The following is a 72,089-nucleotide window of genomic DNA, read 5'->3' on the forward strand; positions in this document are numbered from 1 at the left end:
TCCTTGGAGGTTTTTAAGGCCCGGCTTGACAAAGCCCTGGCCGGGATGATTTAGCTGGGAATTGGTCCTGCTTTGAGCAGGGGGTTGGACTAGATGACCTCTTGAGGTCCCTTCCAACTCTGATATTCTATGATTCTATGATTCTATGAAAAGGCTGCAAGTCCTCTGAGCAGGCGGTGGAAAGTGCTGGCTGGCATGTTTTTGTGGCAGAGGGAGTCAAGGGTCATCCTGACATCTGTGATTCTGCTCCATCTGCTGCCTAAGAGCAGCATTCCATGGATGCTTTCTGCGCTCAAATAGTGGCAGGGGGTGGGGACAGATTAGGCGTGGGGTGAGGGCAAGATTGTTGGACCTATGAGGAAATGAATTAACTGGCTATTCCCAGGATATGGGGGGGGGGGGGAAGGAATGAAACACAGGCTGGCGCTGCTCTGCCAAGCATATAGAGGACAGAGATTGTTGTAAAAAATTGTGCGTGCATCATGGTGCAGTTGACAAATGCATCAACAAACTTGGCAGTATCCACTTAGCTCTAAATGAGGTGACCTACATCTGTGAAGATGTAGGCCTGGTATTAGGCACATAGGCCTGGGGTGGGAAGAGGGAACAGAGATAAGGTTATCTTTTGAAATCCTCAGTTTTAAACCGCATCGCAGAATGTGGACTGTAGTTGACAGCACATGGTCTAAACTGTACCGAACAGTGTGTTTATTCTTCCCTGTACACGGGTGATGGGATGTGTACATTAGCTTGCTACCATGAAGACCACAGTGACTGATTGCTGGACAGGAGCGCCGCCAGCTTTTCTGCTGCCCTAGGCGGCGGAAGGTCCTGTCCCGAAATGCCACCCCCCACAGAGACAGTGGAAGATCCTGCCACCGAAATACCGCCACAATCGCCGCCGCCCCAAATTGTAGCGCCCTAGGCGACCGCCTACGTTGCCTAATAGCTTGCACTGGCCCTGTTGCTGGGTCACATCTCCTTCAGTGAGATTTTGAAAACAAGACAGAATGGCCACATTGTAAAGTGGCCCAGATGCGTTGAATCTGTCCCTGGGTGGGGAAAAAAGGAATGAAGTTGGAGGTGGTGGAGAAGGAAGAGAATAACTTCTCCTAAACAGTGAGTGACCCCCTTGCTCTTCTACAGAATTGGAAGTCTTTGATTATGTTACTTAGACTGTCCCATGATGGGGCATTTATACACAACTTCATGTTATTTCAAAACAGACTGGTAATGATTTCTAAAGCACAATCCATAGAACCCTTCTACATGAATTAGAAGGCAATTGTGTAACTCATGGCTTTTTAAATAAGACTGACAGATTCAAAGCACATCTAGGATCCAGGAGTCTTTTCTCTTTCAGATCCCTCATTCAAAAGTTGCCAGATCCAATGCTTTGCATATTATTTTGAAGTAAATCATTCAAGACAGAAGGCAGCTTTCCTCTGCCAAAGAGGCGTTTGGGTTCTCATATGAAATAATTAAGTTTTAAAATCTTGTAGGAAAAAAAATCTCTTCATCACATACTTAGGTAATGAACCACTATGGTTATGTTTCTGAGGGCTTGTCTACATGACAATTAGTGTGTGACAAGTTGGGGTGTAAAGCTACAGCATAGTAGCCTGCCCTAACCAACCATGTGGAGCCTGCTGCCCTGCATTCAGAGTTGCCTAACTGACATACAGCACAGTAGCAGGATCCATGTGGCCAGTCAATGCTTGACAAGTTAATGCCCTGTACATTCCTACCCCAGCTTGCTGCACACTGCCTGCCTGGCCATGTAGACAAGCCCTCATGGAGGTCACCAAGTACAGCCCAGCTGGTTAATGGCAAGGTATGGCGGGGTGGGGAGTTAAAGTGAATCTGACACAAGAATTTAGGGAAATAGAAGCATCTAGGCAGGTGTGAGCCAACTGATGAATTGTGATTACTGGTCCTGCTTTGCTAAAAATTGTTACTTCATCTCCCCTCCCCTGCACTCTGACCCACTTGTTTGCTCATCCATCTACCCCTGATCCTGCACCATTCAGGTCAGTGTGAGTTTCACCACTGACTCCATTGGTTATGGAGGCAGGCCCTTAGATTGTAAGCTCTTTAGGAAAGGAACCATAATTCACTGTATGTTTGTACAGCCCTTAGCAAAAGGGGGCCTGACTTGGTTGGCATTTAGGAACTACCACAAGATCAATGTTAAACAATAGGGCGGATATTGTACTATGTCAGTTGGACAGAATTGTCACACCACATCAAATATGGAACTGCTGGTCCTCATAGAAATATACCACCATCTGGGGTGAGCCTGAATTCCTATTGAGTCCAATATTCCTTCTGTGATTTGCAAGGGACATGTAGGATCATGCCCCTGAAAGCAGCTTGTCAGAAGCAATTAGGAAAGAGATCCAAACATCTGTCACCTGCACCACCTCAAACTCACACTTCCTTTGGATTAATCCCCTCATGTGCTGCCTATCTTGGCCTTTTGCTGCACTCCTCAATGGGAGGACACACCTCAGTCCCGTTTGGCAAAGAGAGTGTGGCTTTAGGCCCAGATACCTTTTGCCTTCCCTGTCTCCACAGAGGTGGAAGGAAGGTCTTGGCTTTTTTTTGGTGGGGGTGGAATGAGTGAGGACAGGCTACATGAAATACCTACACAACATTATCTGCTTTACAAACAATCAAATAAAAATAAAGGCAATGGTTTGCATAACATACCTCATCTGAATACTTTTCCAAGCCTAGAGAGCTAGGTTCCCCTAAGCTTAGTTACAGAGAAGAAAGACGTTACATGACTAGAAATCAAAAACCCTTCTCTTAGAACTCTCTCTGGACAGCACTGAGAGGGTATCTCCCTCATCCAACCTGCTAATCAAGTCCTTGGTGTTAGAATTCATTACCATATGAATGTGAAATTAATCCTGTGGAAATGTTGAGTTATTTGATCACAAGACCCATCTGAAAGAAAAGCAATAGTCTGCCCCTCATATAAGGACCACTGTCTTCTACTTACCCCACCCTCCCGGTCTCCAAGTCTTAGCGTTTCAAAAGCACTCGGGTTTCATAGAATCTCTGCACAAATCAAGGTAATTGTGCCGTGCTTTGCATTGCCATTGTTCTTTGCTATAGACATTAAACCACACCCTCTTGTTGGAGATATCCAGTTTCTCTCCCGATCCCCATTCCCTTTGAAATAATCTGTATAATAAAATCAACAGTTTTTATGTGAGAAGCCTTTTCAGTTAGATTAAGATTAAACATACATTTAGAAGTTGGTCCAAATTAAATCCCCAAATCAGAACTGTGCAGCTCCAAGCTAGTAAGTGTATTGGGCCAAATTAAATTCTTGAATGCAAACTGTTTGGAACTTGGCCTTAGTGTTGTAAGTCAGAGGTTTTATCCCTTACCAATATAGAAAATAGCCATTGCCATGAAATAAACTCCATTTTAGCACTGTGCCTCAATACTGCATGATACATCCAGGAGCCATCAATGTTGTATAACAGAAAACAGTGCTTAGTCCATACCCGTATCATTACATGAGCTTAAAATGATAGATGGGAGAGAGACAAGATGGGTGAGGTAATTTTATTGGACCAAATTCTGTTGGTGAGAGTGACAAATTTTTAGGCTTACACAGAGCCTGGAGCTTGTCAGACCTGGAGTTCTCTCTCATCACACAAATTGGTCCAATAAAAGATTATCTCACCTACCTCGTCTGTCTAATATCCTGGGACCAACATGGCTACAACACCACTGCAAACATGTGATGGAGGTTGCCGTTACTAGGTACGATGAAGAATTTATCAAGTCACTTGTCACAGAAGAAGCTCTCTTCAAAATACAGGAGAAGAGAGATATATATCAAGTAAAGATCAGTCCCTGAAGTAAGAGAATAACATTGTATAACCAACGATTGCAGAGCCACATGACATACAGACAGTAACACTGTAACCAAAGCTAGTAAACGAATGCTTTTAACTGTCTGCAAACTAACGATAAAGATCTGAGAAGAAGAGCTACTCTATTATGGCTATTCTTAAGAGACGAGATTAAGCTACCATCTAAGGTAGAGACTACCTACTGTATTATGCCCATCGGTTCCATAGTCCTATGATGAACAAAGAAGATTAGTGAAAGGAACTATTAATCAGATACGCACTGGCTATCATGTTTGTCCTAAGTTTTATTCTCTTACATAATAAAGAAGGAAGCTTAAATTTCACTAGAAAAATTGGATTTGCTTGCTTTTACAAATTCAAATAGAACAGCCAATTTAGACCAGTCATTTCTGTACTTGCTACAATATACAGTATAGTACCAGAGTCACCATATAAGCAATGCATACAACGTTGCCTCTAAAAGCAAGGCAGCTATACATTTTCTTATCAATACTACCCCTAATGGGGCATTGCTAGGCTGATAGGCACAAAATTAGATTTCCTGGCTTTGTGTGGTACATAGGCACATTTTCACATCACACCATCTGTTTTCTCTAGTCTGTGAGCAGACAGACTATTGAAATATACCAGGATCCAGTTCACTGTAGCAAAACAGAGCAGTCTGTGTGGTGAGTATAGCAGCCTGCATGGAACTTGGAGGGAGGAGCACAGGTTGCAGGAGGAAGGGTTTGGAGGAGGCCCACAGACATTAGTCTATGTGACATGGCTAGAACGCTAGCTGCACCTCTGTAGATTGGCTCTTTATTAAGAGAACTGTTTAGTTTTGCAAGCATAGACTCCTCATATTATTGCTCAGCATGCAATACATAAAACAGGGAGAAACAAAACCCTGGGGAACACTCAGCTGGTCTGTGTCCCTTGCACACAGATGTACAGATTCTTTTTCCACCTTAGTGCATGGTGTGGAGGCACTGAGGTCAAAATGAGTGAGGTCATGGCTGATGGGTCATGACTGACACACCACTGTCCAGAGACCGCCATGGGGGAAACAGTGCAGCTGCTACAGTAATGGCTGTGGAGAGATTCTGTTGACATACAACAAAACAACTTTCTAAATAAGTCATAGTAACAAGGGGCCATAGTCTGTCACCCATTGTCGCACTGAGTAGTATCTACAAGTAGTCCCATTTCTTCACAAAAGAAGGTATAATTCAACAAGTGCAAATAGGGCAGTCTGACCACCCTGTGAAAAAAATGCCATGGAATGGGACAACTGGTAGCGAGCGAATAGGAAAAGCATGAGAAAGCAGTATAATTACAGGACACTTGTCCCTGTGGACTCACAACATGGGACTAAACTGTTCAGTGTCCTTTTCACTCTCAACACTCATGGGCCACACCTGGTAATGCTCCAAACCCCTGCTCAGCACAGACCTCTCCCCTCCTTGCGCCAGCACCTAAACCCACTGCCAGACAGGCAAGGACTGAACTGAAAACACATCTTCCCCACTTGCTGTCTGGTATCTGCTACGTCCATAAAGCAGCCGCTTAAGTGACTCAAATAACTAAAGAATGCCCCACTGCTTTGTCTACCACCAGCCAATAGTAGCTACAGAGACCTGTTCTGTGCTGCCACAGCTTCTGCCTCTGCCATCTCTGCTTTATCTTTGGCCCATCGTGATTTTTTTTTTTTAAACAAACTTCCCTTCACTCCATCCAAAGAGTACTGCCACAACCACATGGTGCTTAGAGACCCCTGTGGCTCCAAAGTCATTGAGTTATCTCAATGTCATATCCCCTCCCTCCCCCCCCAACAGGTTTTTTCTATATCCAGGGATGATCTATCCCATAACAATTCATTTAGGTAGCTAATAAGATAACTATATTAAATATGTATTGTCATGCTTACATAACTGACCACAATCCCAGACAGAACCATTTACTTCTGCTTCCTCATTTAGTTTGTAATAGGGCTAGCTTCCTCACCAGCCTGGGCAATTATCAGTTACTCCAAGTTAGTCTTTAGCCCCATTTATTGTCCAAACAACCACAAATGGGAAACAAAAAAACTTCTAGCTAGGGCTTTCTACACAGCCACAACTCCCAGGACTTACCACTTGACATCTTCCTTCCTGTAGTCATCCTGAAACAGCTTCACTCTGTAATCTCTTCCCTCCCCGACTTGAGTCACTTGCTGGCTTTTAATCATTCACTTTCTCCCTTTCCACCTGGGTCTGAAATTGACCAAGGCTGGCTGGCCCTAGGCCTCTGGCCCTTAAAGGGGCAGGCCACCCTGTTACCTAGCTGCACAATACTTTTTCAAACCATGGCACTCAAGAATATAAAATGTTACAGTGCATGCCCAATAGTTTTAAGCATGTAACAGAGATTCATCATATTGAAAATGTAATCAGATAGATGGAGCTAGAGGATACATGGCAGTGTGGGATAAAAAGCCGTGAGGTTGGCACATAAGCTACAGGAAAACTATTTAAGGAATATTGGTGGGAATTTTTTAAAAAATTGATTGGGACAATTTTTTGTAATCCGTACCTGTGAGCTAGCTAATTATTTAAGCTCCCATTGACTTCAGTGGGTACAGGATTGGGCCCCACACGTCTTGTTGTAAGGGGGCTATAAACTTCTCTGAAAAAGAACAAAGACAGCTTCCCTGTACATAAAAATGCCATGGGTGAAATCCTGGCCTCATTGAAATCAGTGGGAATTTTGTTATTGAGTTCAGTGAGGCCAGCATTTTACAGTCTGATCACTCATGCTCTTTCAGAACTAGAAACAAGCCCTGGGTCCCACTGGGAAGCTTCAGGGTTCAATCTTGCCTGTCCTGGGCCTTGGGCCAAGGCAATTTGGTAGTGGAGGAGAAGAATTCCACATGTGAAGAGAAAAGGAGAAAATATTTCTCTGACAAGTGTGATGTTGTATGGAATTGTAAGACACTTTATATTATTATTAATACCAATATTGTAAAATTGCAATGAATCATGCCAGATATGTTGTGTGAAGTGTCAGTGAAAATGTTATGATTTACCAAGTATGATATCTTGTTTATGTGTTTGTATCACCTTTGTTTTGGGAGTTATAGATATGTATGATATATCTGTATTTCAATGAAAGACCAGGAACTGCACCTGATGAGTCAGCAAGCAAAGAACTCTAAGGCTTTTCCATGTGCTGTATAGCTTGTGTTTGGGACACAGGAAGCACAAGCCTTATGGCAAAAGAATATAAAAGGCAGCTGCATCATCTCTATTTTGTCTTCAATCCTGCTTCTTACCTCTGGAGTAACTCTACAAACTGAATTTCTGAACAAAGGACTGAATCACCCATTCAAGCTGTGGTTGTGTTCCAGAGGGACTTTCAAGCCAGCAAAGTCACCTATACTACTAAGAACCTCATATATGGAGTTTAAAGTCTTTGTATATATGTGACTGATTTATCATTTAACATCTCTCTTGTTCTTTCTTTTTCTTTATAATAAACCTTTAGTTTTAGACACTAAAGGAGTGGCTGGCAGCACGGTGTTTTGGATAAGATCCAAACTCATACTGACCTGGTAATGCGGCTGACCCTTTGGGGTCAGAAGAACATTTTGTATATGTGAGCAGAGTTTTAAAATAACTTTTCACTGTACTGAACCTAGGTGCTGGCTGGGAGCCAGAGAACTGGAATGCAATAAAAGGGGGCTGTGTAATTTCTTTTTCAACTTCTTGATAACCTGTGTGGAGGATCAGAAGCACAGTTTGTGACAGGTTGGGGAGTTTAACTTCAATGTTACCCACCAGTCTTGGGAGTATCTGCTCTCCCTTTTGCAGCCTGCCCTGCCCTTGCAATTTTCAGTAAGGGCTGCCCTAGGCACACTGGGTCACAGCAAGTTGATTTGGAAAAAACATGGCTGCAGCTTGAAGTGGCTCAGACATCTGAAATGTCTGACTAAACCTCAGGGGGATGGATCAAAGAGCAGGTGAGGCAAACAGTCATGATAAATCCATTTATCACATGATTCTGCATTTCATTACATGACTCTGTAAGATATTACCTGCACAAATATCAGACTGTTTGGATATGCCTGTTCTTGTGGTGCTCTGTCGTTTCTCCCTTTGAACAACTCCAGATTTGCAACTTTGTAACACATAGCAACATATCTTAATGCTCACATCAGTATATTCAGCCATTTGGGAATCAATTCTGACCCGTATGTGCGGATATACTGGCATATCATGCCACGTATGCTGTTTGGTTGAATTGTAGTGTTCTATACTTGGGATTCTAGTCTCCTCTTGACATACGCATGTGTAACTCCTGTTACTGGTAACTACATTAAATTACAGACAGGATATTCATGCATTGAAAAGGGAATGTGGAGCCATTGGGATTCTCTCTGCTTTCAGCAGCAATCATGCTTTCACATTAGGCACTTTCTAAATGGATAGTTACAACATGATCCAAAAATAATTGCTTATATTTTCTTCCTGGCAAATTATGCCATTACCTCATGTTAAATGATGGCACAAAGCAATTAACTTTCTGAGAAGGGAGAAATAAAGCATTTGCTTTACATCAATACAGTAATGTACAGAACTCAGTCATTTCCCACTGACATCTAATTACTTGTTATTTGGGCTCTTAATATTGAACAGTCCCAGCACTCCAACCTTTGCAGTATTTATAATCATGGTAATTAATAAATACTTAGCACTTACATCGCACTTTTCACCTATGGATCTCAAAGTGTTGTAAAAAGTGCGGGAGCAAGGTCACAGAGTCAAACTACACTGGGAACAGAACTCATGTCTCCTAGTGCACTGGGCTACTCCACCTCTGTAGGCAGGTTCTCCCTCGTTGTGGGCACTTTACAGGGGTAAGCCCATCAGTTAGTCTTGATCTTCTCAAGAATGCTGGTAGCATCAGGCCACCATCTTCATACAACCCAGTATGTATTCATGTTTTCAATTCCCTTAGTGTAATGTGATGTGTAAGTAAAAGCTTTCTCCCACCCCAAATGTCTTCCCAATCTCTATGTAATTGCTTTGTGACTTTCCTTTATGGGCTGGGAGCCATATAAATTTGTTTCGGATGGCAAGACAAGCGTATTGGTACTGTCAGGTGGAAAAAAGCAAACAAATAATAGAATCAGAGAAATGCAAGGGACATCTAGAAGTCCAGCCCCCTGCACTGTGGCAGGATCAAGTAAACCTAGATCATCCCTGACAGGTATTTCTCCAATTTATTTTTAAATGCTTCCAATGATGGGGATTTCACAACCTCCCTTGAAACCCTATTCCAGAGCTTAACTGCCCTTATAATTAGAATTTTTTTCCTAATATCTAACCTAAATCTCCCTTGCTACAGATTAAGTCCATTACTTCTTGTCTTACCTTCAGTGGACCTGGAGAACAATTTACCATCCTCTTTATAGCAGCCCTTAACATATTGGAAGACTAACAAGGAGTCTGGTGGCACCTTAAAGACTAACAGTCTTTAAGTCTGTTAGTCTTTAAGGTGCCACCAGACTCCTTGTTGTTTTTGTAGATACAGACTAACACGGCTACCCCCTGATATTGGAAGACTGTTATCAGGTCGCCCCTCAGTCGTCTTTTCTCAAGACTAAACATGCCCAGTTTTTTCAACCTTTCCTCATAGGTCAGGTTTTATAAACCTTTTGGCCCCTTGCCCCCATCTGCTCCCTCCCACTTCCCGCCCCCTGACTGCCCCCCTCAGAATCCTCAACCCATCCAAACCACCCCCGCTCCTTGTCCCCTGACTGCCCCCTCCTGGGACCCCCGGCTCCTTATCCAACCCCCGCCCCTGGCCCCCTTACCATGCCATTCAGAGCACCAGGACAGGCAGCCATTAAGTAGTACACCATAAGTAGCACATTCCTACAGGGAGCAATTTAATACACTACACCAGCGACTCTCACAGCTGCGCTGCCCAGAGCACTGGTGGTATGGCGAGCTGCGGCTGCAGAGGAGGGAGGGCAGCAAGGGTGGGGCTGGGGGCTAGCCTCCCCGGACGGGAGCTCAAGGACTGGGCAGGATAGTCCCGCGGCCAGATGTGGCCCACGAGCCATAGTTTGCCCACCTCTGACCTAGGACCTCACCAGTGCTGAATAGAATGGGACAATTACGTCCAGCATCTTGCATACAATATTCCTGTTAGTATGCACCAGAATCATGTTTGCCTTTTTTGCACCTGCATCACATTGACAACTCATTCATTTTGCGGGCCATTATAACCCCTAGATCATTTCCAGCAGAACTACCACCTAGACAGTTATACCCCTTTTTATAGCTATGCATTTGATTTCTTTTCCTTCCTAAGTGAAGTACTTTACTGAATTTCATCTTGTTGAATTCGGACCAATTCTCCAATTTGCAAGGTCATTTTGAATTTTAAACCTGTCCTCAAAAGTGTTTGCAAGCCCTCCCAGTTTGGGGTCATCCTCACATTTTATAAGCATACGCTCTACTCCATTAACCACATCATTAATGAAAGTATTGACTAGTACCAGACCCAGGACTGACCCCAGTAGATACGCCCTCCCAAATGCCAGCAAACAACTGATAACTACTCTTTGATTCTGGTCTTTCAATCAGTTGTGCACTCACCTTATAGTGATTTCATCTAGACCACATTTCCCTAGTTCATTTATGAGAATGTTAGACAGAACTGTGTCAAAAGCCTTACTGAAATCAAGGTATATCACATCTACTGCTTCCCCCATCCCTTAGGTCAGCAATCCACTATTTCATGCACATTTCCCAGAGTCATGGTCCTCCGCAGCAGGATGCGATTTATTGCCCTGCACACTTGGAGTAATACAACCCCAACAGTGGACTTCCCCACTCCAGCTTGATTTGCAACTGACCGGTAGCAGTCGGGATTTGCCAGCTTCCACACAGCAATTGCAACACACTTCTCTACCAGAAGGGAAGCTCTCATTCTGGTGTCCTTGCGCTGCAAGTCGGGGGCCAGCTCAGCACATAGCTCCATGAAGGTTGCTTTACACATCCTAAAGTTCTATACCCACTGGTCATCATCCCACACCTGCATGACAATGCGATCCCACCAATCAGTGCTTGTTTCTCTAGCCCAAAAACGACGGTCTACCGTATGCAGCTGCTCTGTGAATGCACAAAGCACTGATAAGTTGCTACCATCCATATCACACTCGGGTGCCTGCAATTCATCCTCTGTCAGTGACTTTGTGAGTAACTCTGCTGCTATGCACAATGTTCTCAACAGTTAACAGTGCATAGGAGAGAAGTGCAGGATCCATCCTCTCTCACTTCAGATGCTGGCGCACACTACAAAGACAGACAGTTGGAAAAACGGCACGAAAAGAAGTCTGAAACCATTGGAAGGCTGGGACACAAATCTGTGCATGACGGTACATTTTGCACATCCCAGGATGCGCCGCACTCAGTTTCCGCCTTCCCACAACACCTAGTGACAGATGGTGTCGCCAGGCACTGTGGGATACATACCCACAGTGCATTGCTCACGCTGTTGACAATGGTGCTCCGAATGTGAACATGATCTGTCGACAGAGGGAGCAAATGTAGACTTGCTTTGGTGACACTGATTTTGTCGATTTTTTTGGTTGACATTAGTTTCATCGACAAAACTTGCCAGTGTAGACAAGCAAAAAGACCTACACTTTCCTTCGTCTTTCTCTTGCTAATGTATTTAAAGAACCTTTTCTGATACCCTTTTATGTCCCTTGCCAGGTGTAACTCATTTTGTGCCTTAGCCTTTCTGATTTTGTCCCTATATACTTGTCCTGTTCTTTTGTACTCCTCTTTATCAATTTGACCATGTTTCCGCTTTTTGTAGGATTCCTTTTTGATTTTCAGGATATTAAAGCGCTCCTGATGGAGCCATATTGGCCTCTTACTATTCTTCCTATCTTTCCTTTGCATCAGAATAGTTTGCAGTTGTGCCTTTTAATATTGTCTCCTTGAGCAACTGCCAGCTCTCCTGAACTCCTTTTTCCCTTAGATTTTCTTCCCATGGGACCTTACTTACCAGTTCTTGGAGTGTGTTAACATCTGCTTTTTTGAAGTTCACCGTCCTTATTCTGCAGCTCTCATTTCTTCCTTTCTGTGGAATCATGAAATCTATCATTTCATGATCACTGTTACTCAAATTCCCTTTTACCTTCAGATTTGCTATCAATTCCTCCGTGTTGATCAGAATCAAATTTAAAGTGGCTGTCCCTTTGGTTACTTCCTTCACATCTGGAACAAAAAAAAAATCCTGATATAAAATCTCCAATAAATTATTGGAATGTGTTTTGCTGTATTACTTTCCCAATAGATATGTGGGTAGTTAAAGTCCCCCATTACTACCATGAAATCAACAAAACCACCTCAAAAAACTTTACCAAAGAGATTTTCTTTAAATGCCTTCAATTGTTAAATGAAGTTCTGCATCCCTTTAAAGTCTCACTTGAATTTGTAGCAATCAGAAGATGACTGAGGTGATGATGATAGATTAGGAGAAGCAATCAGAAATTATGGTCAAGATATTTGCAATTTTGATTGAGTGTGTGTGCTCAAAAGCTTGACTATTTGTCAAAAGTTGGTTCTAATATGTGGATGTGATTGTATATTTTTACAATTTACATTCTGGTTGTTGTTTGTGTGTCATCCAATTAGAAAGCAGAAACAAAATCACATGCTTTATGTGATTACCCAATACATCATGAATTTCCAAGTTTGAATATTTGCAGGGAAGACTTTATGAGTGGTTCATGGAGAATGCAGAGAGCTAAGCTCTACTTAAGTGGGACTTCAGCTGTGCATAGAGCATTTTACTTGTTTCATGTACAGTGTACTATGTAATAACAGGACAGGAATCCATATTTCTAAAACTAAACTGGCTGTTTGTTAGAACTATTTACAGAAGTGTTGGAACTCCAACTATCATTCCAGCCAGGTGCACACAGATTGACTTGCTGGTGCCTTCTCCAAACTCTTCCCGCCTACAACCTGTGCTCCTCTCTCCAAATCCCATGCAGGTTGCTACGGTGCTTTATCTACAGTGGGGTAAAAAAAAGAAACTTGTGAATAATTTAGAATAACAAATGCATCTGAGAATTTCACAATCCGCTTGCAACTATTTCATGAACGGCAAAAGGGAGACATAATGAATAATATATTCATCAGATTGATTTGTGTGCTTAGCTCTCTTAGCAAAACAATTAACCCCTCCTATGAACCTAATAAAAAACAACAACAAAGTGATTTACAGACATTCGTTTTCCATTACTATTGCTTGTGACACTAAGTTGTATCACAGAAAAAGTTAACTCTTTAGTTCTTCATGGCAGCCTTCATGTTTCCATTTTGAGTCTACAAGAGACTAGAAAGTACTTACAACTGTATTCTCCTGTGCTGTTAAATGCAGATGGTGTTCAAGTGACTCTTCGGTCAGCTCTCCTGGCAACAGGTCTCTAACAGGCTCCCAGTCTTGGCAGTCAGGCTCATTTCAGAGCTTCTATAAAAGCAATAAACAAGTAAAACCCTATGGGATCATTGCAGTTATTCAGCAATGCATAGTAGCAAATGGATCCCATCTATACGTAAAACCCCTGTGTGAGCCTATGCAGTAATACACCTGTATCTGAAATAGTACCACGTTGGCCCAGTTGCTCATTACAAACACTGCATGGCATCAAACTAAATATATTTGTACGGTGTTTCAAAAAGGAAATATCTTGGCCAGATTTCATAGGCCAAGCTGTAAATTCCTGCCCGACCCATACAGTTTTATAGGGCCAGATTGCCAGGTCCTGAGCTTCGTGGCAAGGATGAAGGTAGCTAAGCTACTTTTACTCCCCTCTTTGATCCTGGAGCCAACTGGGATCTGCCTTGGCCTAAATGTAACTCAGAGTGACCTGAAGGCGGCTCTGCTGGCTCAGAAGTACAATGCATTCCAGCCATGCCCCCACCACACCCCTGAAATGTCTACACTACCCTGGGATTCCCCCATTCATAAGGAAATTCTGGCTGCTAACTTAAGACATGGTGTCTTTGCTGACCATTGCAAAGCAGACAGATAGGGAGAGGCCCAGGGCTTCACACCATTCAAGTATACTATTATATCACATCTTGCCAATTACGTACTTCAGACATATACATTACTCTTTGACATCAATGTTAAATCCGGGTGTGACATAGCAGATCATATTTTTGCCCTTAATGAACTTTTGTTCTGGTCTTTTACTGTTGTATACATTCGACCTCCAGAATGAGCACTGATTTTTCTAGTGCGGGAATTTTTGGATGCCATAAAGATAACACATTTGCATTGTAATATTTGTTTTCCAAGCCGTCATAATTAGACATCTGAATGTCAGCATCCTTCACTGGGCCTAACCCTGGTCCTTCAACCAACTCAGGTTATTGTTATTTATTATTACAGTAACAGCTACCGGTCTCATTAAGATCAGGGATTGTTCTTTGCACTGTTCATACATCAAGAGACAGTCCCTCCCCTGACAAGCTTACAATCTGAATAGACTAGAAGTCAAAGGGAGTAATATTATTCTCATTTTATAGATGGGCAACAGAGGCACAAGTAAGAGACATACCCAAGATCACACAAGAAGTCTGTAGCAGAATAGGACTTTAACCCAGGTCACCTGAGCCTTGGTCAGTGCCTTAGCCACAACACCATAGCGTACTTCAAGAGTAAGTGAAGGGGGGGAAAAGGGTGGTAGTAGAGGTAATGCAAATGTTGTCACTAGCATGGCGTTTGTACGTCCTACAAGGAGAGCAGTTGGGGGTTGTCTGTCAATGCCACTTGGCCGAAGGAACACAACAAGGGTGCAGCTAACACCTCTACTGGAGCACCTCTGTATTCTATAAGCTCTTCTCAAACTGAGCACCTTTCAGTGTCAGAATTACTCCCAAACAGAAGTCATGGGCAAGGCAAGGGAGCTCCACACCTGCCTTTAGACTTCCCCAGCTTCTGGTTTTGTAAGTCTATTTTGTTCTCCTTCTTTCCATAAAGAGTTACAAATGCTAACTGAAATCCTGTTTTGACACCTCTGAATGTGCTTGTAGTTTCAGATTCCATGTGTAGGAGAAGGCTGGTGACAACTACCATAGTTATTACAAGTTTTATGGAACTGCAGAGTACAGATGAGTTGCATACTGTACAAAGAGATACCATTGTTTAATATTCTGATCCAATGCTTAAACTGCTGTTAGCAGCAGGGAGTCACTATTAACAGTTTTCACACATGTAATAAAGTGCTTTAGATTAGGGAGACATTGAAAAAAATCTTTGTAATCAGCACAAAGTAATTGTAGAGGTTTTTCTTTCTTCCTTTCTTCTGTAGAAAGGAAACAGAAAGGGACATTTGTGAAAATATCTAGTCCTGCTGAGTTGTTCCTGCAAGAGAGTGGGTGGGCCAATTAGTGGTTGTAGAAATAGGACGGAAGCATTATTATTTAAGCCCAGAGAAAGCAGGGTTCCCTGCAATCCTAAAATGGTCTATATAAGGATCAGTTCTTCTCTAGGTGTACATACATCTAAAACAATCAATTGCTAAACTTAAGATTCACCCATTACTAAAAAGTCTCATATTTAAAATTAGTGGGCTTCTGAAGAATAGCCCAATTTTTGGTGTAACCTGTCATTCAGATTTGGAGTTCAGCCCATCTGCAGTGGAAAGACTATTTATGTAGCACTGAAGTCCCATTAACCCCAACTCGTTTTTACTTAATGCCCTACTGAGTAAATATATGTAACTGCATTAAGTAAAGATATGTAACTCCTCTTATTCTGGTCCAAAATTACCTGTAAACTAAATCTTCAGTTTTTGGTTTGTTCATTAATTTGGATTACTCTGATACTCTAGCACAGCATCAGCCATTTTGATCCTTTTGATTTGACACCTCCTCCTCCCCCCAGTTCCCTACTCCTCCATGCAGCTACATACTGCAGTATATGGCTGAAAATCATGTGGAGATCAGTGATGGTTGAATCTCAAACGTTGGGTTTCAATAAACAGTCAAAGATTGGACCTCTACACTCTGCAAATAGTGCTGGAAATCTCAAATGATCTTCATTCACTGTGTTTTAGAACTTCAGAAGAGGCTTGGTATAAATTTTGGTTGAAGATTATGAACAAGTTGGGTAGGGCATTATCCTTATTCATTTTATATGAAATATTTTGCTTCTTATTTATGAAGATCCCCATGGACATTTGAGAACCTTTGCTTCAGAATAAATGGTTTCCCTAGTAGGCCAATGCCAGTAAATTACTTAAATTTATACATGCACTTGTAGGAGTGAATAATGCTGTTGGGGATTTTTCAGAATCTGGATGAAATAAAACCAGTGTCCTATTGTACATATTTAGCATTGCAAATACACACACAAGACCAGAATCTGGAGTAAAGGAGCTATGCCAATTTTCATTGGTTAAGAATCTGGCCTAGAATATGCATAATAAAGTCCATTTAAACATGATAAACACTGGAAAAAACATGCTGAAAATTAGACTCTACAACAGTTTCCCCAGGTGCATTTACAGGAAAAACCTCTTAAATTCTTAACCCCATTACATGCAATGTGAATGTACTAAAAAGGCAATTATTAAAGCTATTATAATATATTCTACCCACACAGATAATAGCAAATAATAGGAATGTCTTGATGAGCTGAGGCCCTGGGCTTGTTTCATGAACAAAGATATGTTTAAAAGAACTCTAACAAATGGGGAAATGTAATGATTGCCAGACCAGTCAGAGAGATATAAATTAGCTTTTAATTTATTTCAGTGCTATATTGTATTTTGATGAAATAATTTCCTCCTGAAGTCTAGCAACCTTTGGTGATTTGCTTTCTCAGAATAATGGTACAAGCTCATTTCTAGGGAATGATGCGTTTCCTCTTTTTAGTGCCAGTATTCCATTTCCCTTAACCCAGAGCTGAGATTGCCAGCTGGTGTAAAATCTGTGTAGCACAATTGACTTCAATGGCATGACACTAATTGAAAGCAGCTAAGGATCCGGAGCATTATGCCAGGATATATGCGCGTACTCTCTCTCTCTCAGATTTTATATATATCGATATCGAGCACCCCCCTCTACACTCATATTCCACTTAAAGTGGTATGATCTATTATAACCATTAGCAATGCTTGATATTTTGCAATATTTTCTAACAGCAAGTAAAGCTCACTCTCATAATAGTTCATGGCCCAAATTTTCAAATGTGAATAGTGATTTTGGGTGCCTTCATTTCTGTGGACCCAATTTGGGACACTTTAATGGGGTTCAATTCACAGAGGGTGGGTGCTCAGCACTTTTTGAAAATGAGACCCCTGTAAGTGGTCTCAAATTGGGCACCCAAAAATTCAGGTGCTCAAAATTACTAGTTACTTTTGAAAATTTAAGTCAGTAGTTTGCTAGTGCATATATACAAGTGTTCATCCATGTTGTCACAGAAACCTAGTTTGATACTCTCCTCTTTACTCCTAATTCCTGGTGAATCTACAACTGGAAGGAGTCCACCATGTGTCCAATATTATTAAAGAATTTGCTAGCTAACATTTTATCTATAATTATCTCTGGTTTTATGTCTTTCCTTTCCCTCCCCTTATTTCCATTTTAATGGAGTTAGTCAAAGAACAGGAAAACAATTCCATGAAAACATTAGAAATTTCAAAGTTGGTTCCCTTTCACGGGGTTTAAGATAGACCCATTTTCCATTTTTAAAAACTTATGGTAATATTTTACCAACATTTTAATCAAAATTACTTCTTAAATTTTTAAATATTTGTATATACAAAAACTGTACTTTCTTAAACAGGTTTTTGGTAAATGAAAGACTTCAATAGTGATTGATTTAAAAAGTCACAAAAATCATGAGAATGGGAAAAGTGTATAATGTTGACAATTTTTGAGGAACATTTTCATAAGCGCCTGCCAGCGCTGCTTGTTAATTCCATAATATTACAAAGAAAAACAGAAAATATGAAAATAAATGGTCAACACTACAAGGATAGTTTCATTATACAACACACACAGTGCAGAAAGAACAGAAGGCATTTTACATGCAGAGTTTACTTTGTTCTGTTTTATTTCCATCATATGCTTTTCCCATTCCTCTATAAGATGTCTCTCAATCTCCTGTTTCTCTAGAAATAGAGCAGCTGTTCCTTGAACCAATTTATATGGAAACAATTTGTATTTTTGGTTTAGGATGCCTTTCCTAGTAAGAGATTCCTCTGTATGATGTAGTTCTGTCCTGAATTCCCTATTTACTCCTAATGCCAAACACTTCAATGACATCCCCTGGTTTTTAGTTCTGTGAAAAATATCAACTTTATTACCTACTTTAACAAATTTGAAAACTTTTAGTAGGTCTCCTCAAATCTCCTATTTCCACTGAAAACAAGACTAACAACTTTTCCTTATAATTTAGTTTAAGCTCTTTGAGAGCGGAGCTGTTTCTTGTTCCATGTTTTTACAGCACCCGGCACAATACAATCCCAATCCTGACTGTGGCTGCTCAGAAATTTGTGATATCTGGTAAACTTTCATTACATCATCTACAAGGTTCTAAATGCCTTGAGCCTCTTGTATGACAATTAGTGCTATACACAGAATTCCACATTGGTTCTAACAGTTACTGTGTATAATGAAATGTTACCTCTTGTCTTGTAGTCTATCCTTCTGCTAATAAAGCCAAGTTTTTGGTTTACCTAACCTTTCAATAATTTAAATGACTATGTTGGCTTCCATAAAGTCTCCTGACTCCTGTGGGAGACTTACTCATTGCTTCCATCACAAACTCATGTCTGTGTTACCAATGATATTCATACAGTTAAAATGCCTGTCATTTCTACTCCACATTTTTCATAATGGCTGCCATATGCCAGTCTTAGATTTTCATTATGTCTCTCTTTTTTTTGTCTGCTGTATCCCTCTATAATTGGATATGTTTTTTCTTTATAAAGGCAATGTTACACTGTTAAATTGATGACTTAGCTGTTTTTGCCCTTAGCTCACCCACCTCTTACTCTGCTGCATGCTATTGTCCTCTGAGACTAATTAGTGAATTAAAAGAAGCAGAGAGGAGAGCACAAGAAAAAACAACCTGCACCGGAAACATGAGGGCTGCTGTTTATGTGGATCCTGGTCTCAAGAGTAACTCAGCCAAGCTACTTTCATGCAGCATAATATCAAGAACATGCTGTAAGAGAGGAGGGAAAGTTAAGCCTTGACAACTAGTAGAACTCCTTATTACAAATAAAGCTTCCAAACAGTTTGAGGGACAAAGCCTGTCTTACTAGCACGTCAGTGATGTCCAAACTTCTTTTGATTTGGTACCAGACATCCTGCATCTGAAGACTAGCACATTCCTGCTTTTAATGATCAGATATGATGTATCCATTACACATTATTTTCCTGCTTTGGTGATAACCTGCCCTTCTTTGACTCATAATTATAAATAGACTTTCTGTAGTTTAACCTGCATAGTCCTCTGCTTAGTCAGTGACATTCTTCTCTTCTGAAATGGTTTATTGCCATCAGTCTGTGCTTTGACAAGTTAAAGAAATAGATCTGTAAAAATGAGCAAATCTCCCTCTCTCCTCCAGTCACAGGACTTATTTCATTAAGAGTTTTGTGTGTCCGTGATTTCGAATCTAATCTGAGCTATGCAACACGTACTGAAATATTCATGGGACTGACTCTCTCTATAGCACAGAACCTCTCCATTCTCTGAAGTGCTTTAGTTGAAATATACAAAACACTCACTCTACAGGGTGAATTCCACCGATTAACTGAAAAAAGTCACTCCCTTCCTTCAGTGCAAGTGACCAGGTAAGTGACATTAACAGGATGAAAATTAATTCTTTATGGATTTTTTTTTTTTTTTGGTATTTATCAGTTTTCAAGCTAAGTGGTAACCACAGAAACAGCTTTGAACTTTTCCAGACATTGACCATTAAGAATTAGTAAAAAATTGGCTTGAATTCATTGTCTCTGGAAGAGAGGGAACATCAAAAGTCTTGTCCTGCCTTAATTTGGCAAGGTTTAATTAGAGTGGCGCAAAGAAAGCTTAGTTTAAAAACGCAAGTATGCTAAATTCAAGAAACCGTCATGCTGTGAATAGGAACAGACCGCTTTCCTTTTAAGGTCAATTGTAAAGTATTGGATGAATTCTGAGTACTCATCTGAGGAAACAGCTTGTAATTGTGTTCAAATAGTCCTGAACTTAGGTGAGGCCAAGTGGGAGGAAAGAGCCTGAGCACTGGCTTGAAAGCCTGGGGACTGCTGAGCAAACCCTGAAAAGTGCTGCAAGGAATCCAGTTAAAGCTGATGTGGGCACACAAAAACTGAATGATTAGTCATTGTGGGTGCCTCGATTATAGGTGCCCAATATGAGACAGCTCAAAGGGCCCTGACTTTCAGAAACTGAAGCCTTAGGGTGTCATGTTGAGCACCCAAAATTCACAAGTCACTTTTGAAAAAAGTCTTAGCCTTATAAAGGTCTTAAGGGTGCAAGATGTACTTATGATACATGTTTAAATATTCTGCATCCTCAATAGTGTGGCTATATATCATTTTCTGATACTCTCCTTGGGTAGTGCTAGCTCTCTTTGCTGTAGGTGGCTGCCCCAGCACTTCTCCACCCATTTCTTACACTCCCTGTTTTTCTGCCAATCCTAAATTTCATTTTTTTGTGACCACCTCTGCCAAGTGGATTCAAAAATTAGCCAGATTAATACTTGGTGAGAAGCTTGTCTGGGCCTTGCCTATTTTGTGCTTCTCTCTGTAGATATACTCAGCTTTCTGTTATCCTCCAGCATATTTTTTAATCTCCCCTTTGAATGGGAGTTTCGTGCTTCATTTAGAACACTATAGGCAGTTTTGTTTTCTTGTGTTTTCTGCTGAAGCTCAATCATAATTTCCTAGGTGTGGCGGGCTAGTTAAAATAATCACATTATATATAAAACCTGTCATTTCATTTAACACAGCCCTTACTGACGTGTACATGGTCTCCAATGAGCAAACAAAGGCAAACAGTGTGTCCTACAATATGTGCATTAGGTGACGTGCACCTGACTCTATTCTTCTCTAGTTTGCACCACTATCTGATAGGAGTAAATCAGAACTCAAGGATATGTAGGTAATTCACCACTTTAAAAGTTTACAATCTGCCAATCTATTTGAATCCACTCTGCGGTCATGTTGTCTATTGTGCGTGAGCAGGAAGAGTTTCATACAACAAGCACACAGAAGACATAGAATTGTATATTAGCAAATATTTTCTCAGATAACCTTTAAAAGATGAACTGGTCCAGTGCTTGTCTGAGTGCAGTCTGAAACAACAGCAGTGAACAATTTGAACCAGAAGATACCCACAGATATCCCCCGCAACCACTTATTTTATATAATATTATAGCTGTTTAGTAGTTAAAAAGTCCTTTATACTTCACCAAAGCTCCAACTCACCAGTTCCTTAGCTTCTTGTTCTGTACCTTTCCTCAACTGTTTGGATACCATATTACAAAACAGTTGGGAGTAGAGATAGTAGATGATTTAGCTGGGGATTGGTCCTGCTTTGAGTAGGGGGTTGGACTAGATGACCTCTTGAGGTCCCTTCCAATCCTGATATTCTATGATACATGACTGGAGTGTCCTAGCTCAGGCTGATCACAGAACTAAAAATTAATGGTAATTTAGGTGCAAACTATCATGACTTGATCAAATTTATAATGTGCAAACAGAATAAAGTCCAGACAAGTAATATAGATATTTGTTGATTTACAAGCACTTAATTTCACAAAGTTGAAAATGGCTATGAGCCAAATCTGCTGACAGGAAGAATTGAATCAGAAAAAAATTAAATGATAATTATGTAATTAGTAATTGTTTAAGAACACTTTACTAGATGTCCAAAAAGTCACAGTAAAAAAAGATGACCTTACAGGTTAAAAATCTGACTGGATGTAGGGATGAAGTGAAGGCAGCTATAAAATTATATTATATGTATATATGCTGCACAAGGAAGAAAGGGAAAGTGTAGAGTAATGAATATTGAGCAGAAGCTAGGAATTGTAGAAAAGTGATATGGGAAGCAAAGGGACACAAGGAGAGCTCTATGGCAAGCAGAGTTAAGGACAATGAGGAGTTTTTAAAATATATTAGGAACAAAAAGAATCCTAATACTCACTAGATGAAAATGGTAGCATTAATAATAATAATGGAGAAAAGGCCAGGGTGTTTTAATATATTTCCTTTCTGTATTGAGAGTGTGGAGGAGATGATTTAGTCATAGCATATGATGATAAGCACTCTTTCCAGTCCACAGATATTTAAGATGATGTTAAACAGTTGCGACTAAAGTCAGAATTTTTAAATCACTAGGTCCAGATAACATGCATCTAAGAATTTTAAAAGAGTTGGTTGAGGAGCTTTCTGGACTATTAATTTTATTTTCAGTAAATCTTGGAGCACTGAGGAAGTTTCAGAAGACTGAAAGAAAGCTAAGGTTGTAACAATATTAGAAAGAGTAAATGGGATGACCCAGATAATTATAGGACTGTCAGCCTGACAGCACTCCTGAATATGATATTGGAGTGGCTGATATGGGACTCAGTTAATAAAGAATTAAAGGAGGGTAATGTAATTAATGCAAATCCACACGGGTTTATGGAAAATAAATCCTGTCAAACTAACTTGATATCTATTTTTTATGAGATTAGAAGTTTGGCTGATAAAGGTAACAGTGTTAATGTAATATACTTAGATTTCTGTAAGGGCTTCAGCTTGGTATCATATTGCATTTTTATTAAAAAACTAGAATGATATCCAATTAATGTGGCACACATTAAATGGATTAAAATTGGCTAACTGACAGGCCTCAAAATGAAATTGTAAACATGGAATCATTATTGAATGGGCGTGTTTCTTGTGGGGTCCCACAGGGATCAGTTCTTGGCCCTACACTATTTAACATTTTTATCAATGACCTGGAAGAAAACATAAAATCATGACTGATAAAGTTTGCAGATGACACAAAAATTGGAGGAGTGGTAAATAATGAAGCGGACAGGCAAGTGATGCAGTGATCTCTATTGCTTGGTAAACTGGGCGCAAGCAGACAATGTGTGTTTTAATATGGTTACATGCAAATATATACACCTAGGAACAAAGAACATAGGCCATCTGGACAGTATGGGGGGACCCTATCCGGGGAAGCAGTGATTCTGGAAAATACTTGGGGGTTGTGGTGGATAATTGGCTGAACATGAGCTCCCAGTGCATCACATTAGCCCTTTTGGCCACACAGATCCTTGGATGCAGAAACAGGGGAATCTTGAGTAGAAGCAGAGAGGTTATTTTACCTTTGTATTTGGCACTGGTGTAACTACTGATGGAATATTGTGTACAGTTCTGTTACCCACAATTCAAGAACAATGTTGATAAATTGGAGGGGGTTCAGAGAAGAGCTGCAAGATTGATTAAAGGATTAGAAAACATGCCTTATAATGATAGACTTAAAGAGCTGCATCTATTTAGCTTAACAAAGAAAAGGTTAAGAGATTGATTACATGGGGAACAAATATTTGCTCATGGACTTTTCAGTCTAGCAGACAATTTACATAACACGATCCAGTCACTGGAAGTTGAAGCTAGACAAATTCAGGACTGGAAATAAAGTGTCAATTTTTAACAGTGAGGGTAATTGCGACCCTAAGAGCCCTTCAATTGCAAATGGAAAAGAGCTCACTGTTCTGTAAATACAACTATTATCAGGCCCGACAAACTCACTACACCTAACACACTGTTGTCATAATATTTATCCAAAAAGTCTCTTGTAAGGTATCAAAAGTAAACTGGTGTCTCTCAGATCATTAACATTATTGTGTGATGCATGTATGGTTAGTATGTAAAGAGTTGTAAGTGTGCACTGGAAATAAGGTACTAAAATATTTTTAGATCAATCAGCGTGTAGCATATAAACAGGTTTGTCCTAGACAAAGGAATGTGGATTTGACAGTCTGCCTGGGTCACACTTTGTAAACCAGAAACAATGAATGTACATTTGCATCAGAAGTAATCAAACCAACAGAAAGAGCTAATTAACAAGAGGATGAACAAGGGACATGGCACCTGCACCATGGGGAACAAGTAGCAGGAGAGAAAAACTTTGTCTGGGATTACGTTTCAAAAGCATACTTTTCAAAGTTTTTCTGAACTCTAAGAAGAGGGAGAAAGACTTCATAGTTATCCATCACCTAAGGATCAAAGAGGCCACTGCTTCTGGTATCTATGATCCTGGCTTACAATCATTTACATCTCTGTTCTCTAATAAACTTAATTTTGGTTTTACCATAACTTCATCTCAGTGCTGTGCATTGAAGTGTGGGTCCTCAGCTAAACTAACAAGCTGGTGTATGCACTTTCTCTTTGGAGGCGGCAGACCTGGTAATTTCTGTGAGGGTCTAGTGACGGGCTGGCTATTGCAGAGGAATACTCTTCCTTGCGGGTTGGGAAGGGGGTTTCACTGAATGTTACCTGCAAGGCAAGGTTAAGCCTGGAGCTGACTCACAGTTTAAGCTCCAGCAAAGCTCTCTTTTGCTGAGCCAGAGGGGTAACACAGTGGCTTATAGTTCTAGGCACCCTAGAAAGCACCACAGTATTTAATAATTAGAACAATTTACCAAGGGTCTTGGTGGATTCGCCATCGCTGGCAATTTTTAAATCAAGATGGGAAGTTTTCTAAAAGATCTGCTGTAGGAGTCATTTTGGGGAAGTTCTAGGGCCTGTGTTATACAGAAGGTCAGCCTAGAGCAGGGGTCGGCAACCTCTGGCACACGTCTTCAGGTTTGATGTTGCCCAGTCGCCGTTGCTGCTCTTAGTAAAGATAAGCAGAGTATCATCCAGCATAGAGATGTTTGGTAGTTGAAGGTTTTTCTGTTTTATTTAGAGTGTAAAATAGCTTACAGAGGCAACCCTGTAAAAGCTGGAGCTGGTAACTTACTACTGTTGTACCAGGTAGCATTTACTGTAGCTGTCACACTGCCTGCTGTGGGACGCAGTTAAGAGCACCAATCTCAGGTCAGGCTGCCAGAATACAGGGCATATACCCTAGACTGGTGGCATATTCTATCATAAGACTTCACCATGCCAGTAACAAATGTGTGCTTCCAAAATACTGTATAGTTATTATGGAGCCACAAACAGTCACCTTCAAGCCCTCTAGCCCCTCATGCACCACCCAGACAAACCAGACTTCTGTGATAATTGATTATTAAATCATAAATCACACATACTAGGTTCTTCCAGTTCCAAAGAACCAGACACTCACCCCAGATCAATATATACTTCTGGATCTCACCCAAAAACCATGCTGGTAGCCAATCTGTTAGTAAACTAAGTAAAGATGTATTAATAAAAAAAAGAAAAGAAAAGAGTTATTAAATGGTTAAAGTGAATCATATACATTACAGTTGATTTCAGAGTTTGTAGATCAGGATAATAGCAGTGATGTGAAATCTGCTAGCTTACAGTAAGTGTCTCTGGATCACCCAAAAGATTGGGGGTCCTCCTCAGTCCATTGTTCAAAGCTTCCCTTTGTTAGAAATTATAGTTCAGAGATCTGGAGCACGAAAGAGGCCAGGGGATGATTTCACAGTCTCCTTTTATATCCTAAGCCCATGTGCCTGGAAAGTTACTGTCTCAAACATGGAGTCAGGGATCACATGTCTTACATGCCATTGCTGAGTCATGAGGCATCCATTATCTACATGCTTTCTGAGGCATCCTCACGAGGAGCCCATTGGAAAAGTTGATTCTCCTTAATGACCCATCAGCCATCACTGGCTGGTCTTGATGTAAATCTGTCTTCTGGATGTTACCCAGGAACACATGTTTGAGATACAAGCACATAGCAAAGATTCATAACTTCATATACAATGATAATACACACATATAAACAGGATAACATTGTTCATCTTTTCCAATGATACCTTACAAGGCATACTTTGTATAAGATATATCACAATTGTGCAACAGTGGTGATACATCAGTGTAAACACTGTCAGCTTTCTTTTTCTACAGCATCACAGTAGCTATGACTTCCATGTCAGCTCTTGAAAATGTTTAACAATTGTACAGTATCCTTCTCAATAGGATGCTGGAAAGATACATGCTATTGTAGAGAGACAAGGTGGGTGAGATGACATCTTTTATTGGCCCAACTTCAAGCTGTCAAGTCATGTGGCTCTTCTTCAGGTCTAGGTAAGGTACTCCAGCATCACAGCTAAATGCAAGGTGGAGCAGATATTTTAGGATAAGTAGTTAACACATATTGTAAGGTACCATTCAAGTTAGAGTGGCCCATTAACCCTCTGCAGTCATAGGACAAAAAGAGGAGTGGGTTGTCTCCCTCACCAACAGAAATTGGTCCAATAAAAGATATTACCTCACCCACCTTGTTGCTCTAATATCTTGAAATTGATATTGCTACAATTACTCTTCAGACATGCTGTTGTACACCATTTTTTGCCTCTTCATCAGAATCATAATCAGTGGAGTTAATGAATACAAGAAGTGGATGCAACATTACTACATGATCTAAACCTTTCTTTTTTCTTTGAGAAAACTTGAATATGGTTGTGAAGATAAAGAAAAATATTTGGAAAACAACCATCAGCAAATATGCACACACATGCAGGTTTCAATTCTGTAATTTCTGTATGAAAAATAACACCAACATTAGACCAATTGCTAGCATAGGCAGACCATTCATGGAGCTTTTCCTAAACATTACAGCAAAAACGTCTCACTCAGACACCATACCTTGCTTATGTACAAACCAGGACAAAGCCACATAATGAACTATGTACATCATCATTTACAAAAGTCACAACTGCCCACATCTTAATAATTAAAAACAAACACACCACAAAACTAATACACATGGTCAGAATTCAAGCATGCCTGATGGTTGTTTAGGATGAAGGTGGAGACGTGGGCTGTGAGTGATGGAAGGAAAGTAGATGTGGTTCAGAAGGGAAAACTGATGAGTAGAGTATAAATGGGGCATTGATGATTTAACTACTTATTTTCTAGTTTTCTCCAGCTTGCATCAGAGGGCAATGCAGTCAAGCAATCTTAGCTCAAAGTTAATTATTTTGTGTTGGAGCATATATGAGCACCTGGAAAACAACATGTTGTAAAGAATTTGTGTATAACGTGGCCTCTTTTGCAAAAAGAGCAACAACCTCTCCCCCCCTCCTTCCCCCAACACCATCTGTTCCTTTTATTCTAAAAGTTCTCTATTAAAACATGTGGAGGAACTTTCTATTCAGAGAAAGGATGCCAGGCTATAAAACCAAAGATCCTTCTAGTTCAAATCCCACAGAAATTGTGTGTAAAGTAGGTGGAAGATTAATAACAAAGGCCGTTGGTAATTGCAATAAGCTGCACTGTTTTGTTAATTTCCACTTAGTTTCACAGCAGTCATTTTGTTGTTTTCATTATCTTGCTTGAAATCTGATTCATTACTCAGGGCTTGTCTTCACCTACAACGCTACAGCAGTGCAGCTGCAGCCTGTAGCGCTTTAGTGAAGATGGTCCTTGTGACCTTGCACTCTATATGGTTTTATGAAAATATGCTAATGAGTGTGGATATAATGTAACTGGAATATGCGTCATGCAAAAGGTCTCTTGTAAGATATCATTACAAAGCTTATAATCTACTGAGTGTGTCCATCCTGTTTGTATGAATGTATAATTCTTGTATCTGAAACTAGAAATATGAAATATAACTCTGAGGGCCTATTGTAATTATGCAAAGTTTGGGCCATTAATGGTGGTTTGGAATCTTGATGGCTCCCATAACCAGGACAATTGTCTGTAGATGGCTCTGTTTTACTTGTAAGTCTTCCTGTATACATGTGTGTTGGCAAGTGAGTAATGAAGTGTTAAAGTGATATGTCATCATGTCACCTGAACTGGAATCAATCTTTAACCTGGTGCTTTTCCATTTAGAAGGGGGGCGGGGAGAAGCCAGAGAGACAAAAGATTCCTGCCTTGTGCCAAAGCTATATAAGGGGGTGTAACAGAACAAAGGGGCTGCAATCATGAGAAATCCCCTAGCTACCACCTGAGCTGGAACAAGGGCTGTACCAGAGGAAAGGATTGTGCCCAGACTAGGAAGGTGTCCAGTCTGTGATAGAAGCTTATTGAAACATCTCTGAGGGTGAGATTTGATCTGTAATCAGTTTTCTTACTGTATTAGGTTTAGACTTGCGTGTTTTGTTTTATTTTGCTTGGTAATTCACTTTGTTCTGTCTGCTATTACTTGGAACCACTTCAATCCTACTTTCTATATTTAATCAAATCACTTTTTTACTTATTAATTAAACCAGAGTATGTATTAATACCTGGGGGGAGGGGCAAACAGCTGTGCATCTCTCTCTTTCAGTGTTATAGAGGGCGAACATTTTATGAGTTTACCCTGCATAAGCTTTATACAGGGTAAAACGGATTTATTTGGGTTTAAACCCCACTGGGAGTTGGGCATCTGAGGCCAGGTCTACACTAACCCCCTAATTCGAACTAAGGTACGGAACTTCAGCTACGTGAATAACGTAGCTGAAGTTCGAAGTACCTTAGTTCGAACTTACCTTGGTCCACATTCGGCAGGCAGGCTCCCCCGTCGACTCTGCGGTACTCCTCTCACCGAGCTGGAGTACCGCAGTCGACGGCGAGCACTTCCGGGTTCGACTTATCGCGTCCAGACTAGACGCGATAAATCGAACCCAGAAGTTCGATCGCTCGCCGCCGAACTACCGGGTAAGTGTAGCCAAGGCCTGAGTGTTAAAGACAGGAACACTTCTTAAGTTGCTTTCAGTTAAGTCTACAGCTTTGGGGCATGTGGTTGAGACCCTGGGTCTGTGTTGGAGCAGATCCATCATACATTGATGTCAGTGGCAAAGTTTCCACTGACTTTAATAGAGTAAGATCAGGCCCTAACATAGGATGAATCAAAGCCAGTATTAGGACAAGACGCAGGGGAACTTCCTAGTTGCATAATAATACAGGAACTATGTCATGGGTAAAAACATTTTAAGCTTTGTACATTGATGGCTTGGTATCAAGCAATTCATAGAGAAGGCAGGAAGGAATCACTGTGACCATCTAGTGCAGGGATGGGCAAACTATGGCCCGCAGGCCGGAGCCGTTTTAAGCCGGCCTGTGAGCCACACCACGTGGCTCGGCCCCGCTCCGGCACTCCCAGAAACCTCAGCATGGCCCCTCTCCGGCTCCTATGTGCTCCAATGGGAGCTGCGGGCGCGGTGCCTGCAAATGTGGCAGCATGCAGAACTACCTGGCCACGCCTCCACGTAGGAGCCAGAGAAGGGACATGCCACTGCTTCCAGGAGCTGCGTGAGGTAAGCGCCGCCCAGAGCCTTCACACCTGAGCGTCTCCCCACGCCCCAACCTCCTGCCCCAGCTCTGATCCCCCTCCCGCTCTCCAAACCCCTCAGTCCCAGCCTGGAGCACCCTCCTGCACCCCAAACTTATCTCCACCCCCATCCCAGAGCCCGGACCCCCTCCTGTACCCCAACCCCAATTTTGTGAGCATTCATGGCCCACCATACAATTTCTATTCCCCAATGTGGCCCTCGGGCCAAAAGGTTTGCCCATCCCTGATCTAGTGTGAGATCCTGGCTAGGCTGGATGATTTTTGTATGTATTTAGTTTTAAAATTCAGATATTTGGGGGCCTCAAGGTGTACAACAGCTAAACTGTGTAACAACGTGGTTTTATTTTCACTGCCTATGTCCTCCCTCCCTTTGATTGTCAAACTCCTATTTTGCTTCAGATTTGATTATCATCCCTTCAGGGCACAGACCCATTTCGACACAAGTTTTCGTACAGCGCCCAGCCCAACAGTTCCTCAATTCTGACCGGAGCCTTTGGGAGCTACTACAATATAATAAATAAATTGATTAATAATAATTGATATGAAAGTTCTGGAGAGATTTAATCAGGATGCTAATGAAATTGTAAGAAACCTCAAATTAACAAACAGAATAGAAGACTACGTTAATTTTTTTAATGTTCCAATTTAATGATATCAGTACAATTACCCAGATGGAGAAAAGCCCAGGCACCACCCGGTAACCCACTCGTACAAGACAGCAGCTTCTGTCTCCAGCATAAGATACAGACATATGTTTCAAATGCTGCCAGGGTTTAACTAGAGACCTAGGAGAAATCTCCCAGCAATTATGGCATCAACAGAATTTGTTAGAAATGCCTCAGGCTCTTCTTTGGTGCTTGTTCTTTGGTGCACAGCTGTTCACCACCTCTCAGTTCCTTACACTGGCCTTTTGCAACCTAAGGCCTGGTCCACACTAACCCCCCATTTCGAACTAAGGTACGCAAATTCAGCTACGTTAATAACGTAGCTGAATTCGAAGTACCTTAGTTCGAACTTACCGCGGGTCCAGACGCGGCAGGCAGGCTCCCCCGTCGATGCCGCATACTCCTCTCGCCGAGCTGGAGTACCGGTGTTGACGGCGAGCACTTCCAGGATCGATCCGGGATTGATTTATCTTGTCTAGACAAGACGCGATAAATCGATCCCAGAAGTTCGATTGCTTACCGCCAGACCCGAAGGTAAGTGTAGACCTACCCTAAGTAACTGCAAAGTACCTTTCATTCTTCAGAGATTTACATGGAGGTAACAAGTTTGCGAAATCTGTTCTTTGAGCCGGAATTCAGCATTCCGTGTGTTTGAAATAGATTCTTATCTATGGCTTCTCCCTTGCAGAATCTAGTAGAACATTAATATATGATGTTTCAAAATATGAGCAACATTTCAGCATAGGTACGAAATGCCGGGGGAAACAAAGATACAGCTTCATTACTTAGAATAAAATGGTCTTAATATTGGTGAAATGTTTCCTTCTCTCAGGGGAGAAAGGTTGTGGCTTAGAATAACTTAAGTATGAAGAATGAAAGGACAATATAAATGAGAAAAATGAAAGGCTGTATGTTTTAGACTAGGCATAGAATGAATAACCGAAGGCCAAATTTTCAGTGTAGTCATACAACTGAATATTCAAAATGCACGTGCAATTGCATACCTAATTTACACACACGTTTACCAGAGTTATGTGCTCATAACATGTAATTGTGTTTGCGAGCAGCTAATAGGACACTTTTTTATATTAATTGATCCCATTTGCCTGAAGACAATATATGCCTCAACCACCAGCAACAATATATACATATATTTATAATCTATGTATCTATAGTGTCCTAGGCACTACAGTTGGGAATTCAGGCAGAGGCATGGCTGAAGGTCCTTATCCTCCATTAAGATGTCTTTGAATGGACATATCTTTAAAAATGTAACCACAATGTTGTGGCTGATTTGGGAGTGGAAGTAGTCTTACTACACTCAGCCTACACTTGGGTGGCATGCAGCATCCACCCTCAGAGGTCTGTGGTGGCTCAAAATGGCTCTCATCTCCTATTCATAGGCGGCGGGTTATACTCTTTTGTGGTGCCTAAGCTCCAGCAATATTCCGGGCCGGGGGCCCAGTTCCAGCAATATTTGGAGCTGGGTCTCCCCCTCGCTCCGCCACGTCCCTGCCTGGAGCGGGTCCTGGCCTCTGCCTGCCACACACACCCCCGCCCTGCATCCCTGCCCGAAAGAAAGCAGCGCGCACCTCTCCCGTGCCTGCTTGTGCTGCCAGAGTAGCACATTCCTAGACAGAGCCCTGCTCCCAGCAGCAACTGCTGTCTGCTGCCCCAGGGTCCTAGTGCTCCCCATCCATTAATGGCAAGGAGGCTGTCCTTACCCTGCCCTTCCGCCCTAGCCCTGAGCCTCTCCAATTCCCCAAACCCCTCATCCCCCTGCACCCTAATCCTCTGCTTCAGCTCTGAGCCCCCTCCTGCATCATGAACCCCATCCTCAGCCCCACAGCCCTCACCCCTGCACCCCCTCCTATCCCCAAACTCCCTCCCAGTGTGGGCACCCCCCTTCCCACACACCCCCTCCTGCCCTCAAACTTTCTCCCAAAGCCTGCACCCCTTCCCTTTGCACTGCCTCTCACCCCCAAACTCCATCCCAGAGCCTGCACCCCTCACCTCCTCCTGCACACCCACCCCCTGCCCGAAGCCTGCACCCAGCACCCAAACTCCATCCCAGAGCCTGCATCCTGCACCCCTCCTGCACCCTAATCCCAAGCCCAGGACCTGCACTCCAGACCTCCTCCCCTGACCCCAACCCCCTTCCCAGAGCCTTAGGCAGGTGGGGGGGGGCGGAGTTTGGGGGGGGCAGAGTTGGGGGAGCGGGTTCTGGGCACCACCAAAATTTCTACAAACCTGCCACCCATGCTCCTATTTGGATTTTTATGATAGGTATGATCTGATGTATATACATGGCAATGGCTGGACTCGGTGGGTGGAGGGGAGGAGGAGGAATGACAGAAAAAGAAAACCATTTTAAAAATCACAGGACAGGCCCCCCAAAATCAGGAGATCAGCTTAACAATCATAAATGTATGGAAAAAGGTTATTTGCCTTCTGGGGTTTGAGCCTTTACAGAGCATATGGGTCATATTTTCAAACCTTTCTCTGTAACCATGAGAGCTGGAAGGTTACTTTAATAATAAATAATAAATAAATAAATAAATAAAAGCGGAGACTTTCAAATAATCACGCATCTCCTGGGACGGGGAGTTTAAACAATGTACCAAGTATCACAAGACTCATGATAAAATTGCAAGAGTTGGCAACATTGATCAGGCCTGACTTAAGTAGGCCTAGGCTTGAATTGAGAAAAAAGTAGTGGTGCCCTCCCAAGCTCCACCCACAAGCTGAGCTCTGCCCACTTGAGGTGCTACTGAACAATCTGTTGTAAAATGCTCAAAATAGGATTATGTAGGTCATCCTGGGCTCCTCAGGATTAGGTCCCTGTCAGTGGGATTCAGTCCCACACTATGCATATGTCTAGAGCCCTGGATCCCAGAGTTTGGTGCTGTCAGAATGTAAGCTTTCCTAAAAACAAATTATGTTTCTAGCTCTCATAGTTGCAAAGAAAAGAGGTGATCTGAGTGTAACTTACACCATGATATCTGGCTGAGTCTGCAGGCAGCCTCAAGCAGTGGGAGGCCAGCTTTCACAAGAGCCAGGGAGGAACCCATCTGGACCCACATCCACCCCCAGGGCAGACATGGGCCCTGCTGCTGCAGGGGTGGGTCACCCTGGATGGATGGACACTCTCATGCCCTGCTCTGTCTTTCTGTCCTTGGGCTCTGCAGCTGGAAAAAAAGCAGTGATCCTCTCCCAAGTGCCATCCACTTATAGCACCAATATTAGATGCTGATTAGAATAGATTGTGGAGATATGTAATCCTCCCTCTCCTTTCTCCCAGCAGTGAAATAGTTCACAATGTTGACACTTAAATCACCATTATTGAGCCTATGAGTTGCCCATCATCACATATTGAAATTCATGAGGCAGAACATCCTTCTCAAAGTTACTGTTTCAGGCTATCTGAAGTATCACACAGACATTGCTTCATTGGTTTAGCTTCACTTTATGTTTTGGAAGTTCCCTCCTGTGGCAGGACTCACTCACCCTTAGAGCGCCCCCTGACGGTGCAGTAGGATGTTGCTGCTATCTTCAGTTCTAGCAGCTACTGCCAGCTGCCTGCTTCTGGCCAAGTCACCTAAGTTCAGACCCCTTCCGGGGTATCAGAAACAAGTCCAAACAAAACTGAATAGTTCTCCTACCCTCTTGGGCTACTTAAGTCTTTTCCTCTCTACTTACAAACTGTATCTCAGGGCTTCCCTTGCAGTAGCCTACACTGCCCCTGTAGTACGCAGCCCCCATTTTCTCTGTCTGGGCGTTTTTCAGCCAGAGAGACATGACCCAAACCCCCTCCCTCAACTGAGCTGCTTCAATCTACTTATTATGTCTTCTCTCTGCCCCCTCTGGCCAGGAGCCAATTAGCTACTCACCTCCCTAGGTGCAAAGCATGACTAATTGGGTGCCTTCGCTAGCTTTTGGGGGTTAAGCCCACCACATCTCCAAACCAGAAAGGCTAGAAACTTATTTATTTTTAAATGAAGCTGACAATATGAAGAACAAAATGGCAGCCACAAAAAAAGTATTGGGCCATTGCTCTGATGTGACCTTTCCCAATTTGAGCCCTGAAGTGGACAAAACTCTTGCTAACTAGAGTTTTTGTTTTTGCAGCTTGGGTGCTATAATGCCTTTCCTTCTGACCTGAGTAAGGTTACAGACCTTGCCTCTAGGTTTAAAAACTTAGTTCTAGAAAGCCTTCAGCTCAGCACATTGGGGCAATTTGATATTTGTATGCCAGCCTATTGTGTTTTTTATACAAGGCAGCTAGAACATAATTGATGTCTGAAACCTAAATAAGTATTATTTTTATTACTTCTACTAGCACTTCCCCTAAATCTTTAGTGAAATGTTTTTGATGCCAATGGGTGGTTTAACACACAAACTACTGCAGGCGGGATTCTGATCTCCCTTACTTTGGTTTTACACTGGAGTAACTCTGCTGAATTCACTGGACTAATCTAGTCTATATAGGTTCTTATACCACAAGCTATTTCTGATACACCCTAGTATAACTCAGATCAGAATCTGGCTCACTATCTGTAAGTATTTTTTGCATGCGTTTTGCCCTGGGTATAAACTGTGTGGGCATATGAAGGGGATCTCTGTCTTATATTTGTTTTGTATTACTAAATACTATAGACCAATGTTCCATCTCTGCAGCAGCATATTAGCTGTCTGCAGAACCATTTTTTCATGATAAATCATGCCATGAAAAAAATCGTACCATAAATTTACAGACTGACTGCATTCAAAATGGAAATTCCTTGTGCAGTAGAGATACAAGGTTGTCTTTCTGGGGAACAGGAGGGGCTGTGGGAGGAAGGAAAGTCCTTGACTCTGCACTCATTATGCAAATATTATAAATTGCTTGCTGTATTTTACCTTATGAATGTTTAGCTGACTATACTTCAAATCAATTTGGAACAAATAATTTGTGTTCCTAATGAAAAACTGTGGCAAGTGTTACAATAATGTATTAAATATTTCCCAGAATGTTTTTGCAGTTCATTATATTTCCGTGAACAATGTCAGTCTAGTTTATTAAGCAGTTCACAGTGGGGGATTATCTAATAAGAGACTTTGGTAGATGAGAATAAGGGGAAGAGAGAGATTGATAGAGGGAGTGATGGAAGTCAGGAGGGAATAAATATAGGTAGAGGAAAAGAGTTCCCTACTGATAGCAACAGTTTTTTTAATTGAAAACATTGACAAAAGCCTGTTCCAGTAAGGAAGGAGATATGGGTTGTGGAGGAGTCACTGAGAAGTTGATAGAGACTGTGGGCACAGGAGTCAGAAAGGAGAATTAGAGTTGCTTAGCAAGGAAGGAGGTAAAGGAAGACAGAGCAAATTTGTAATGGAGGGAGGCAATGGGACTACTCGTGTGAGTACATGCCCACCAAACCAAGGAAGGATTGCATAGTCAGGCCCTATTGTGCTATTGTATATACGTTTTTCTGTTTATAATTACAGCACTTTTGATCACACTTTGAAGGGACAGTCTCAGGTAGGGCACCATTCATTTCAGTGTGGTGTTAACTCTGAAACCCAGCGATGGCAGGTTTATATCAAGATTGTTTTACCGTGGACCATTTTAGGAGAACACTAAGCTAAATGTACATAATAGCCATTGTTGAAGGTATTGGTGGATATTAGGGTAGAGAACAACGGGAGACTTTGCTGGGGTGAAAAAAGAAATCCAGACTCTCCTTCCCTCCTCTCCCTTTCCCCCACACCTGCCTCTATTTTAAAATCTCCTCTTCCCCTTCCACAAGGAAAAGGGAATGTGTATTCCCTCCCCGGACCAGAAGTCCCAGTTATTTTAAGGGTACCAAAACTCAGATATTCTCCCATATTTTCCCATGTTCCAAAAGGCTCAATTGTTCCTAACCCAGCTGCCAGGTCCAGCTTCCTCTCAGACAACTTCTACAAGGCAGTTAAACATGTTTTAATTAAAAATGTGCAGCACATGAATTCATTCCTCTACATTCTGTGCAAGAGAATTGGTCTCTCCGTACACCCAAGGGTTTTATGCACTTAAACTGGAAGAAGACCATGTTAGAGTGCAAAAATGCTTGCAGGGAGGGGCAGCAGCATCTGAATCCAGGATCCGTGCAATATAATTTAGGCCTAATATGCTGCATAGGATGTAGTGCCTTGCATTCAGGCAATAACCTGGAAACTGTTCATACTTTAGCATTTAGTTTTGAAAAAAACGTTCTGGTTTGGAAGGTTGATCATTAGGATACAGTAAGAATCAGCTTCTTTTACCATATTTTTCATACCCTTGTGGGAATAAATTATCACCCAGTTGTGGACCAGTACCAGTGGATATTTTGCATCCTTTATAGCTGAGGATCTCAAAGTGTTTTCACACATTAGTAAATGAAACTTCACAATATTCTGAGAAGTAGGTCTCATCATCACTTTAAAGATGGCGTACAGATGAGGCACAGAGAAGTTAAGTGACTTACCCAAAGTCACACTGCAAGTCAGTTCTAGAACAGAAACAGAAACTCGAAATCCCATCTGTGACGGGTTGGATCACAGAACCCCCCTTGGGGGCTGCCACCTGATGTGCCCAGACTACCTCTGCTCCTGCTTTCCCTGCCAGCTCAGGACTCCAGCACCCTGTCTTGCTGAGCCAGACACTCCCGTCTGCTCCAACAAAGACCCAGGGTCTGAATTACTTGCCCCAAAGTTGCAGGTTTACCTGAAAGCAGCTAACAGAAGTGTTCCTGTCTTTAACACTCAGATGCCCAACTCCCAATGGGGTCTAAACCCAAATAAATCCGTTCTACCCTGTATAAAGCTTATGCAGGGTAAACTCAAATTTTTTCGCCCTCTAGAACACTGATAGAGAGATATGCATAGCTGTTTGCTCCCCCAGGTATTAATACATACTCTGGGTTAATTAATAAGTACAAAGTGATTTTATTAAATACAGAAAGTAGGATTTAAGTGGTTCCAAGTAATAGCAGACAGAACAAAGTGAATTACCAAGCAAAATAAAATAAAACACCCAAGTCTAAACCTAATACAGTAAGAAAACTGAATACAGATAATCTCACCCTCAGAGATGCTTTAGTAAGTTTTTTTCCTCAGACTGGACACCTTCCAGGCCTGGGCACAATTCTTTTCCCCTCGTACAGCTCTTGTTCCAGCTCAGGTGGTAGCTTAGGAGATTCTTCATGATGGCTCCCTCCTTGTTCTGTTCCACCCCTTTATATATCTTTTGCATGAGGCAGGAAGCATTTGTCCCTCTCTGGGTTCCAACCCCCTCCTTCTCAATGGAAAGACAGCAGGTTAAAGATGGATTCCACTTCAGGTGACACGATCACATGTCACTGCAAGACTTCATTGCCCACTTGCCAGCACATATGTATACAGGAAGACTTACATGTAAAACAGAGCCATCTGCAGTCAATTGTGCTGGTTAACGGGAGTCATCAAGATTCCAAACCACCGTTATGGCCCACACTTTGCATAATTACAATAGGCCCTCAGAGTTATATTTCATATTTTTAGTTTCAGATACAAGCGTGGTACATTTATACAAATAGGATGATCACACTCAGTAGATTATAAGCTTTGTAATGATACCTTACAAGAGACCTTTTGCATGAAGCATATTCCAGTTACATTAGATTCACTCATTAGCATATTTTTATAAAACCATATAGACTGCAACGTCACACCATCTTCTACTAGTCTAGCTACTGTACAGCCCTGCCTTTCATAGGATGTTGGACCCTGGGATGCTGATGCAGAAAGGCCAAACTGCTATTCACTACAGTTTGCAAATGTAAAGAGCAAAGTGAAGCCTGACAAAAGTAGGGTTAAGACATATTGTGGAGTTGTTTATTAACATACCTTGCATTATTTATAAGTTTCATGTCTGATAGCCCTTTGTTTACATCCTCAAAATTAATCATAGATAATACTGCTTATGCAAATTTTTTAATGTTCATGTAGCAGTGTGAATAAAAATAATTGTCAAGAGTTTTCAAATGTGTTTGTCTCATTCCTTAGTCTTCAGTGCAAAAAGTAACATATGTACGTGTCTGAATTTGAAAGATCAGAAATAAGAGTGTGCTGAAAGTAGTTTTTGAGGGGCTATTGTTATTCTAGATTTTTATGTTTATAGTTACATTTATAACTTAGGTGTAGCATTTGGAACCCACAAATCAGAAAATCAGAAATAGGTAGAATATGGGGTGGTAATTATCTTATAGACCCATGAGATTTGCCCTTCTACATAGTCCCTTATCAGGTTACATAATAAATAACATGAAGAACATGGATTTAAAACACTAGAGGCAAGGCACTAGGTAACAGACAGCAAAGTTGGATCTAAATTCTGTGCTAAGCTTCCTGAATTCTACAGCATTCTGGTGAAAGTTCTGCAACAGCTTCAGATATATTTTTGAAATTGAGATTTTTAATTGAATCTATTCTGAAAATCCACAACACAGATGGTACAGTAGCCTCAGTGTGACTTATTTTTATTTTATATAGTTTTTCTGTAGTCCTCACATTTTGTTTTTCAGTATGTTGCATGTTACCATCTTTAGGTTTCAGAATCAACATAACATGAATGGGCCTATTTATACTACAGAGCTATTTTTGTAATGCAGACTTGGGCAGAGATCACTACATCAAGTATGCTTTCTATATTACATCAAGTTCACATTCTCAAGCTCTTTTTTATATGCATATGGGCTAAAAGCACAATTTTATTAAAATGAAAATTGAGGTTCGGGAGCACAACAGTTCTGCAGCAAGGAGCAAATTCCATGGCTTCTGAATCATGTAATACATGGCGCCCTCACTATAAGTTTCAAACACAGTCTCAGAAAATGGTAAAGAGATTTCGTATACGCATCCATCTATGCATACAAATTGAGGCTTTGCACAGCTAACTCCCCGTCTGCACTTGCATGTATGATTCTTGTGTTCACCAATAGATGCTAGTGCAATTACTTGGCTATTTTGAGATTAATACATGTACAGTGACATTTTAAAATAATTTATGATTCAGCATGGAAATGGCCAGACCGATTACAGCTGCCATCTCAAGAAAAACCTGGAACTTCATTTACAAATTGAAATTCAGTGTCATTGGAAAAAGTCCAAATATCAGGTTCCTGGGTGCTGTTTCTTCCACTTTGATAATTTTGAAGATTATTAATACATTTTAATAAGAAAAACTGTTTCTCTATGTTATGTTGATAGTACCAGCATTAAAAGATCCAGAAGCTACCAGTCACATGCCTTCCCATCCTTCCCCACAATTTAATTCAAATTGACTTTAATTGAAGTTACACTATAGGAGTAGGCTGTTGAGGTGAATAGAAATTATTCTGGTTCAGACAACTCTACTCACCAAAATTCTTTAGCAAAAGGTCAAGCTACAAACATTAAATCATCAAAACAAACTCTCACCAGCTGCTCTTGCCCTATGACCTTTGAGTTTCAGACACTTTGTGATAAATGGCTGATTGTAAGGGCAAACTTCATAGAGCGGATTAACCTTTTTGTGGCTGTGTCACATACTGTGACATGATCTACAACTAAAAATTCAATATTGAATTAACAGACTAGCAGACTGCAGCCCCCAATTCGCAAACAACAGATTCCATAGAGGCCATTTTGTTTTAGTAGGTACATAATTAAAACTAGGACACTGATAACAACAGACCAAATGTTTACTCTTTAGGGTACATTTTTTATTAACTTTTACTGTATTTCTCTCTCTCTCTCCCCTAGCACACAATGCTAAATTTGTGATTTTCTGTTTAGTCTGCTTTGCTTCATGTAAATGTCACAAACAGGGGGTGAAGAGCTCTTCAGCCCCTAGAATCAAAGCAATATTGGAATATTATCTACTGGAGGTGAATACAAGTGTACCCCATTGCTCAGTGTGTGTTGTGTTCCCCTCTGTGCCCAATCCAATGAGGATAGGAGTCGGTTACAGCCCCCATCTAAAGAGTCTATCTATTTAGTTCAAATTGTGGAGACATGCTTTAAACTCTGGAGGTCCTTGGTTCAACTTCTAGTGTCAGTCAAGATGTCACGTAAGTGGGGGCTTGTCTGGGATTTGAACTGCTGATAACCGCTGGTGCTCAGGTAGAGCTGCCTGTCATCACAGAAGTATGTAATTCACTGGTCAGTATGTTCTGTAAGCACCTCTTTACTACATCCATGAGACGGCTATAGAGCCTCTTTAGTTCAGGTTGTAGATGTTTATGCTTGTAGCTCTGGAAGTTCTCAGCTCAGGCTCTGGAGTTAACCAAGATGGCAGCCCATCACATAAGGACTGCAAAAAAGTTAATTCCCTTAATGAAGCTTTCACTTAATTTTTTCTTTATGGTTAGAAATGAAAGTCCAAAAGCCTATATTTGAAGTCCACGTTCAAAACCAGCATCAGACAAGACATTCAGATGGGTGCAGACTAGTAGAAGGCTGACTAACACTACATAGCACGGAAGTGGTATGTAGATGAAATGTGTGTCAACAGAGTTTTAAACTCTTTTGTTGCATTTGGTAACATGACAGTGGGTAAGAGCCCTTTACAAGAACTGTTCATAGCAAGGAAATGAAGTGGATTAAGCATTGTAAGAAGGCGAACAGGGATGTATTTTTAATAAAGCATGTCTTATAATTTCATTGCCGTCTCAGACCAATGCTCACTCGTTCCCTTTCCAGTTATCACACAACAGTCATACTTACAGAATAAAAACTATTTATGCCAACTTAATACACCTTCTCTTTATGTGACATGATAATGGCAATCAGTGTTTCTGTTTCCTTAGAACTAGCTATTTAAAAAAAAAACTCAAATCCCTGATGTGAAAAATAGGCACACATCACATAGGAAGAAAGGAAATAGTTGTTATTAGGGACAATATATTTACTTATCCACTCTGTTACTTTAGTTTTACACCAGAATAGCTTCACTGAAGTCAGTGGAATTCCACTGATAAGAACAGATTTAAAAATTTTATTAAGATGATGTTAAAAAATAAATAAATAGCGAACAGAGTTTGAGCATAGAAGTTTCTGGTTATCAGGGAATAACATACAGATTTTCAAGGGTGCAAAGTTTGGTTTAAGATCAGGTGGCATTAGGAATCCATAATCTGTAATATCCCCGATTGGGGGTAAAAGGTTGATGGGTCAAAGTACAGACATTGAGATATGAGGGTATGAAGTTCATAGAGTGGTTGTGTTCGGGTGTGGAGTGTAATGAGTGGATATGATGATGAGGATGGATTGACCCTCATTTGGTGAGATTTAATGTTTAGGGAGTTTATGGTTCCAGTTCATATGATCCAACGGAGAAGGTCACTTGGTCCCTTTCTCGTAGTGGGAGAACGATGTCACTCTGGCTCACGCCTCCTGGTACTGTCAGTGGCCGGTGATATGCTCGATGTAGATGTCCCTGGACCATCGGATGGCGTCTGAGACCATGAGGCACCGCATGAGACATGCGTAGTGTCGACCGATCCCGCAGGTCCGCAGCACACACTCGTTGCAGGGGTCCCAAGCGCCCAGGACTCCGACAATCAGGGCATCCATCTGCACCTCATAGCCCTTTGCTCTCAGGGTGTCAGCCAGGGAGGCGTACTTTTCCAGCTTACGAGCTTGGGCTTCGCAAAATGCCGGAGTCCTGTTCTCAAAGCAGACCGTGACGTCGATGAGGATGATCTTTTTCTGGGCCTCATCGGTGACGACCATGTCAGGTCGTAGCTGGCTGTCGGTACCAGCGATGGTGCAGTTCACGGAGATCTTCCCCAGGCGTGGCGCGATGGCTTTCACCAGGCGGTTCTGGATGGCGTTGTGGCGCAGCTGCCAGGCTCGGGAGTGGGGTTTGCAGCTATACAGGACGTGGGGCTGGTCTCGTTGGGGTAGCCGCACTTCCTGCAATGCTTGTCTCGGTTCCTGTGGCGGACGGCTCCGTTGAGCAGGGCACGGTGGATGAACCGCCAGTCGGTGAAACGGGTGAACCCGCCCCCGCCGAGGAAGTGGTTGCTGGCGTCCTACTTGCTGTTCAACTCAAAGGCTTTACCCTGGTCCGGTTTACCGCTTCAGGGTTTCCACGTACAGCAAGCAGATGGCGGCCTTCAGAGTCCTCTCCAGCAAGCCCCTGGCCGTCGGGGTGACGATGGTGTTGTCGTCGGACCTGATCTGCGGCACCCGGACTCCCAGCTCCTGGCGCTCCTCGCACCACTCCCAGCGGCAGCCGATGCGCTTCCCTACGCGACGCATGGCGTTGCGAGTGCAGGATCACAGTGAAGCGATGTCACGCCCGTCCCGTCCGAATTCCCCATCCAGGGAGCCGCTCAGGAAGGTGGCGATGTCTTGGTTCGAGGGGGCTCTGCCGATCTGCTTCTCTGTTGCATCATGCAGGGCGTTCGCCACAATGTTCCTCACCATGGCGTCGGGACATGTCAGCAGCAGAAGGCGTGGGTGATCACCGCAACGTCACACGGGTCATCCATGCGGGGGACGTTGGCGCCGCCGTGCCTGTGGGCGATGTAGACCAGCTCGTTGCTGGCTCTCTGGGGAAGGAACAGCCACTTCTTCACCAGCTTCCGGATGATCTTGTCTGCCTTGTTGAGGGGCACCTTCGCCATGGCGGATCCCCTTAGGGTGAACGAGATGCGTGGGATCAGGAAGGTGTTCAGAGCGTTTATCTTCTGCTACGGTGCCAGCAGGGAGGCATCAATCTTGGCGGCATCCTGCAAGATCTCCTGGATGGTGTCCTCGGGTGTCTGCCGGACACGGAACCCTGTTGGCGTGCCAGGTGCTGGTATGCCTGCCCCTCTGCCAGGGGGATGATGGGCTCACCCTGGATCTGGAACCCTGTTGTCTGCACCAAGTCCCTTTTGCTACCGTCAATGTGCAGAGTTGCGCACTTCTTCGCATTGAAGCGGAGCCCCATCCAGTCAGTAGCTCGGCTGGTGGCATCTAGCATACCTTGGAGGCTCTCTGGGTCGTCCGCGGTCAGGACCAGATCGTCCGCGTAGGCCAGAATGCTGAGTTTCTTGCCGTGCAGGTCGAAGCCGGTCGGGCCCCTGGAGATGGCTCAGATGAGCGGTTCCATGGCCAGGTTGAAGATGAGGGGGCTAAGGAGGCATCCTTGTTTCACACCACGGTGGATGGGGATGGCGTCCGTCTCTCCGTCCATGGCGTGGATGGTGGTGGTGCAGTCCTTGTAGAGGTCCCGGAGGATCTGGATGAAGGTTTCTGGCATCCCAAACTCTCCCAGGGTGGCAAAGATGTGATGGCGGGGTATGGACCCAAAAGGTGTTGGTCAGGTCAAACCATGCTAATGCGCACTGCCTCTTGGACCTCCTGGCCTCCTGGATGGCCGTCTGAAGGAGGAAGTTGTGCTCGTAGCATTCCTCGCAGGACATGAAACCCTTCTGCACTGAGCTGACGGCACCCCCACACACTGACCAGTCTGTGATCCTTGCCGCGAGGCAGCTGGCATACAGCTTGTAGATGGTGGAGCAGAGGGAGATGGGCCTCCAGTTGCTGGGGTCGTCTCGTTCGCCTTTTTTGTGGATGAGCACGGTCATGGACTTTTTCCAGGAGCGGGGAACGCGATGGAACTGCTTGCATTTGTTGAAGATGGCAGCGAGCACCAAACAGCCAGGGTTTCGCTTCTTCAGCAGGGCGTAGCGGATGCCATCTTTTCCAGGGGCGGTGTTTTTGGTCCTCGACAGCCTCGCCTGCACCTCCTGTGGGGAAAAATCTCACTCCAAGTCCTCCGTGAGGTCGATCCGGGGTAGCGGGGAAAGGCACTCTGGGCGTCACAAGTTGGTCTGGGCCTCGTGATCAAACATGTCCTTGAAGTAGGAGTAGAGCCTCTCGGGCTGGATGGCACAGTAGGAGGAGGTCCCATCGAGGATCTCCCTCATGGCTTTCGTCTGGACGTCCCCTGTCCTGCCTTCTCTGGCGGTGTTGTTACGGCTCGGCGCAGGGAATCTGCGAGTGGCCCATGCGGCTTCCTGGGGTTCCCTCCTTCTGGCCGTAATTTCCACAGACAGTCTGTCCATCAGGGTGTTGAAGTTCTCAAAGTCCTCAGCCTTTGCCAGCTCCTCCATCCAGGCGGCTTGCCATGGCGTGGCGACCCTCGCTCGTGGCCGTCGCTCATCCTGCTGCTTTGTCTCTGCAGGTTCAGGTGCTGCGGGGACAGTCTGCGGCCTTGTTGTCCCTCGGACTGAGTGGAATACTGATATTAAGCTTGGTATGAGACAATGGAGAATCAATCCAGTGGGTCAAATTTGCCACTCATCTATACGACTTCAATATCACTGAAGTGACTGGGGTTGCACTGGCATAACTCAAAGGAGATTTTGGCCACACCTCTTTTATTAGATATATATAGTGCCCTTTGTTTTCGGTTTTTATTTTATTTAATTTTTCCTGGGAATTTATTGGTGCTTATTACTACAACAACAAAAACAGGTGAAAATCAGTGGGGAAAAAAAATTGATAATTTTTCTGGGTAAATATCGGGGTTTATTTTGGTGGATGGAAGCACGGGGGGGAAGTATTCAAGTAATTTAATGCTTTGATGAATGAAATTCAGTGTGGTTTGCTGTAGAACTAAAACAGAATGCCACCTCTGAGTTTAAGAAAACAATAGATCTCTAATCCCCAAATAAAACTTTTCATTTGAATAAACAGTTTACTGTTGCAGACTTAGAACTATTAATCTATAAATATTTACATTTAAAAATTGGGCCATACCATTTGCAGCTCATACGCTCAACTTCGAAAGTTTTAAAAAACATAAACAGGAGAAGAGAATGAACACTCCCTTATATTCTGAAACATATTCTGATACAGATTTCCATTATCTGCTAACAACTGTGTACGTGGTGGGTGTGAGATTCATCAGTACGTTCAGATGCGCATGCACTTCAGAGCTTGTGTGGGTCCCTCTGTTTATTATGTGTATCTTCTTGATGAATACATAGCCTTACTTCTACAGGCAGCTTTGCATATTCACAGAGACTAATGTATTGTTGTAATACAGATAGCTCATGCAATTTATTGTATTTTCCAAATAAAACAAGTTATTTTTTATATATTTGAATGATAACAAAAGTAGGGTGAAAATCAGAAAAAATGATTAATACTTTTTGTAAAACTGGGGATTTATTTTTGGAAAAAATCGGTTTAAACTGAAAATGAAGGAGCTTAGATATATAATTTGGGTAACATTTATATTTGCAACCATTATGCTCCCAGTAGAAACCACACAATAAAATAACCTGTCTGCCTATATTTCACCTGGATGTGGATAAATACACTGATTTCTTCTGAGCAGTTACATTCCGTGTATTTGAAGCTGCATCATGCCACACAAAAATTTCTGAAACTGAACATGTATATTGCGGAGCTGGGAATGATTTTTTAATTAAAAAAAAGGGAGAAAAGAGGTGGTCAGAAGAGACTAGGGACAATATTCAGAAATGATACAAACGTGGTTGTATAAATTGCATGTTGGTGAGTCAGCACAGATGAGCTTACACCAACTTCAGTGTAAACTGGAGGGATTGAAGTAGAAAGAAAGAGGTTGCTTTATCTTATAACACCTTCCTGGTGGTTGCTTTTCTTGCTACAAACCCCACTCTTAATCCCCCTTAACATGTAAATCACTTATCAACATGCACCTTACAACACCATTTATTTCACCTCTGAATTTGGTCTGTGCAATCGTTTTTCAAAGGTAGGTCCCTAGATGGAATGCGCGAACCCCTCATTTGGAAGCTCAAATTTGCACTAAAGCATGTGAATGCCTATTTAAGTTATTAAATTAACGTGGGCATCCAGAAGAAGGATGTGTATTTAGATGTCCACATTAATAAAAGGGCTCCCTCTGGAGCAAGTTCATGTGCTACAGGCTAAAGACACAATTACTATTTAAATCACCCAGAAAGCAAGTACTAAAAAAATCTTGTCCTTCAGCTTCAAAAGCACAGGCCTCTATCATTGACTTCAAACCCCTTTAGCTGTTGCTAGTAGTAGGTCCCTTAGTTTATGTCTACACTACAAGATGGGAGTGCAATTATCTGCTCATTTTTGTGCTAGTACTCATTGAGCGAGTGTACGGAAAAAAGTAGTGTAGCTGCAGTAGCAACAGCAGCACTGGCCAGCTGCCCCAACTGCATGCCCATGGGGTTCAGGCAAATTTGTATTCGGGGTGGCTAGCCCATGCCGCCACTGCCCATGCTACCGCACCGACACTACTATTTTTAAGTGAGCTATGTCTACATGAGTTGGGAATCACACCACTAGCTTGTAGTGTAAATAGATAAGGACGCAATCCATTTTAGCACATTACCCTGGGCCCCTGCTACCTCTCTCAGTCAAAACCCTGGACATCATTCATTTTATACAATTGGTCACACAAAGAAAAAAAGGGAGAGAAAGAGGAAAAAATATTTTTTGACAATTTTGAAATTTTAAGATTTTAGAAAAAAATATGTCATGAAAAATTTTCAAAAAATGAAAAACAAAAAACAAAAAAAACCCCACCCTGTTCTATTTTCAGCTCTGTGAAACAGGAGCAACTTTGAAATTTCAAAATTCTTCTTCTCCACCAAATAATTTTGTAATTAAGAGACAGCAAGAGCACAATGCAGTTAACAATTTCTTCATCAGAGGAACTTCAAAACAAACAACAAGAAAGACACCACCATCTCATTATGCTAGTGCCTCAAATATACTCCAGTGACTCATATCAACACTAGTCTGAATTTAACTGACATCTCAACACTATTGTTCTACTGTGGTAATTTCAGTACCAAATACTGTGCAATATTGGTATTATATGTATCAATAACATTAAAACATGTAATACAAGTAACTTTATATGCTCATGTACTATATGCCTTCCAGTCCTTGATCAACAAAACACCACATTTAGTATTTGGCTGAATGTTCAGCTAGGACATTTATTGCAAGCCAGCTGGGAAAAAATATCATTTAAAAAAAAAACTTTTGATCAACACAGGTAAAAAATATTCACAAAAAGTGTTTTCCATTTTCAGAACAGGTCTATTGCTGGGCTACATTTTTCCACCTCAAAAAAAAACCCCACAAAATTTCAAGGATAAACCGACACACTTTTTCTTATTTTTCCCCCGCTCTCCAAACAGGTCTACATTTAGTATGCCCCAAAATACAGCAACTTGTTCTGGAAGTCACAAAGGCACCAATCTAATATTCCACTATATATGTACCAAACAGAAACAGCTTATTGTAATTTTATGTATTTCTTAGGTGACCAAGCTCTTTAGGATGTGGCAGCTAGATCCACAAAGGGATTTAGGAATCTAATTGCCTGAAATCCCCTCAGCACCTACATTGCTGCTAGTGGGCTTACCTAAAGCCACCTAAGTCTTGATGCCTGGCACCAGGTCACATCTAAGCCCTGGTGAAATCCTCAAACTTGGTGTTCCAGCACCTAGCTTGCCGGCGGGACTCTGTCCGGTAGGAATTCTCAGAAGCCACCTCAGAGCGTGCCTACCAGATCAGGCCCTGCAGAAAACATTGAGGAGGAGCTTACCCACATACCTACCCAACAGCCCAGTGGTTAGAGCACTTATCAAGGCTGTAGGCAGCACAGGTTCAAATCTTCACTCTGCCTGATTGAAAGCAGGGAATTGAACCCAGGTCTGTTTTCCAGGCAAGTGCCCCAATCACTGAGCTAGAGGAGGATATGCTGTGGGGGGGGGGTTATTTACTGAAGCTGTTCCACATTACATGAAATCCTTAAATATTCATTGGTGCAGAGACTGGAATCTAAATCTCCCAGAAGAGTGCACTAACCTCTAGACCAGGGGTCGGCAACGTTCGGCACGCGGCTCGCCAGGGTAAGCACCCTGGCGGGCCGGGCCAGTTCTATTTACCTGCTGACGCGGCAGGTTCGGCCGATTGCGGCCCCCACTGGCCGCGGTTCGCCGTCCCGGGCCAATGGGGGCGGCGAGAAGTGGCGCGGGCGAGCGATGTGTTGGCCGCGGCTTCTCGCCGCCCCCATTGGCCCGGGACAGCGAACCACGGCCAGTGGGGGCCGCGATCGGCCAAACCTGCCGCGTCAGTAGGTAAATAAACTGACCCGGCCCGCCAGGGTACTTACCCTGGCAAGCCACATGCTGAATGTTGCCGACCCCTGCTCTAGACAATGGAGTCATTCTCATTCTAACTACCTTTGAGAGACTGGACTTTGACCACACCCCTCTCCTCAACATCTCCCATTGACTAGTTTGGGAAGCTCCCCACTCAGCCGCTTTTGTGAAACCCATTCTTAGGCACCTGACTCTCCCCAGGCATTGTATAGGGAGCCTAGGTGCCTAACTCAGGACTGAGGTTTCCAGTGGGCAGCAGGGTGTCTAAAGTTAGATGTTGTAATGCTGAGTCTATGTCCCCTTCATGGATCTAGCTCTGGGTGACCAACTTTACATGTAATTGATCATGTGATTGCATAAATATAAGAGGGTAACAATCTGGCCTGCAGAATATTTTTTATTGGTGATGTTTGTGGGGCTTGCAGTTAGGAAAGCAATTTATATTTATAAAGTGAGGAAATCAGATATCAAATCATTGAGACAGAACACGGAACTCCCACAATATAAAGTAACAATAGAGTCACATTTCAGACTAGAACTGTACTTTGGGAGTTTTGCCATTGATGTCAATGGGCCAGAATTTCACCCAAGTCTCAATTTCAAACCCTAACTGGTTAATGGTTTCATGAAATCTGATGGTAAAAGAAATGCAAGGAACCCTCTCCTCTTAGCTGTAAGAAAGCTGACAGAAGTGGACTTTGAAGTGGTTTGAGGGCAATGACCATCCATAAAAATATTGTAATTTGGATTGCTGTTTAAGAAGTTGTTCGACTGTGACTCAGCCATTCACTTCCCTCAGTAACTGTACCATAATTAGATAGAAGTTCTGTAAAAGTGAAATTGATGATCTTCTTGATGGTAAATGATAAGCTGATTGATCTCTGTAAACTGGAGATCTGGTCGGGGAAGTATATCATAATTTAACTTCTTTTCTGCAGTGAATACTCCCCCCTGTAATTTAATGTTGGGTGATATGTCATCTATCACGTACTGATCTTCTTTAGAGTGTCCTCAACCAACCCCCAGACATGCTGAAAAATGATTATCCTTACTGAGTTAGTCAAATAAAGTCACGTGGCTTAGATGGCATTTTAAAAGAGTGCAAATGTATCACTAACTACTTTAGTTACAATATCATAACAAGGAAATCAAATTCTGTCTAAAATATATTAAACAAGTGTTCACAGCTAAAGGAGTGAGAATTCTCAGTAATGTTAAAGTATACATTTCCTACCAAAAACTTCCATTGGCTTAAAGGTGAACTTCAGAAGTTATGCTAAAGCAGTAGTTCTCACACTTATTTGATCAGACCCCCCTCCCCGTCTGTGTCCCTGTAATCATTCCCACGCCCTCCCCCACCCCCAAGTACATATAACCCCACCCAGCTCTGAAGGCAAAGCAGAGAGCAGCAGCTGCTGGTCAGGCACCCAGTTCTGAAGGCAGTGCCACGCCAGCACAGATGTGAAAAATGATATTCATCAATATCACTTTTCACAGCAGATTTAGTGCCCCATTGCCTCTCTTACTCATACACTACTGCTGCTGCCCTGGGGCTGACAGCCAGAGCCCCACTGCCTCCAGGTGTGGGACTGGGGTGAGGAGGAGGAGAGCCCGAACCCTAGTTGCCTCCTGGTGAGGGATTGGGTGGGGTGAGGCGAACCCGAGGTTGGATGGTGGGGCTCTGGCTTCCCTCTTTATCCCTGCCTCCCGGGTGTGCACGGCCCTTCTGCATGAGCCTCAGCCACCTGGGGCTGACAGTCAGAACTCTCTGGGGAGGTTGGAGCGGGGGAGGGAAAGCACACAGCTCGCACCTCCCTTGACACATTCCTGCGCCTCCCTTAGGAGGCCCGTCTCATAGTTTGAGAACTGATGCGCTAAAGGTTAAAAATGCATTAGAGTAAGATTCCTGAAGACAGAGACGTACACAGTAGCTATTTTAAAATGCAATTAGTAGTTTTGTTTTAACTACATCCCTAAGATCTTAAGAAATCTTTGAGTTATGGACTTCCTGCGTTTCTCTGAAAGCGTGAGTTACATTATAGTGCCATTATGAAAGGGGATGGCTATCATGTAGCCACTAGGAAATGGCTCACAAAAGAAACTCCACACTAAAGATGCAGCAAAATATATTGGCAGAAATTTGGGACCCAGAACTAATCAGAGTTAGAATTGGACAATTTTAGGACCACTCTGGAGTTCAGGTAAGTGTTGGCAGGTCAATTGTTGAATTATAATAGTCACTCTTTCCTTGCTGGTTCAGGCCTATTAAATATTATTGTTCTTTATTATTACTGCAATGCAGAGACTCCAGTTCAATGGATTAGTTTGAATTTGATTAGTAAACTTAGGCCTTGTCTACACTACGAGAGTAGTTCGATTTTACTTGCATCGAATTTTTGGAATCGATATTCCAAAGTCGAACGTGTGTGTCCACACTAAGGACAGTAATTCGACTTTGTGCGTCCACACTAACGGTGAAAGCGTCGACATTCGAAGCGGTGCACTGTGGTCAGCTATCCCACAGTTCCCGCAGTCCCCTCTGCCCATTGGAATTCTGGGTGTAGCCGGCAATGCCTTCTGGGTAACAAAATGAGTCGAGGGTGCTTTTGGGAAACTGTCGTCATCCGTCCATCACTCCCGCCCTCCCTCCCTGAAAGCGCTGGCGGGAAATCAGTTCGCGCGCTTTTCCAGTCATTGACAGCGCGGACGCCACTGTACTCCGAGCATGGAGCCCGCTGCGACCATCGCTGCAGTTGTGGCCGCTCTCAACGCCTCGCAGCTTATCATAAAGGTTTCCCTGAGGCAGATGCAGAAAAGTCAGGCGAGGAGGCTACAGCACCGCGGTGATGTCCTGAAGCCTGAGACTAGCACAGATCTGTCAGAAAGCAGGGGACCCAGCGCCGAGGACATCACAGTGGTAATGGGTCATGTTGATGCCGTGGAACGGCGATTCTGGGCACGGGAAACAAGCACTGAGTGGTGGGACCGCATAGTGCTGCAGGTCTGGGATGAATCCCAGTGGCTGCGAAACTTTCGCATGCGGAAGGGAACTTTCCTGGAACTTTGTGAGTTGCTGTCCCCTGCCCTGAAGCGCAGTGACACCCGGTTGCGAGCTGCACTGAGTGTACAGAAGCGAGTGGCCATAGCCCTCTGGAAGCTTGCAACGACAGACAGCTACCGGTCAGTCGCGAACCAGTTTGGGGTGGGGAAATCTACCGTGGGGGTTGTTGTGATGCAAGTAGCGAAGGCAATCGTTGATGTACTGCTGCCAAAGGTAGTGACCCTGGGAAACGTGGAGGCGATCATAGATGGCTTCGCAGCGATGGGATTCCCAAACTGCGGTGGGGCCATAGATGGAACTCACATCCCTATCCTGGCACCGGACCACCAGGCCACCCAGTACATTAACCGAAAGGGATACTTTTCCATGGTGCTGCAAGCACTGGTGGACCACAGGGGACGTTTTACCAACATCTACGTGGGATGGCCGGGCAAGGTTCATGACGCTCGTGTTTTCAGGAACTCTGGTCTGTTTAGACGGCTGCAACAAGGTATTTACTTCCCGGACCACAAAATAACTGTTGGGGATGTGGAGATGCCTATAGTCATCCTCGGGGACCCAGCCTACCCACTAATGCCCTGGCTCATGAAGCCCTATACTGGCGCCCTGGACACTGAAAAAGAACTCTTCAACTACCGGCTAAGCAAGTGCAGAATGGTGGTGGAGTGTGCTTTTGGCCGTCTCAAGGGGAGATGGAGAAGCTTACTGACTCGCTGTGATCTGAGCGAAACCAATATCCCCATTGTTATAGCAGCTTGCTGTGTGCTCCACAATCTCTGTGAGAGCAAGGGGGAGACCTTTATGGCGGGGTGGGAGGTTGAGGAAAATAGCCTGGCTGCTGATTACTCACAGCCAGACAGCCGGGCGATTAGAAGAGACCAGCGGGAAGCGCTGTGCATCCGGGAGGCTTTGAAAGCAAAGTTCCTGAGTGAGCAGGGTAACCTGTGACTTTAAAGTTTGTGTACTGAGAAGCTAAACCTGCCCCCGTTTCTTTACCCAGTTAATGTTGACTATCCTATCCAGTTACATACCCTCTTCACCCCCCTTCCAACACACGTGTCGAAATAAAAATAGTTCTACTTTGTTAAAGCACACCGTTTTCTTTAATACTGTTTTCGCGGGAATTTTTTAAAACTGGGACGCAGACTGTGGTGCGGAGCGGGTGTAGTGTTGTGACGCGAATGCAGCTTCTAAACTCAAGGATTGACAGGCTCCACTGCGGTGGGATGCTTGTTTCAACGGAGCCTGTCACCCCTCCTGATCGGGACTGTGTGTATGGGGGGTCTATGTGACTTTGTGGCAGGGGGAGGACGGTTACAGATCCCATGCTGTGTGGCTCTGTGATCCTGCCTAAGGACCGGCGCTTAAGATCTGTAACTGCCCTCCCCTGCCACAAAGTCACAGAGCAACCCCCCCCCCCCCCCCGCCCGCAACATAACATGAAAACAACCTCCCAGACTAACCGGGGTAACTAGTCACTGCATCACTGCACTGTGTATGTGCCCTGCTGCTGTGCCTGCCCCCGACTATGTACCCTGCCAAAGGTGACTGTCCTGTCAAATTACCAACCCCCTTTCCCCTCCTCCTCCAAAAGAACATGATTGAAACAGTAGTTAACAGAAACGAATTTTTTATTATCAACTACACATGGCATTGGGAGGTGAAACTTGGACGTGGGCTTGTGTCAGGCGGGAAGGAAAGAACTTTTCAAATTTTGGGAAATGAGAGCCTTCTGCTACTAGAGCTCTCTGCAGGGGTGGAGTGAGACTTAGCAGGGACTCTGCCGCCTCTCCTTCTTTGCACTTTGGGTGAGGTGGGTATGGGACTTGGTGGCGGGGGAGGGCGGTTAGAGATGGACTGCAGCGGGGCTCTGTCCTCCTGCCTCCGTTCCTGCAGAACATCCACAAGGCGCCGGAGCGTGTCCGTTTGCTCCCTCAGTAGTCCAAGCAGCGTTTGAGTCGCCTGCTGGTCTTCCTGCCGCCACCTCTCCTCCCGATCCATGTTGGCTTGGTGCATTCGGGTCAAGTTCTCCCGCCACTGGGTCTGCTGTGCTGCCTGGGCTTGGGAACAGGCCATAAGCTCAGAGAACATGTCCTCCCGTGTCCTCTTCTTCCTACGCCTAATCCGCGCTAGCCTCTGGGAGTGTGATTCCAGGCTAGGTTGTGAGACAGTCGCAGATGGGGCTGTGGAAATGGGAAAAAGGGAGTGAATTCCTCAGAAAGATAAATGTAGTTGTGAACAAAGAACATAGTCTTTCTCTGTGAACAAGACCATGCACAGCACCTTTCACATGCGCACTCAGCACAAGGTCGAATTCTCGGCCTTCGCATTCAGTGCCTGGGGTCTTGCACAGCACATTTGAGAAGCGGGGCAGCACAACGGAATTTCTGTTGCAGGCAGACATGGTAAGCCGTACACTTGTGGCAGTTTAAAACTTTTATATTACCACTGGCCTCATTTCACATTTAAAGCAATGTCAGTCCCTGCTGCCAGCAATCCGGCAAGCGGGAACTCTGCCCCTGTCCCACCCCCTCGCGGCTGTCCCCGGGAACGATCCCTTTCGGCTGCCCCTCTCCCGCCTCCACCGCGTGGCTGCAAACCAGCGGTTACAGTTCTGTAAAGGAACGGGAAAGCAGTCCCAACACTAACATTCCCCTACCTAATTAAAAGCAGGTCACCATGGCCGACATCACCCTGATGAGGATCTCTGAGAGCGACAAAGAGAGAATGCTCCGGGAAAGCCTCCAAAGACCAGGGCCGTATGCCGCCCTGCTGTGCAGAGCAATGGTTCCCGAGTACTTGATAATCTCGTGGCGCAGCAACGTGTCGTACTTCGGAGGACCCAATAAGCCCGCTCTCCCCAGGAACCTCATGCAACAGCTTTCAAATTACCTCCAGGAGAGCTTCATCGAGATGTCCCAGGAGGATTACTGCTCTATCCCCGGACATATTGACCGCATTTTACTGTAGCTGCAGTAGCAGGGAATAAACAGTAGAGCGGCTTGTGCAGGACAATCACTGAAAACCGGACATTGCTAGATTTCTTTTCAAAACTTGCACTGCCCATGACTAAACCGTTAAGCGCCTAGGGCACACTAATCATGAACAACCCATTCTTTTAATTGTTAATATTCCTGTTTTGTTAAAAATAAATGTTTAGATGTTTACAACACTTACTGGCTGATCCTTCACCAGATTCTGTGTCCGGGGTAACGGCTGGGGACGCTTCGTAGGGGATCTCTGTAAGGGTGATGAAGAGATCCTGGCTGTCGGGGAAATCAGCGTTGTGAGAGCTGCCGACTGCCTCGCCCTCCTCATCTCCTTCCTCATCTTCCCCGTCCCCTAACATGTCCGAGGAACCGGCTGTGGACAGTATCCCATCCTCAGAGTCCATGGTCACTGGTGGGGTAGTGGTGGCGGCCGCACCGAGGATGGAATGCAGTGCCTCGTAGAAACGGGATGTCTGGGGATGGGATCCGGAGCGTCCGTTTGCCTCTTTGGTCTTCTGGTAGCCTTGTCTCAGCTCCTTGATTTTCACGCGGCACTGCGTTGCATCCCGGCTGTATCCTCTCTCTGCCATGTCTTTAGAGATCTTCTCGTAGATCTTTGCATTCCTTCTTTTGGATCGCAGCTCGGAAAGCACGGACTCATCGCCCCACACAGCGATGAGATCCAAGACTTCACGATCAGTCCATGCTGGGGCCCTCTTTCTATTCACAGACTGCACGGCCATCACTGCTGGAGAGCTCTGCATCGTTGCCAGTGCTGCTGTGCTCGCCACGATGTCCAGACAGGAAATGAGATTCAAACTGTCCAGACAGGAAAAGGAATTCCAATTCAAATTTTCCCGGGGCTTTTCCTGTGTGGCTGGTCAGAGCATCCGAGCTCACACTGCTGTCCAGAGCGTCAACAGAGTGGTGCACTGTGGGATAGCTCCCGGAGCTATTAGCATCGATTTCCATCCACACCTAGCCTAATTCGACATGGCCATGTCGAATTTAGCGCTACTCCCCTCGTCGGGGAGGAGTACAGAAGTCGAATTAAAGAGACCTCTATGTCGAACTAAATAGCATCGCAGTGTGGACGGGTGCAGGGTTAATTCGATGTAACGGCGCTAACTTCGACATAAACGCCTAGTGTAGACCAGGCCTTAGATAAAGAGTGTTCCAATGGTTTCCAAATAAAATAAAGGTTTTGTGACTTAATACCTTTGCTGCCTTCTTTTGATCTCAGTAATAAGACATTACCCCAGTACCTGTAAGAACTGCACAAAACAGAAATTAACTTGCCCTGCAAGTCTCTTTCATATACAAAATTCTTGGCTTGAAGACAGAGAAAGTATCAGTGTGGACCTGCCACAAAGAAGCTAGAGAGGCTAACTAAGCAATAAAGTTCATTAAAATAAATTTTAAAAAAACATCTCTTATGGTTAAGCCATAGCAAAATAAGTATACATGTGGGAGGAGATGTGGGACTCTGAGAAAATAGAGCTGTAGATATTGTCATCTTATTACATTATTTACTTTTTTCGCATAAGGAGGCACTACTCTTCATTCTTGTTCTTACAAGGGTCTGTCCAAAGACCACTGAAGCCAATGTAAAACTCCCATTGACTTCCATAGGCTTTGGATCAGATGCAAGTTAGAAAAACTTAAATGGAGCTTCTGTAACCAAAACTTCCATATAAAGGATTAACAGAAAAGAAAAAAAAAATGTCCATTGTGCTAAAATCCCTCTCTGTGATCCTTTTGGGGCTTGTTTATGTTGGGGGGAAAGGTGTACTTTTAATGTCTTAAATCCTTCAAGATCCTTTTCAGGATTTTTTCTTCCATAAAATATGTCTAAAATATAATGATGTAGCTTTTTGTTTTTTCCCCCCACTGATAATTGGATACTGTATCATTTTGACCTGATATCTGATATGATCTATATATAATGTCAAGTTTGCCCTTCTTTGGTTTTGCCAGAGGACTTCTTGGAAACTCAGATGTGAATTTTGTGACTTTAATATCTAAATTGAGGGAGCAATTGTTGTTGAACCTTTAACAAAACCATCTTTGCTCCCAAGTGTCAGTGCAGTCATTGGTACTAAATAGGTGTTGACAAAGAGAAACTAACAAAATTTTTAACAATCTGTTTAGAAAACATTCCCTTCTCCAATGTCTATCTTTAAGTCACTTGTCTCCTATGATGTTTGCAGTTTTGGTGTAGCCATGTTGGTCCCAGGATATTAAAGAGACAAAGTGGGTGAGGTAATATTTTTTACTGGAGCAACTTCTGTTGGTGAGAGACAAGATTTCAAGTTTACAGAGTTTTGTCTCTCTGACCAACAGAAGTTGGTCCAGTAAAATATATTACCTCACCTACGTTGTCTCTCCTATATTGTCATGATTTCACTATTTCTCCTTTCACCATAATCTGCCAAGGTACGCATGAGTGTGATTTCTGATGTTGGGGTAGGGAAAGCAGAAAAAACAAACAGATTTTTTTAAAACAACAGAATACTTTCAGACCTCCTTTTTATATCATAAAGAAGCAGAAGAGGGCATCAGCCCATTTCACATACAACCCCCCACCCCTTGCTCTCACCTTTATAACTGAAAAATACCCTGGCCTGACTGATATAGTATGTAAGAGTTATAGTTTATGTGATAAGATTGTAAATTAGTATTATTTGGTTGTTTGCAAATATTAAATACCTACATATATCTTTCAAGTTTGTTTTGGAAATGGTTATCCAATACTCTTCTTGCAATGAGCTAATGCTAGATTTGTAATGACAATTGCATGTGTGCCAAAATCTTGGCGACAAAAATATTTTGCTCAGAAGTAACCAAACACTGAGTAGGCCAGGCAGATTAACTTCTTGCAAGAAATTCCATCCATCAACCCTGGCATCTAAACTAGGGCACATGCAAAACTTCCTGTACTTTAGAGATAAGAGCTAGAACGGAAGTGAAAGTGTGAAACACTGACACTGTAATGTCTACAGTGACACAGTTAATTGTCATTCGGCTCAGCTGTATGAACATATTCACCTACTAGTATGATATAAACAGCAGGGTGACAGAGTAGGATATCAGTGAGCTAACCTAAAAGGCTGAAGATACATTAGCTAGACAGAGAGACAGTATATCATTCATACAGGTAGAAGCCAGAGAGAAGCCAATTGCTTTTTTGGGAGCTGGTGTGACACAGACATGTCACTTCTAAGTTAATCGGAATAGAAAAAATAGGAGATATTGTGGGGAGAGGAGAGCAATCATATGGAAGTTTAGATGAATGGGGCTTTATGTTGTCCCTTGTGAAGATATATAGAAAACATTTACAGTGTTTTGAAGAATGATACTTTGGATAGAGAGATGTCATTTATTGGATGTAACCCTGTGTTACCTCCAGTGATAGAATCAGTGGTCTACCTGCTAAAGTAATTTTGCAATATGAGTTATACACTGTTTACCTAATACTTTTGAACTGGCATTCTAATGACCATGAGCTGGATCACCGCCCTCAGAGTAAAACCCATCAAGAGAACTCTGCAAGAGGATGCCCCTGTAAGGATCACCTCAGGGCTTTCCCTCTGGAAAATTCCACTGGAGATAGAGCAAGTGTGCTCCCTTAGGGAACAAAGCAAGATGGAAGACACAATGCATTCTCCCTGCCACACACCTCTCTCCCAAGGCCCTGGCCCTAGACTGATCACTTCTCCCCTGCTCCACCATGCTCAGCCTTCTTGGCTACATCAACCCAGAATCCATGGAGCATTCTCAATATGGTCTGAAAGATGAAGGACAGTGCCATAGAAGCAGCTCCCCACTCTTTCATCATGAGAGTAGGAGATCTGTGTTTGAAGGGTCCACTCCATAAACAGAGGTAGGTGGGATGATCCCCACCCCATATTATTGCCTACTCAAAGGGTGAAACCCTGTCTTGGTTTTCAGTCATAGAAGTTCTGCCTCTGGTATTGAATTGCTTGAACTAAAATACAGTAAGACTATTAGCAATAGGATATGTAAGTATTACCAGGGCATTAAGTAAACATGGGGACCAGATGATAAATGCAGTCCCCATCCACTTCAGAACAGGGGAGAATATAGAATATAACAGGTAATTAGCATAATCTCACATGCACACTGGACAGATCCTCTTGTAAATGGACCCAAATGCCCAGGTGCCTACACAAATGCCTGATTTGCATGTGCAGCCCTGTAATTTTGCATTCAACAAGGGCGTGCAGAGTGTGCATGTACAAATGTATGAGGATCTCCACTTACTGAAAATCATGGCCTATGTGTTTTGGGGAGAAGATCATAGTGAGTTCTCTCCCCACCCCGCACCCTGCCCCCACATCCTTCAGCTCCCTTTGGCAGGCAGATCTCAGATCTTCAGACAAATACGCTTTGTTGTTTCTCTCAGACAGACAGCTCCACTATGGAGCTGTAAATTAGGAGCTCTCTCTTGGGGAGGGAGAGGGGATATATAAGATCTCTGAGCCAGTCTAGGAGAGCCTGTTCCCAATGCCCAGCACTTGGGAGGTACTGCATGCATAGCCCCTCTTGATGTATTTCCCCAAGAGGCAGACTAGATGGCAGTCAGGACTGGAGGCAAGAGAGAATCCTAGACTCTGATCCGAGACAATGGACAGTTTGGGCAGTCAGGAAAAAGCTACAAGTCCCCTATCCCAGTGGCTCTCAACCTTTCCAGACTACTGTACCCCTTTAAGGAGTCTGGTTTGTCTTGCGTACCCCAAATTTCACCTCACTTAAAAACTACTTGCTTATAAAATCAGACATAAAAATACAAAAGTGTCACAGCACATTATTGAAAAACTGCTTATTTTCTCATTTTTACTATAATATAAATATTGTATTTACATTTCAGTGGATAGTATATAGAGCAGTATAAACAAGTCATTGTCTATATGAAGTTTTAGTTTGTACTGACTTACTTCATTAGTGCTCTTTATGTAGTCTGTTGCAAAACTAGGCAAACATCTAGATGAGTTGATGTACCCCCGGACAACCTCTGCATAGCTCCAGGAGTACGCGTACCCCTGGTTGAGAATCACTGCCCTGCACTCTTCAACATCAAAGAGTCCCTGGAACCAAGATTTTTCCTTGGTTCGGCCCAGAGTTTAGAGGGGAATTATGTAACAGTAAACTACATTATACTAACTATGATTAAATCAGCTCTTTGTTTCCATTATAAAATGTATATTTAACCAGTAATGGCACAATACATGTATTTATCAATGCTGCAGAAATACAGAATTCAAACCACTTTATTTCCGTCTCTTCTCTATGGCTGTGTCATGTAAAGTCCTGCGTTGGGCTGCTGCCCAAGAAGTCCTTAGTTAATTGAATATAATTATTCAGCATCCTACTTTCAAATGCTAGAGCATCTCCTCTCCTTGTAACACAATATGACTGAAAGCCCCAATTGTTGTCCGAGACATGTAATTCTTTCCTCTTCAGTACATTTCCTTCCATAATAATGCAGCACCTTGCAGGGTGTTGATGATCTTTAAATATAGTGCATGATGATGAGCTAAATTAGTAATGGAAGGTGGTTAAAGGAATTCCTTTAAAACGTGAATAGATCTTCACTCAAGGATGAAGATGATGAGCATTTAGAGCTTGTCTTTCTCTCGTTAGCCATAAATAAATTAACAAGGCAGTCAATTAGCATGTTCATGATGACCTGAGATTGACAAACTGGTAAAAAGTGGGAGGGTAAAGGAGGATGGTTTTCACTGAAACAGAGCCGTCAAATATCAATAATTGTGTCTCAGGGCTGAGGGAAACTCTTAATCTATTTGGAACATCTAGATAGCCTGTTGGTGTTGCATTGCCTTTTAAGAGGTCTCCTGTCTCATTTTAAGAGATGCAGCATTTATGTAAAACAGATGAAAATAAAACATGAGACTTTTCAAACACTTAAAATCATTGAAGACAAAGTGCTTTAGCAGACCACACCACTCAGAGCTGACTGAACCACAAACATTAACAAGCATAGGTAACTTCAATACCTTTTAATATGTTCTGTTGTGAGCTAAATTGGGGGAAGAGTTTCTTTAAAGGTTAGACAAGCAACATCAGCAGTTAGCAGCTATACCTTATTCACCTCTTTGAGAAATACTCTTTCAAAGGTAGAAATGCTAAGCCATTTGTTTTTTTCTGGAGCAGACATGTCACACTACAGAAGTCCTTGCAGATGTTGCTGTAAATGCTGCTAAGAGATTTAGACCTTAATCCATCTGAGCACTACAGCACGTGCTCAACTTTAAGCAAGTGACTGGTCCCATTGACTTCAGTGGGAGTACTCACATGCTTAAAGTTGTGCATGTGCTTAAGCACTCTGCTAGATCATGCCCTAAGAAATAGAAAAGGGCAACTTCCCTTGCATGGAAAATCTACTGGATACCGTGTATGATACTTGGACATAGCACTATCTGATAACTGTAAACACCATAGTGTTGCTAGGATTATCTTTAGCCTTTTCCCGCTTCAACCTTCTTGCCCCATTTTTTTGTTTTGTTTGTTTCAGAAATCTCCTGTTAAATAGCCTGTCCAAATCCAGCTATCACAGCTTATTCTTACCCAAGTCAGGACACCATGTCCCCAAGCCTCTCCCTAACAATGGGAAATTCTCCTTCGGAGAAAATAGTTCAAACTAAAAAATAGTTCAAATCAATACCTAAAGGATAGAAACACTTTAGGTTTTATTAATCTGTATCCCTCCTTTTCAGTCATTTGCCTCTCTCCCACTTTCCATCCTATCTTGGAAGGAGCTTTTATTAGAGTTGTGTCTCAAGGAGAGAGCCCAGAGTAAGGGACAATGTATTCTTGCACCACTCCAGAGAACCTCAGTGAAGGAGTGGTGGCTCCGGGAACCACAACTGCCTTCCTCTCTCCTGCTCCTTGCTCCCCGAGGGTCGTAATTCACTGCTGTCCTATACTAATGGTAAATTACTACCCCCTTTATGATCTACTCTTGCTGGTGTGTTTTGGGTGGGAGGATAGGGGGTCAAGCTAAGGCTCCTCACCCATTCTGTGCCCACCTGCTGCAGAGGGGAAGTAAGTGGGTACACAGTGCCAATTAACTCTGCACGCCCAGACCCAAGGTTCAGGTAACAAACACTATGGTGTAAGGGATTTTTTTTACTCTTTCTTACTCCTCTGCATGGGTGTGTGGCCTGTCTCACAATCTAGCTCTTAGTGAGTACTATATCAGCCAAGATGATGGGGGAGTTCGATTATTTTTTCTTTACCTCATTTTCTAATAGAAAAAGTTTCCCTTTGTACTCAAAGGTGTTAGCCTCTTTTCACTGGAACAAGGACAATGTTTTATCGGGCTTCTGTCCTAATTCCAGGCTAATAAACAAAAAAGTGGTTAGTTATACCTCTGAGCACACCAGCATGTACCAATTAACTAGAATGAACATTCAAGAAATCCAAATTCCCTTTTGCCCTCCTGTGAAAGCCAGAAGTAAGTTTCCCTTGCATCTCGCTTTGTCTTGGCAAAGTAGATGCACTCATGCATCACATAAATGCACAAATGGTGGAAATTCAATGCCCTATCAAAATTAACATCCATTTTGCTTGATCAGCCTCTGCGTCTTGAATGGAAAGATGGGATGCTTCTAAAGAGCACTACAGACTTAATTGGGACTAGTGTCTTTTCCTGAGCAGATGCCTTTTTTGGTTGGCATGCCCTCTTCCAAGTAGTGATTACGGGAGATCATTTTCTGATTTCAGATCTGGATGAGATCTGAGTTTTGGGACTTAATTTACTAAGTTGCCAGTAAATGCTCTTTCACTGAGATGTTTCGTTTTCTTCTTCCCTTCCCTGTATTTTTATCTTATGAGCAATGTTATGCTTATTCCATTAGTCTGCACTAGTGGCAATCTAGGAGACAGGGAAAAAAAGTTTATTATCTGCTCATTTCTTTCAGTGCAGACAGTTTCCCTCTTCCTCTCCCCTCCCATTGAATTCAGTCAAGAGGTTCCCTGAATCAATTTATGAGTATATAAATCTTCTGAGAGTGAGGGGAAACGGGGACAGAGCTTGGCTAGCGAGAGGATGTTATAACAGTTTTTGATTGGTTACTGCCTGCCAGAAATCTGCATAAGGAGGGCTATTGTTGGGCTGCACTGATAGAAAGCAAAATAGAAAGAAAAGTAAAATTTCTAAGGTCTACATAAAACAAAAACACATTCAGGGAAAATAATTAGGAACCCGCTTTTCAGAGGTGCCAAGCATGTACAATTCATTCACATTAATGGGCATGCAGAGGTGCTCAGTACCTCTCAAAAATCAGACCACGAGTTCACAATACCAGCCACAGTATACTGTAATTACCGAACATTTCACTGATGACTATAGATGAACTGCCACTGAGTTCTCTTCATAACTACCAGAGTCTGTATGTAATATTTTCCATCTTCTTCAAGTGCATGATAAGAGTTACATTAATGCATATCATATGTCCAGTATGGAAAATTTATGACCCTGATGTCGGATACTGTGTCATGATGACAGGATGCTTCAGATACTTATCTCAAGTACATACAACTGCTGTTAAGAAGTCTGAACTATCAACTCACATTGCTTACAGTCCAGTATCCTAGTCAATGAAAAAAAAGTGTTCCTGGCTTTCTTTAAAAATAGAGATACAATCTGACTGATCACACAGCTAGCTGAACTGGGCACAATGAACAATCCATTCACGGAATTTATACCTTTTTTCCGTCGTTGTGAATTGCCTAAGAACAGACCATGTTTTCCCCAAATATGCTCATTTTTCATTTTATTATGAATGGTTTTTTTTTTTCAGCCTCTGAATGGTTACTGCCAGCACTGATAGAATATATATTTGCCATTTGAAATTCAAGCCACTCTGAATAGATGCACAGGGGCCATAAAATGTTCCTTTTCCTGACTGATGAGCACCACTCTTAGAAACAGCTTTCTGGTATGAATACTTGCAATTATGATTACAGTATTATTCTGGTTCCACTTACCAATCTTCTGTGCTGAGGGAACTCGCTGTCCCTCAGCACAAATCAGCAGCTCTGATTGGCTGGAGGTGGGTGATGGCAGCCAATTAGATCAGGATTTCCCTGTAAATTGGGATTATCCTGGTACAAGGTCAGAAATCTAATCTGCAGGTTTCTGCCATAGGGTTGACAGGTCTGGGAGGGAAAGTTAAAAAGGGATCACAGGCAGCTATATTCTTATATGGAACTAGTTTTAATTGATAGAATTGTTTTTAAAGAGTACGTCTATGATTCAGAAACATCACGTTGTGAACACAGCAAACTTAAGTAATCACGTGGATGACATTACTGTTCCCCTCATTTTCCCTTCCATTGGTTGTCACATCTGGGCTTTGATTAGATAGCCATCTCTTTGAGCCAGTCTACATATCCATTTGTACAGCACCTAGAGAAATGAAGCTCCTATCCTGGGACTCTAAGTGGTGCCTTCACCATTTTTATAATAATGCAGTTTCCTTCACACAAAACTTTTACTGTGTACAGGGACTCAAGTTTTACTCAGAGCTTATAGCAAAATTTTTGGCACATACAAGTGATCAAATCTTCCAGCAACGTAATTATATATGTGAAAGTGAAACAGCTGTATGCACCTACTTGTCCAGACATTTCCAGTTTCTCCCCAACTCCCAATTCCTTGCCCAGCGAATTCCAGTATCCCCCAAAGGTCAACTCACAGTTCCTGTATCTCTTTCCCTCCCTGTCAGTCCCAGTTTCAGCCCCGTACCCCCAAGTTCCTTGTCCTAATCTACATCCCCCACTCCACTTGCCCCCTACCTGCATGTCTGGCTCATCCCCTCTGTATTCAAATCAGATTTCCTCCTTCATGCTGCCAGAAGGCTTGTCCTCATGAACGTTTTGTTCATGACAAGATGGGGTGTGAATATACTAGGCTCCAATCTGGTGTGGATTAAATCTCTGTGTGGACCCTGATGCTGCACATTAACAGTTCATTAATGTGTTTTGATTTAGTCTTATTTCAAAGTATTCTAAATCAGTGATCTGGGCATGTGCTCAAGGATAGAAAGATTAAGGGGAAGGAAGATTACTGTTATCATGCTGTTAATGCATTGTAAACTTCTGAAATTGTGTAACTCACCAAAACAAGAAAAGAAGCATTAATTAAGATAAAGGGCTTCTCCTGTGTACAAGATGGCCAATTAAAGTCAAATGGGGCATTGTGTAGTCTCAAAGAAGAGAGACCCTGTTGATTGCAGTCCTAACTCCCTGCGGGAAGAACAGATTTTAAAATTTTATTAAGATGATGTTAAAAAGAAATTGTGAACAGAGTTTGAGCATAGAAGTTTCTGGTTATCAGGGAATAACATACAGATTATCGAGGGTGCAAAGTTTGGCTTAAGATCAGGTGGCATGAGGAATACATAATCTGCAATATCCCCGATTGGGGGTAAAAGGCTGATGGGTCAAAGTACAGACATTGAGATATGAGGGTATGAAGTTCATAGAGTGATTGTGTTCGGGTGTGGAGTATAATGAGTGGATATGATGATGAGGATGGATTGACCACCTACACATGAAGTCATCCCATCAGTTTGGGCTCTTGAGTGGAGAGGATAAAAAATCCCTGATGTAGAGAAACTGAATCTCTTTCATGTCATCTGGACTCTGATTCCTAAACATACGCAAAGAGATCCCCAGGCCTGAAAGACATTTTGAATTGACCAATTTCTACAACTCTGTCACTGTTTGAATCACACACAGAAACTCATTTGGATATAAAGTCTTGCTTGCTTGAACCTGTAAATAACTTATTTCTTTTTCCTAGTTAATAAACCTTTAGATAATTACAGGATTGGCTACAGGCATTGTATTTGGTATGAAATCCAAGGTAGAAATTGACCTGGTAGCTTCTTGGGACTGGGAGCAACCTGAATATTTTGTGATCTTCAGTATAAGTGACCACTTACCAGATAGCCCAGTATACCTGGGTGGCAAGAGAGACTGGCATGTCCAACCAGACTGTCTGTGACTCTATTATAAGACTATTGTAGTGCTTTAGGAGTTCACATTTGTTACTTGGTTGGTGAAATATAATTATAGGGTTTGGGGTGTCTGCTTTTTGACAGGCTGTCCTAAGGTTGGCACTCTTGGTCATGGACTACTCCAAACAGCGTGGCAGAAACTAAATGTAAAATATTTCCTATTAGTCTTCAATTCTTCCCATAATTATTATAGATATGAATTCCTTTTTGTAAGGATGAACTCAGGTCCCAAAGCTCAGGAGTGTTCAAATAAGTGGCTCTGGCATCTCTCAAAGGTTTAGGTAACTTCTAATTCTAGAAATACTATCTCCTTGAAGAACATGTCTAAACTACCAGCATGTGATCATATCAGGGCATGGTAAAGTGGGGGGCAGGGCATGGCCAGTATTTGCATGGATCTATATCTGAGACAGCAGAGTAGCATTGGGGAAGTTGAAGATTTTATTCCCCCCAAACACTGAAAAATGACACTGAATGTAGGCCATTTATACAAGTTTGGTATCAGCCCCCATATAATTCTATGGGTGGCCTGTGCCTATATCTCATGCAACCCGGTTGCAGAAGCACAAATATTATATGACAAAGGATCTGTTCTGCAGATGTTGATCCTAACCTATTATTTGGAAAGTACTGTTTGATCTTTACTCTGCAAAGTAAGAGAAATGTAAATGAACGAGTCAGTCTTTGTCATTCTTACCTCACAGGCACAGTATACAACTTGCTGCCCCTTAGCCTTGGTGAAGAAGCTGAAGTGCTGTGACTGGCAAGGACACCGGAAAGTAATTTGAGAGATGTTACCTAAGACAGTGATGATGAGGCAGAGTGTGCCTCAACACACACCGTGATTCCGTGTGTGAGCATGTCTCTCTTCCCTGATTAGGCCTTTTCAGTTAACTTACAAGGGAACAAAATACTTGGGAGCTTTGCAAAATATGCCAGATCATTTCAAAGGGGACTTTGTTTTATTTCAGATCTGCAGGTGACCTGAGATTATTGAGCATTTGTAGTGTGTGGCAAGAAAATATAGTCCCAGTCCTGTACCCTTTGTTCACACAAGTAGTCCCATTGACTTAAATGAGGCTATATACACAAGTAAGGGTTTCCAGAATCATGCTCAAAATTTGCTGTATATCATTGTAATGGCATGGTACCCACCTCTTGTGAGCACCTGTAGTGGTCAGGTGCACCTACAGTCTTTAAAGTAGTCTCAGCCCTGGTATCAGACTGTACCTTGCTCTCCAGCTGGGCCACTAAGTAGTTCAGTTCCCCTTCTGGAGGTTTATTGCTGTCTGATTGTAGGCCAGGTCCCCAGTGGCCTATGGGGGGACCCAGACCCACCCACTACTCCAGTCCCCAGCCCAGTGACCCTAAGAATAGCAATTGCACCACCATGTCTTTTTAGCAGAACTGCCTTCAATCCCTGGGCCACAACCCCAGCCTTTACCAAAGCTTCACCCTTACCTCAGGGCTTATCTAAATTCAGGCCCAGCAGCCAGCCAGTGGCTCTTCCTCACTGCCCTGGTCCCTACCAGCACTGAGCTTCAGTTCCCTTTGGCTAGCCAGGAACACCATCTACAATCCTCTAGCTTCAGCAAGGAACTGAGTGGCTTTGGCACTGCAGCTCATTTTATATGGCCCTCCTGGTCCCTGATTGGCTGCTCCCTGCAGTCACTCTAGCCTGCTTGGAGGACTCCTCTACTGCTCCTTTCCTGGGACAGGTGTGGCAGGACACTGAGGCCTTCAGCAAGGGGCCTCTAGGCCTAGTCCATCCCATCACAATCGTATTAAATGTAACTCTTATATTCCCAAATACAATCCCCAGAGGATCAAATGCTGACTTTAAGCAACAGCCCTTTGTTGTGGGTGGGGCAAAGGTCCACTACATCAGCAGGAGCCTGCGGAGCCATTGTAGAAAGGAACTATGCCTCAGAGCATTCCTGAGGAGTGAGGCAGCCAAACACTGCTGAAGAGGGTGGAGCATGTATTTACTTCCACCCCGGACCACCTACTCCAGCTAGTAAAGTTGAGGGCAGCGGGGCCTCAGTTCTCCACCTTGTCCTCTTTTGTAGCTGTATACCAAGGGCTTGTTCATTAAAGTGAACGGGGCCTCACACTGAGCTCCAGCAGCAATGCTAGCTTGACAAAGTCCTTTCATTCCCTGAGCATATGGAAACCCAACATGCCTGGGCCCAGTGCTAACAGAAGTGGTGTCCTTGTGCTCACTCTTCACACACCTATGTAAGAGCTGACCACAATCTAGCCCTAAATATATTCATGCAATAAGAAAGGCTCCAAGTCAAACACATTTTCCCTTATGTTATTTAAGATCTAAGGGTCCTATTTTCTGCTTGCTAAACAAATGTAACATAGGAAGGAAAAAACCCAGATTTTTCTCTTACGTGATTCATGTCTCCACATTCTGAACAATTACTACTTGTTGCTGGCTCCCCTGTGATTTCAACTTCTCCTCAGGGAGGAAAGAATTTTTGACAACTCAGATGCCTTGCCTGGATTCTGATTCCTGTGTTTTGACAAAAGTGACACAAATGTGCAACTCAGAAACTAGGATGATTCTGTTTAGATTCAGGAGGGCTTTCCTAATTCAGCATGTACACGTAAACAGTGAGTTAGGTTTACTGAATGAAAAAGAACAGCAAGGGAGAAAGAGCACTAGCCCTAGCCAGGAATGGAAAAGCCACACATGGTATGAGTTCTCTCACACAGAGCACTTTAACTGGGGTAGCTGCAGTTCTCAAGTCTACAGTTCTCACCTTCTCCTGAGCCCAATAGCACCACAAATGATTTGATGGCTTTAGGGTACACAAATAACTGCTCTGTTGGACACAGCTTCCTGAACTGTGGTCTTTGGACCACTGTTATTTCAAAGAATCCTGGCTGGTCACATGATTCTGGCTCCTTCCTTATTTTAAGTTCCTAAATCTCATTAAATGGTAGTGAGATCTATAACATGGTTAACGGTAGTTTCCCATGTGAGCAATTTCTAAAGTTGTTGCAGGGATGTTATGTGATTGTTAATGAGTTAGGAAGTAATCCATACAATCACAAATAGAAAGAGAGAGGATCCTGGAATATGATAAGAATGGGTAAGGTGCTGGACTAGGACTCAGGAGATCTGGATTCATTTCCTGGCTCCAATCCACCACAGACCATCTGGGTGACCTTGGGCAAGTCACTTAACCTCTCTGCTGGAATTCATCATCTGTAAAATGGAATTAATAATGCTATCCTTCTCCCATCTTTTGTTTGTCTTGTCTATTTAGATTGTAAGCTCTTTGGGGCAGTGATGGTCTTACTGTGTGTGTGTGTGTGTGTGTGTGTATGTGTGTGCACAAAGCCTAGCAGAATGGGGCCCCCAATCTTAGTTGGTGCCACTAGGTGCTGTCATCAAAGAAATTATATATAATCTCTAGACTGAGTTGTGGTTCATACTGTGAAAAGTTTGCATATAGCTATGTTAGCTTGAACACTGGTATTGTTGTATATTGTATTGTTTGTGATCTACTAGTTCCCTCAAAGAAATGAGCTGTTTATTTCATGAAACTAACCATGTTGGGTTAATATTTTAACTAACAAATACAATATAAAAGTATGATATCAGCTCACCTCAGCGGTGATAAGTGCACCCTCCTGGGTCAGGGGGGGAAGTAGGTGGCTATGATTCTGTAGTTGTGTTAAAGTTACCACACTGTTGTAACCCGAGTACCCCGGAGGCCTGGCAATGGAATTAAGTGCAAGAATTAGCACAGTGTGAATCTGGGTACGCCTTACATTAGACAGCTCAGGTTATGCTTCTTCCCTGCCTAGACAGAGATCTTCACTGGGGCTGCTCACCCAGCCAGTGGTACTGTCCAAGTCTCCACTCCACACCATTCTTCAGTGTACGGGTCTCAAAGTGGGTCAGACTTGCTCTCAATTACTCTTATTAAACCTGACTTAAGCAGGGTGGCACCAGCATAACAGAGCAGAATTTCCCCAGATCTTTAAAGGGGTGTTGCCATTACTGTGATGAGATCCTGTGTGAGCCATGAAGAAGATTTTGATTTATTCTGAATGCATTTGGTATGAAGACCTCAATTCCTTTGCAAGGGTAAGGGCTATTGAAAAACACCAGTCACCAATCCTTTTGCAATTTAATTAAATGCTTCTTTATTCAAACAATTTTCCACAGCTACAATTAATTCTGGGAGAGACAGGGAAAAAATTAACAGAGAAAAAGAAAAGGAAATTAATAAGAACAAGAAACAGGAACAATTAAGATGAGCGGTCTCCAGTTGTCAGCTGAGCGCCTTCATTCTCCTGCCATCTCTGCTGCTCTTGATAGCAGCTCTAAGTAACTTTGATTTTCTCACAAAGCAACTTTCTGGTGACATTAAATAAAGTGGGAAGGAGGCTTGGAATAAAAGTACTTCTGACTATAGCAAAAACTGCTGCACCTTACAGTAAATTCAGGTGCTATCCCTTGTTTCCTAAAGAGAGGAGACCAACCAGACATGCCAAACCCACAGTAAAAGGAAACAAACAAACAAAAATGCAGAAATTAGGCTTTGGTTTTTGCTTGTTGGCTACTTTTTGGCTTGTAGCTTGTTGCTTCTTCTTTTATCAGCTCCTGGTAAGCAGGGGCAAGGCAGGGCAAGCAAGGGAAGAGAGTCAGGGTGCACAGCGGACCCACCACAGTCCCAGACTGCATGCCGGGGTAGTCACATAGAGTGTTGGGGTTCTTAGGGATTGGCTTGTTTTGGCCTTGTTTTGAAATGGGATTAGCTTGATTTTTGGCTTATTGTGAAAGTCGGGGTGCTTATTTACCGCATGAAAGTTGGCAACTGTGAAACAAACTCTTCATGGAATCAAATATTATAGCCAGAAAACAACAGCTGCCATCTAATCCATCCCTGTACATATTGGGTTCCGGGAAGTGGGCTTTGCCCGCCCACTGCTAAAGGACTCCCCCCACCTAAGGGGAGGACCCACAGGGCCTAAAACCCAAATGATATGGGGGGACAACTAAATGTAAAAACAGGGAAAGGAGTGCAGTCAAAGGGTCAAAAGAAGGGAACCTGACGGGGACACCGAGCAGAGAACCCCGGACAGCGCCCATTGCTCCTCAAAGGTGTCAAGGGAGCCAGTGGTCGCCGCCCAGAGGAACTCTGCCTGGATACGTGAACGGACAGAGGATCGGAAACAGGCCCCACAGTCACAGGAACCTCCATTGGCCAACCTCCTCTCCCTGGTTTTATAAATGGCCAGTTTAGCCAGGGACAAGAGGAAGTTGACAGGAGGTCCCGTGACTTTGTGGGGCTACGGATAGGGAGTGCATAAATGAGAAGGTGAGGGGAAAAGTGTAACCAAAAACGTAACATAATATCGGTGAGGAGCCGGTGTAGGGGCTGCAACCTGGCACACTCTAAGTAAACGTGAGCCAGGGTCTCCCTCACGCCGCAGAAAGGACAGGTGTCCGGGACAGGGGTAAACCGCGCCAAGTACACGCCTGTGCTCACGGCCCCATGAAGGAGCCGCCAGCTGATATCCCCGGCGGGCCTCGGGACCAGAGTGGAATAGAGGCTGGCCCACCGGGGCTTCTCACCCTCGACAGGTGGCAGGAGGTCCCGCCACTTTGTATCGGGGCGGGACACGAGGGTGAGGAAGTGAAGAGTGTGCAGCACGAGCGTGTATAGATGTTTCCTTGGCGCGGTCAGGAAACGAACCGGCTGCAAGTCGTGCAGCCGGCTCACGGAAAAGGGGCGGGGGGGCCGGTTGGGTCCACGGGGCAGGGGCCCGATGAAAAGGTCCGGAGGGCCAGGGGTGGAGGGTGGGCGGGGCGTGCCCTCGTGCAGGACCCGGTCGAGGCAAACCCGAGCAGCGGGCGGCAAAGCGTCCCACACCTCCCGACGTACGCGCCGGGGAGTACAAGGCCTGGAGAGCCCCATGCGCCGAGCGAGCGTCAGGGGCTCTAGCCAGTCTCCCCGGTCGTAGTCCAGGAGGTCTCCGACTCTAGTGACTTCTGCCAGGACCAACCTCTGGTGCACCGCGGGGGACTCCGCCCCATCCCTGTAGCGGGATCAACACCCACTCCAGCCCTGAAGGGGTTGGAAAAGCCCTGCAGAGGGCTGGGGCTGGGGCAAGGAGCAAAACCCCAGCTGATTGGCAAAGTGGCTGCAGCTGGGCCACGCCCCAAACTGAGCAACTAGGCTTTATAAGAAGGCCAGGGCAGCCAGAAGCTAGGAAATCCACTCTGACTGGAGAGAGGCACCAGGCACAGGCAGGCCTGGCTACTGGGGAACTCACTGGGGACCCAGTGTGAGGCAGGGCTGGGAAGCCCTAGGCCAGCAACTCCCCAGGCTGCAGGGCCTGGTCCTAGGCCCACATGGGTATTGGGGTTGCAGAGGGGCAGCCTGAGGGTGGGTAAAGGCAGCCAGTCCAAACCCCTTGTTGCCTGTGATAATTGGCTGATAGACTACAGTCTGTCCCAGGATGCAGGGGCTAGATGGGGACTGGCAATAGCCACAACTGAGGTGATGTGGAGATGAGGGGTGGGGGTTCCCCTGGGTGGGGAGACCCAGAAAGAGTGGAGTACTGCCAGGGGAGCAGCACCCAAGCCAAGGGCAGTGGGGTCAGTGGGGGCAGGAGGGACATGGGGCCAATGACAGGTGGGACACCTGGCCTGCAGAGGGTGAGCTAATTCCTGAGACCCCTGCAGCACCTCCTGCTGGTTGTGAGTCCACAGCTGATTACAAT

This window comes from Chrysemys picta, chromosome 6 (genome assembly GCF_011386835.1).
Source record: "Chrysemys picta bellii isolate R12L10 chromosome 6, ASM1138683v2, whole genome shotgun sequence".
NCBI lineage: Eukaryota > Metazoa > Chordata > Testudines > Emydidae > Chrysemys > Chrysemys picta.